The following is a 72,089-nucleotide window of genomic DNA, read 5'->3' as shown; positions in this document are numbered from 1 at the left end:
AGAAATTCACCATCAGTGACATTTCATAGCATTAAGACAATCCAGACAAGTAAAATAAAACCATTATAAACATAGCATAGAATATCTTTCACCAAGTAATTCAGCATTGCCTTTTTATCTTCATAAAGCATAAAGGCATTGAAGTGCTTATAAATATTCTCAGCTGAACTACTTAATCTTATTGCCAGTGAAGGAATTTGTGGCTCTTTAAAGAAAGCATATGCAGAAAGAGTTCAATACTTTCCTTTGGCTTCAAATGAGGAAACACATTACTAAAATTGTACATTTTCAACAAACATTCAAATGGTTTCAATGAATTTACACTGCCTCACCTTAGTTTGCTGCACTTGGAGTGCAGCTTGCAGTTCATGGGCTTGATTTTCAGTGAAGCAAAGGTGTTAGAAAGCCTCTGCTAAAGGGGTTTGGGTTGGGCTTCATGTTTCTGATGGGCAGTTTACAAGTGCTCTCTGTTACCCAAAGGCTATTCAGAACTGTGTTCATCTCCAATTTTGGCCAAGAATCAGAAAATCTGATCAAATAAATCTCTCATATAGAATAAATTTTCCCCTCCCCTCCAGGGATAAGCAGTAAGGCAACCATGCAGCACACAAGAATTGGATACTGCACTGACAGACAAATATTCACCTCTCTTTGATTACACTATAGACATGTTAATTAAACAGGAAATATAAATGATGGCAGAAAAACTTGTGGTATTGAGTTGACTGTAGAAACATATTGAATGACATGTTTTTCAATTGCCACAAAATTAGTCTGCCAGTTTACAGCTGTCATTCTTCTCAAACAGATTTGATGAAAGGGATAGAAAACTGTTTCTGCACACCTCACATCAGCACAGAAGGCAGAGTCAGAGATTGATCCCACACAGTGAAAATAATCAAAGAGATAGAAAAGTCACAGTAATTTAAAATTATGGAATGAAAAAGTTTCTGGCTGCTTATCTGGTAAAGGCAACAGTTTGACCTGGTAAAATGAACTGCCAGAAAGAAAAAGTATTACATTTTCTCTCTCTTTCTCTCTTTTTTTTTTTTTTTTTTTTTTTCCCCCACCATGTGGCAACCAACGAAGTACTGAATAACTGGAAAATAAAAACAAAAAGACAAACATAACTGCTGCACTTGATTTCCTTGAAATCCTCTTGATTTACTGATCTGTGTTAGGTTGTATGCAAATTGCTTCATATTGGCTATAACTTTAGTGAAAATGAATATAACCTGGTAATTGACAAAAGCCTTGTATGTACCAGATCACTTGCTGACCACTAAGCAGTTGTAATCTCATAACAGATCCAATCTATTTTTTCCCCAGCTAAACAGTTTGGAATTAAACCCAAAGAAACAAAGAAACAAAGAAACAAACAAAAAAAAACCCAAAGTTTCCATTGTGCCCAATATACTCAGCATTTATGTTGTGAAAACAACCAGGTTCCTCTCTAGTTGTAGCTCACAGGTTTCGGGAGCTGGGCAGAAACAGGTTTACCTCATAACCAACTCAGTCTGGTGTAGTGGGTTTACGTGGCAAGGTTTTGGTAGCAGGGGGCCATAGGGATGGTTTCTGTTAGAAGGATCTAGAAGCTACCCCATGTTTGATAAGGGCCCCACTGCTGACCAGAGCCGAGCCAATAAGTGATGTTGTTTTGTGCCTCTGTGAGAGCATATTTAAGACAGGGAAAAAAAACGCTGCGCCACACAGCAGCCGGGAGAGTCAAGGGAGTGAGAAACAGCCTTGTAGGCGCCAAGGTCAGTGAAGAAGGAGGGGGGAGGTGCTCCAGGCGCCGGAGCAGAAGTCCCCTGTGGCCTGTGGTGAGGACCATGGTGAAGCAGGATGTCCCCCTGCAGCCCATGGAGTACCACGGTGGAGCAGGGCTCCACGCTGCAGCCCGTGGAGGAGACCACGGTGGAGCAGGTGGCCCTGTACCGACGGAGGCTGCCGCCTGTGGAAGACCCCTGCCAGAGCAGATTCCGGGCCGGACCTGTAGCCAGGAAGAGCTGCTGCTTGTGGGAAGCCCACACCAGATCAGTTCATCAAGGACTGCATCCCATGGGAGGGACCCCACAGCACAGCGGACAAGAGTGACCAAGAAGGAGTGGCAGAGAAGAAGTGGTGTAGACTGACCATAACCCCTATTCCCCCATTCCCCTGCGTCGCTCGGGGGGAGGAGGTGGAAGAGTGGGGATGAGGGGGGAAGGTGCTTTTGGTTTCTTTCTTTTGTTTCTCACTTCTCTAGCTTGTTAGTAATAAGCAATAAATCTTACTATCTCCCTATGCCGAGTCTGTTTTGCCTGTTACAATAATTACTGCGTGATCTTCTTGTCCTTATCTCAACCTTTGAGACCTTTTCATCGTATTTTCTCCCCGTTCGTCTTTGAGGAGGAGGAGTGAGAGAGCGGCTGTTGTGGAGCTTGTCTGCCCACTCAAGTGGAACCACCACATCTGGACTGTTCAGCTCAGATTTCTTTAGACAGACCTAAAGCAGGTAGTTCTAATGGGAATGTAGGAGATCATGATGCCTTGGTTTATATCCAGCTACAATTCTGGTCTCTATCTCAAAAGAACTGTGTTATCTTTGATAATACTGCATAATGCCCAATGATGTCATGAAAGAAATGTTGACTGACCAGTCGCTATTTGATGAAAGTCAAATTCTGAATTCTGTCTAGCATTTGATGTTTCTATTATTTATTTTTATTTTTCCTTAGACAGGAGAGGAAACAATGATTCATATAACTCGTGCTGCCCACAGGCAAGTGCCCTGTCTTCTGTTTGAGTGTAGCTTAGATGAGCTGCTGCTGTCCCATCCCTTATGGGGTTGCAGGCTTGGTGCCTTATGAACACTGGAAGATCTAGGGAAATTCAAAACCAGTCTGTCACCTCTACCTATGGAGTGCAGACTACTTTGAACTGCGGCACTTCATAAAGGAAATAAAAGATCTCTTACTTCACAGAAGAAAATGAAGTATTATATTTAAAAGCAAAACAATACATGCTTTTTGTTTTTATTTAGTTTTATTATTTCTAATAAGAGTGGAAGGGGTTTTGCCCTTTGTTTGCTTTGCTTCACCAACATGGAAGAAAAAGACGTGAAATAATTTGTTGTGTGGAAGGATCTTCACCCACCAAAGGCACAAAAGTCTTCAATGAAACATGCTGGGTTTTCATAGCAGTGATTAAGAGGGAAAAAATGCCATTCATAATTTATATTTTGCTTTTGGCAACAGATGGTATGAGAGCATTGAGATGACTGTGTTGTATTTAAAATTAGTTTCAGTCTCAAATAAGGTGCTTATTTCTGTTAGCGAATGTGCTTACATTCATACCAAATATATAACTTACTGTTGTCAATCAGCACTTGTTTTGTCTTATCTATGATACATGATATTCTGACACATTTCTTATTAACCTTAATATGTTCTTAATCACAACATTCAATTAACAAATTCTGTTATAATCAAGACTCTTCCTTTTGAATGATTTATTATTGGCATATCTTAGTAATATATTTACAGGAGAGAAAAATATCACATCTAGCACAGAGATGTCTTGAAGATTTCAGGGGTAGAGAATCAGATTTTATTGTGTAAATACCAATTAATGGACTCTTCATGTAAAAATATATGCTTGTGGCGGGTCTTGTTTGATGCCAGAGTATCCTGGTGCAAATGAGGAATCCAGTAAAGAGGTCTTTCAATCTTGGTGATTGGGTAACACCAGCTTCAAGGTCACTTTGAAAAGCTAAAACATGTAAAGAGTAATGAGGGCTGAGAATGTCCTTTTTGAGCTCAAAGGCTGGTTGCATTCATAAAGTGGCTTTCACCTTCCCCTAGGCCCCTGAAGCTTGGCAGTACTACATCATTTTATGACTCCAAGAGACATAGCTTTGAAGTTTTCAAACCCCCTGGTTCCATCAATACTGTGTGTATCCTGGTGACAAGACCAAGCTCAGCTTCAGAATTCATTTACTTGAGAATTATTTACTAAATAAAAATCCATACCCGCAATCTGAAGGTGAAGGGGAAACCCAAGATATAGTGAGAAATTTTGGTTTAGAACTCCCCTATCAGCAGATCACTGAGAAGATTTACTCAGCAGCAGCTACAGCAAGATGCTTAATCAAAATCTCTTCAGCACTTGTTTTTGTTTCAGAGCATCATTTTTTCACTTTTATCCTCCCTGTTGCTGTGATCAACAGAGGGCAGTTGGTCTCCTTTCTATTTTCAGTTTCAATTAAAATTTAAAAACTGTTCTTGATTGAACTTTGCAACATACTGAATGTGAAGCACCCCCGCTGTCACTAAAATCATCTGGAACTTAGTTCCTGGGCATGAAAATTTCAAAGAGAAGATACTGGTTGCGAGTGGCTCTACTTCCACTCTCTGCTCCAACATCAGAATTTTGGGAGGGCCCATGCCTTTTCATTTATTATTTTTTTTGTTTTTTCACTGAGAAAAACAAACGTAGAGCTTTGGTTTAACATTACTGATAGGAAGAAAGAACAAAAACTACCATCAACAATTTAGGTTAAAAGCTACTGAACACTGAAAAACAAACAAAAACAAAATGAAAACAATCCTGAAAAACTGTTGAAGCAAGGACCTTCAAAGGGGCAAAACTCATCAAAGTCTGATCAGCCTGACTGGGAGGCAGGCACCTTTCAGAAAGGATGGCACATTTTTGAAGATGTTATGCAATACATGTGGTGCAAATTCAAGCACCTTCTTGGCAGCTCTACTTCATGCTGAAAGTACACAGACAAAACCTTTGGGAACTCATCTTTTCTCCCAAGCTTTGCAGAGATTTTGTACAGGGAAGAATCCAAGACTCTAATTAAGTATGTTTGGGGATATTAAGTGGCTTTTGACATATTGAGTTAGGTCATTCTTACATCTCTTCCTCATTAAAAACAATGTATGAGCATACATACATGGTAGTACCTGTGAATGAAAATATTTGTATTTTGCAATATTGTTGTTATATCGTTTCTGGGTACTTGTGCATTTATAAAATTCTATGGATATAAAAAAAGAAATAAAAGAACAACTACACGGGGCTATGACTTCACCTAATGAGTGTTAGTCATAGCCTAGAAGGAGGGTCATATTATGGTACTAAGAATTCCACTACATACTAGTGCTTCTCATCTTCATATATTCTCCTGTACAGACAGGAGAATAAACTGCGTAGAAGCTTTTTGTTGTCTTGAGGTCTCTATGTGTGTAACAAATACTAAAACAAACTCTAGAAAGCTGAGATTCAGAAGAGGGTGAAAAGACCATTGAGATATAGTGAAATGAACAGAAACCAGTTAAAGGGCAAAAAAACAGTTGCAATGGTGGGAATTAATTAAATTGTGTGAACATCATTTAACATATGTTTGAAAGCACTACTCACTTTGGAGATTATGTCAACTTCCTGAAAATTCCTGATATCTACAAGACCTATCTGCATAAAAGTATGATTTTAACACATCTGAAGGGTGCCATTATATTAAGAATTTTATATAATATTGTCAGAACAACAGAATGTAATAAGGTAGCAACAGCAAGGCTGCTATTATGATGTATGAAATAAAATTATGAAGAGCTCTTCTTGAATGTCTGACTATCTGACTGGTAATAATCACAACCTGTTGGCAACCAAGAACCCCTCAGAGCAAGAAAAGACATCACACTCGTCCCTCAGCCTTTCTCCTTAAAGAGTAGAAACATATATTTTACCAGATTTTTTTTTTTAGTTAGATTTTTTTTTTTCCAGTGCATTGCTTTCCTGATGTGGTCTCCTCTTTACTTATAGTTACCACACATTGTGTGTGGGCACCAGATATTTCTCTATACTTTGCATTTGCATCATTCTAATGCAAGTCAATGATACCTGAATGTCATCTTATGTACAACATGGTAGTGCTTAGAATGTAAAGAAATGGAAGCGGCTCATACCTGACAGAAAACAAAGTAAAAAAAAAAAAAAAGTCTTACTAATTCCTAGCAGAATCTCAGGCAATCCTGAAATAAACTGATAGTGAGGTGTTAAGCTTTTAACTTGATACCTGCAAAGCTTACCAAGAGACTAAAAAACTCTGTTGACTACAGAAAACAGTTGTACCTAAATTATCGTCTTGGGTATGTTTAGTATGCAATTCTAATATATAATATATATATATATATTCAAATATATATATATATATATGAGTATATATATGTATAACTCAGAATAAGACTATTTTCAGTCGATCTATAAACCAGAAGAAAATAATGCTCAGGAGGTAGTAAAATGATTAAAGTAATGAGATGCAGAAGACATGAATAGCAGTTTCAAATTTGGATTCAGTAAACTGATAGTATATGCAGAGAGCTGTCAACTGTTTTGTTAAAATATCATACTTTAGTGTGAGGAGATTCTCCTGATGGCATCTTACCTAAATGGCGGTAACATGCTCTGAGTGACCTTATTCAGGTTATCACTCTTGTGGACTTAACAGTGAAAGCTGTTCTTTTATTCTCTACATGTTCTACATAGGGTGTTTCATAAAATTAGATTTCCACACTTATATTGCCCTAAAGGCCTTACTCTGTATCCTCAGGTGAAGCGTTAACTTTTATGCTCAGAGGTCTTTTTCTTCTAAGTTTATTCAAATAGAAAATTCTGGTTCCCTGGTGTCTTCTACCAAGTGTTTGAATTGGTAATTAAAGACTCTAAATAATACGTTGTCACCCAATTACTGGGACCTTGCAGAAAGCTTGTCAGGGAGAAAAACAGTTGCATCTGTCCCATGGTCTGCACAGGTTACAATTTAGTTCAGACCCATGCATACTTTTCTCTGTTGAGTACAGGGCTGGAAAAGACGATATACATCTTAACCCCTGTAACAGCCATATCCATGACATAGACACACCATCTAGAAGGGTTCATAAAACATTCAGTCAGCTCATCTTTACACACCACAAGTGACAGATGTTTCAACGTGGGTCTAAACTATGTACCTTTATTTTCTTGGCTATATTGAATCTCTCCAATTCTGAATGATTGCCTCATTAAGTGTGTTGAGAGTTCAAAAAGAATGTGAAGTAACAAGAAAGAAGAGAAATTTTCTCTGCATAAAGAGTTGCTTGAATTCCCAGTTATAAGATATTGCAAAGAAATTAAGAAAAAAGAAAAAAAATAAATAACACAAACAACAGCAACAACAACAAAAAGCCTTCAGAATAAGGATGCAGAAATGCCTCAGGGAAATGTCAAATCTACCTATTTGATTTGTAGTCTATGCATTACATCAGGATAATATAATAATACCCTATGATACCCTTAATTTAAGAAGCCTTTTAAAACTGGGGATCAATGAACAGAATTGCCAATCCTAGCCAAGAAATATAAATCCAAACTGTTAATTTAAATTTAACTAGTGTAAAAAAAATAAAATCCAAAGAACCAAGTGGGGCTGAATGTTACAGTGCTTTCCAAAGCACCTATGTCATCATGAAGGTGTAATGAGTCATCTGTGTTCATATTCAGCACTAGCAGGAATGGAATGAGAAGACCCTGAACAGAGACCCCTGCCCCCAAATGGCTCCTGCTCAATGACTGAGCTGGCATGCTTTAAAGCCACTCATATTGCACTATATCTTATTTCAGGAAACAGTAAATCCAAAAGCATGCCCTTTTTTCTCTTATTTGTTGCTCGAGATAACAGTCTCCCACAATAGCTGTTATATCTATTGTTTTATACTAGTTAATAATTTAAATATGTTTTAACATATTTTAATAAACATGCTAATTGGGCTGGTTTCTGACCTGCAGTTCCACATATGAATCACATTTCAATATAGTTCACAATTAGAGAGCAGATCTCTGCTTGCACTGAGTGCTGTGGTCACATGTGAGTTTTTTTCTTAATGAGCTGTCAACAAGCTGTCAAATGCTGATACAAATTAGAGGAGGTAGACATTGAGGGGTTGGTATATAGAACTAGAATCAGCACTGCAAAATGGACTCTTTCTCAAAGCTCACATGCATATGAATATATCTTCCTCGGGGAGTAATTCTGCTGCAGTCACTCATGTCAGTCCTCCAGGTGTGATCTATTCACACTTTTGACTAGTATGAATTTGAAAATCCCTTAATTTTCTATGCCCATCTTCTGCATCTGTAACATTTTAACTTTTCTTTGTTCCCATTTTTACTGAGAATATTTGTGTTTTTGACACAGGAGGGTCTGGGAAGATAATATGGTGGTGGTTACTCCCCAGCAGCATTTGCGTAGTGCTCCATAATGGCTCCTGTTTTGAAAAGTGTTCTTCACAAAAGATAAACTGATGTAAGCAGCAGAAGACTAGATTTAGTGTCAAAAACTACACTATTTTTTTTTCTGAGCAGCATCTGAGCCCCAGTTGTGTCAGTGGTCCAGGCTCCACTGTGCATGTCAAGCCCTTATTAGAGACCTGATACTCATAACTTGATCGGCAGACAGAAAGCAAACAGAGCAGCTTAGCCTTGGGTCCTCATGGACTACTGACTTAGTACTGAGGAATATTCATTTCTGTGAACGCTAAAGATATTGGCAGGTGTCAGCTGCCTTTTTCTGCAGGGCTGCAATAGTCCAGAGTCTAAGAAATTCAGTGTTAACCCTGACTTTGCTCTCTATCAGCACTTTACAACCCAGTTCTTGCCCTGCTCTTAAGTTTTGGAACAAATGCCTTCCTTCTTCTGATACTGAGAACAGGAAATACATCTTCCCATACGTTAATGCTGACTCAAGCACCTCATCTGAACCCTCCATTTTGGGGGGGTAGGTGGGAAATGAAAACTTTCTTTTGGTTAGTTAAACCAGTCTGTGGGACAGATCTCACCCATGGCATGAATTAATCAGGTATTACTGGAACTTTGGTTCCCAAGTGTTTTGATAAATACTCTCTTATGAGAGACACATGAAGTCACGATGCTCTGTAACTGCCCTCCTTTTTCACTACCATGTAGATATCTACCATGTAGATATATGTTTATATTTGTTTCCACTTTCATAAGCTGTAATCCCATAAGAATCAACTGTGTTACCACATTTCATTTAGGTTTCTAATGAGCAGCTCTGACCTTTATCGACCACCCCTCCCCACCCCCAAACACCATGTTAATAAAGAACTGATGCGAATTTGAAAAAGGATCCAATTCCCCAAAGGTTGTTAAATAGGATGTTCTAGCAGGCTGGGCTCCACAAGCTAATTAATTCACATATGAGAAATGTGTCTGCAGTTCATTTCTGGTGGGCTCGGATTAAAAAAAAAAAAAAAAAGTACTACAACTAACCTTCAAGGTAGTCAGTTCTGTGAAAGGATTCGTAGTAGAACAAACTTTGTTCTAACAATATTCCCAGTATGAGATCAGGCATTTTAATCAGTGTCTGATTTCAAATTGCTTTGTCGCACTCTACCAATGACGCATTGAAAATATGCAGGTCTGATCTACTGGACTGGAACAGTGCTGATCCTCTGTAATTAGCAGAGTACCTAATAACATGAGACAAGGTAGATACCGTTAACATCTTGTTAATGTGGAAATTTAGTTTGAATAGTTTAAAGAAAAATACTTTCATGTGCTTGCAGTAGATTCGTGTACATACATTTTGCTAATACAGTAGTAAGTGCAGGATGAGAGTTTCATGTTTCAGAGCCTTCTTCTACTGCTAAAAGATGAGTTCTTGGTGAAACAAACATGCTACCAGAAGTTGAAGTTGGTGGTTTATTCACAAGGGAGAGAACAATAAGAATGTTATGCAGTCTATGCCCAATAAGTGTTTGAGAGCAGCTCTCTTACACACTATGGTGAAAGTGACTCATTAGTGCAAGTGACATTTATGACACATTTTACAAATATCTCAAATCACATCCATATTCTGAAGTGCTATTGTATTTAATCTTGATGCAGTCTACAGTGGCGTTAATTTAGAAAGTTCTTGCTTATACCTATTTTAAACTTCATATTGGCTCAATAGAAAATTAATTAATAGAATATATTTTTTCTCGTAAAAGAAAAATATTTCCTGTTGATATGCACTCACTGCATACCTTAAGTCCAAAGCAAATATTTGGCAAGCATTCTGAAAAACTGGAGAGCAACATGATAGAAGTGAATTCCAACTAATGAAATATTTTTAAAAAATACATCTGAAGTAGCAACACGTGGACACAGAATAGTAACCGCATAATTTTTGTTCAAAAAAACCCACCAAAATAAAGCAAGACCTGAGACACTGTGAATCTGCCATTCTGACTTCAACATCATATAAGGTTTTTAAACGTATTTTGAAAAAAAAAAGAATTATGGAAGAAATGGAGTGGAAATCAAGGTAAAATGTTATAAAAAAAAATTAACAGAAGTAAATTGTAATTCTAAATTAATCCAAAATCATTCTTCTACTAAAAAAAAAATGCATGTAGTACTTCTTATTTATCTGAAATTCAGGAAAGCAGCTGATGTGGTGTTGTGTGAAAAATCATTAGTGAAGACATCAATTGTGTAAGAAGAGGTCTCAAATGGAAGAGACAACAGCTAGCATGGAGATAGAATATAACAGAAATGCAGGAGCTCATCATATCCATTACTGCCCTTGACACAAAATGGGGAATATGCTGATGTAATCTGTGGGCACCACACTCATTAGCAAACAAAGGAAGAACAGTATATGATTTTAAAAGGCTTTGAAGATTGAAATAAAGGAAATCTAACTATAAGAAGAGCAATGTGAAGCACAGGAGATCTGTTAAGAGCTGAATGGAGATACAAGCAAACTGGACCAAAGAGGATGTGTTTGTGTTCTAGCTGGCCACAGCATGACGAGGAAATGACTGTGTGAAACCGCTGTGAGAAAGGAAAACAGCATCTTATGTGTAAGATGTCTAGCAAAGAAAGGCAGTGTCATTGTCATTATTTAGGGGATCTGCTAGACATAATCTGGAATACTGCTCAAGTCCCTGGTTACCCCCATTCAAGAACAGAGAATTCATTGTGTAAAAGGAGCAGACAAGAAATTGTGTTCAGGGGAACAGTGAGTGCATTTTATAAGAGATTAGAAAAAACTGGATTTCATTCTAGCAAAAAGAAAACTGAGTGAGAAAGGGATTGCTTTCTGTAAATTCATGGGGAGGGCAAACACTAGGGAAGAGCTGTTTAAACTAAAAGGCAATGTTGGCACAAGAACAAATGAGTATGAGCTGTCCATGAATAAATTTAAGATGGAAATTAGAAAAAGGTTCATAAGCATGAGAAAACTGAAGTTCTGGAACAAACTCCCAATCTGGCTAGGAGAAACACTAACTCATTTTAAGGTGGCGTTTGACACATTTATATAAAAAGCTATGCAATATGGAGAGGGAACCTCAGTCAACCAAGGAATCCCTTATGTCCCACATTTCTATGTTTCTATGGTCCTGCAACAGGAAAAGGAGAGCTCTTTTGCTCCCATATCTTACCATGGCCTCTATAACACCGGTTAAAGAACAGCAGTGTAAAAGTCTCTGACCTGCACAGCGCATGACATGGAGCTGAAAAACTCAAGACACACATCTCCAGGGTTGACAAGATATCGGTGGTTTCAGGTGTGCACAGAAGTGTTGTTGGTACAGCCTTCCCTTTGCACGCAGGAGAGGAGCAGACCATTGCTGCATCTCCTATTGTTTCTTCCTTCCCTATTAGAAGTATGGTTTTGTACAAAAGAGTGGGGCTTCTCTGAAATTATGGTAGGTCCCAAGCAAATTTTTATTTATTTTTTAATTCTTCCTCAATTTAGGGACTTGTGTAAAGGTTGTGCTGGAGGCCAGAAACATAGAAAGAAATAATGGCATAGCAAATGCTAACCCCCACCCTACTACCAGTGCATTTTGTGGGTGAAGGGGTTCTTCTGAGGCTGTGCCACCCTGACTTCCTAATTAACTGTGTTCTTCCTAATTAACTGAGGATAAACCAAATCAATATTAGTATTCAGAATGACTTTTACCTTTGGAAATGGATACTTCTAAAACAGAGGACTACTGCAACAGCTCCTGAGTTGTAAATTGAACAATGAATATACTAAAAAATCTATTAAATTAAAAAGAGATAAATGGAATTACAAAGCAATATTTTCTGGAAAAGTCTTTTCTGATTGTTGCTGTTATTGCCAAATCATTACAACACATAGCAAGGAAATGTGACCTACTCAAAGTGTCAGTTCAGTTACACGTTATTTTAGATTTACCATGAATATATATCTATGCAAAAATGATTTTACACTGTAGATTTGGAAAACAGAAGAAGCAGCCCTTGCAGCAACCTCATTCTTAGCTAACAGTTTGTGTACCTATACTGCATGGAAAGCAATACAACATTTTAATTAAATTTCTTAAGGTCAGTGAAATGCCATTGTTTTGACAATCAGCTGTGATCACATAAACCTCAGGGTCCAGATGGCTGGCTGTTTAATGGCAACACTGCATTGACAAATTCACCAATTAGATAGACATTAATATTACATCCTTTCAGATTCTGAGCACAGCCTGACCTCGCCGAAGTGGGCTGGTGTCTTGCTTAATCCCTTGTGCATGCTCACAGAATGTTATCGTGCTGTTGTAGTGGGTTCATCCATCAAAACTGCCCCAGCATCTCAGCATGCTGAACATTATTGAGTTTGTAAAAACAGATGTCATAACACACTGCTGGCAGAATTGTGCTCTCTCAAGGGACGGCAGAGGAAACCACCCCCTCCACACGCATGCACGCACACACACACTGAGGGCACCAGACTATTTGTGAATCCTCCCCTTGTGACTCTGAACCCAACAGGGAGGGAAAGACCCCTTATTTATGAGTGTTCAGGGAATAGCAGTCATCAGGAGAATGCAGAACATCTCGGTACCGATAACCAGCTTCCTCACCCGTGGTTTCCTTACATGAAATCTGTTCTTATTGTTTTAGAGGCTCAAGACATATCACATTGAGAATACAGAATTACAACCTCTGTTAAACAGCACTGGAGAATGTGCACTTCTCGTGCATGGAAATTGCTCTGTATGACAATGAGTTCCTGGGGACAGAATGTATTTTCGCCTTTCACCACTCTGAGGCCAGCTGTGCCTCCAGAAATGTCAGGATCCCAGGATCTGAGGGTTTGCTTGTAACAGAGGAAGGGGCAATGAGACCTGCTGATGCTCACTTCATTCAAATCTCCTTCCCTATCCCCCTTCCTTTCTCTCTCTCTGTCTCTGTCTCTCTCTCTCTCTCTCTCCCCCCCTTTTTATTTATTTATTTTGTATATATATAAAATAAATATATGTATTATATATATTTAAGAGAGAGAGAGAAAAGTCTGTTGTTTTAAATCATTTTCATTATTCTCCACCCTCTTCCACTGGACATCAGTGGTAACAGTATATACATATATTTAAATGAGCACTCAGAGGCCGTGAGGAGTAAATGGGCTGAGTGTACTTACAGCAGCATCTACAGCTTTCTGTTGTGCCCAAGACACTTTAAACAAGAATCAGCAGTTACCCTGATGTAACTTTGTATGACGACAACTTTAATTCCTGTGCTTTTCCTGTAGAACAATCCCTTCCTGCTTCCCACATGAAAGCAAATGATCTGCCAGGCTTTGCAAGTAACATATATTGTGTGTGGGTGACAACTTCAGAAAATGGGAATGCCCATTGTGGTTACATGACATATTATTCATATTTACAATAAGAAAGTGTTGCAGAATGTGTATTTCCACCTCCTCCACTGCACAGTGGTTATTCTTTAAAATCTTCCCTTTGAGAATGCTCTAGTCTGTCGTATCTTCTGCAATTAAAGTGAAGGATGCCACTGGATTTGGCAGTTTCTCAGAACTAACTTTCTCTAGTTTCTCAGAACATGGCATAAAGAGGCCCAGCATTTGCATTTTTTTAATAACTTTGAATTGTCATGAAGACATCCTCTCAGGAGTGCTAGTCTTAATGATGTCCTAAAATGCTCAGTCTATTAAATGACCAGGGCATCCAGAGAAAGAGTAGTCCATTGATACTTCAAACACAGCAAACAAACATACCACATTTGTGATGGAAATGTGCATCCCATGGATATACAATCCATCAGAACACCAATTCTCTGAACAGGGTTTATCTACCAGATAGGGTTATCTACCAGGGTTTATCTACCAGATATATTTTCAGCTTTTCTTGCTCTTATTCAGCCAAGACTCTCCCGAACTGTTTTCTGTCTGCAGTGGTCAAAACTATTTTCTGCTAGATTGGCTTGAGTCAATGGCAGTGGGAAGAAATATATTTTTCATTGAAAAAATGAGGGAGATTTTCAGAAAAGGCTCCTCAACCATTATTCTGAAGCTGTGGCTTTACATTCTGTTGGTATCCCAAGAGCAAATACAGATATTAAATACCACTTTCACAGAAGTGGAATTTTCCATACAGAAAAGTAGAACTTCACTAATCTAGATGTGAATTTAAATTCAAAGTAAATGTTGAGTTATTTTTAATACCCAGGGATGTAGTCATGGCACCAAGCCTGTTGAAGTTTAAGAAGTTTAAGAAGTCAGATGGTCTGAATTTTTGGGTAGACCTGTGTGGAGCCAGGAGCTGAACACAATGATCCCTTGCAACTTGGTATATTCTATGATTCTATGAATTTAGATTAGTATTAATGTATCTTTGGTAAGTATGTACTTAGGTATCTGTGCTTATTGATCTAAAACAGAGAAAATCAAGTAACTCTTGAAATAAGTTGTTTTGATGATAAATTTATGGTCGCATTGCCTGCTGTAGTAAAAGGCCACTTTCTTGGCTGCAAATCTTGAAAATCTTGTAATTATTTCTCTAATAATTTGTACTAGGAGTGTGCTGTTCACTTAGCTTCTTGTGATTTAATTGAGCACTCAGAGGCCATGAGGAGCAAACGGGCTGAGTGCACAATCTGAGAACAACTTCAATTTTCAGAAAGTATTCAGCAATGACTTTCACAAAGCACTGACTCGTATCTGGATTTCCAAAAAAATTGGTGCTTAATTCCCTTCAAAATTAATGGCATTTGTGTGATGCATTTTTAGAAACTCTTTTATAGTCCAGAATCTGCTTTTTTTTTTTTTTTTCTATTTTTTTTTTTCCACGATATTACAGAAGACTGATACACTTAAAGATATTGTATTGTATAGCTTTAGTCTGAAAAAGCAGACTTAACTTAACTTAAACATTTTGTATAGTATAGCACAATGTCTCCACAAAGTAAGGCTAAGAACTTGATTGTAACTTGGAGCAAAAGTAGTGGAATGGCTTCAGTCTATATTGCAGCAAAAAGGTGCTATTTAACATGATAGCATTGTTTAATGATAGATAGCAATAGATCCCAGAACAGTATTGTACTTCAAAAAGAATTCAAAATCTAAAAGCTAGTCCTGTGAATTTTTAATACATATAGAAAATCCAAAGGGAATTATGAGTGATTTATAACTTTGTGTTACTCTAATTTTTAAGGCTTCTGAGAATTATATAACATTATAATGTTTCATTTTATTCTGTACACGTAGCAAGCTTAATCCTGGGTGGGGTCATAAGTACAATAAGAGAAATACTTGTAGTAAAGGAGATGCAGTTTTGATTTTTAAATTACTTATGAGTTCAGGCTTACAAAGAGTTTGCAGCCAAACCCAAAACAAAAAAAAAAAGAAAAAGAATGCAGAAAATCTTAGTTTCTTCTGCAAATAGAAAGAAAAAAATTCTCACTGTTTTAGCTCCACACTCAAGTACCATCTTTTGAGAAAAAAACAAGAAAAAAAAAGTTGATCTCTTAAGAACAATTACTACCATTCAGCTACTGTCATAGACAAGAGCAAGATATCTGGGTGTCTGGCTGAACATTTTTAGTGATGGAGTCAGTGGTGAACTCAGATGTACAGGCAATTTTCCACCACGCTCTTACAGTTTAATAGGAAAAACTTAATACCTTGTCCTAGATAAAGTACTTGTAAATAAAGTATTTATTGACCTCTTAGGTAATGAACCCTGATGCCATGTAAAACCAGAACTTCTCTGAGCCAAGCTGTGAGGGATTGGTCACAACATCATCCTTTCATTAATCAGAACAGCTTGACATATGGTCTTAGCTCTCCTTTTTCAGGTTTGGACATCCAGCTTCAATGTCCAGCTCCCTCAGAATGTGAGCACAGACTGCAGCAATGTCATAACTAAATAGGCTTAAAAAGCTTGGTCCAAGGCCTTGAGACTCTCAGACACACTTATCCCTTTTCAAATCATGACTTATATGGCCATCAGTGTTGTATCATTGGTGTTTTGCTTTCATTTTTTAAGACATAGAACTCAAACTCATGAGTCCTATTTCCAAAACTCATATCTTACTATGTTAGAAATAGCCTGTTTGGAAAGAAGCGGCCAATGGATATTCTGATATGAGTGAGGGGCATAAAAACAGAAATACTTATTCAATGTAGGATAACTCAGGATAAGTAAACAGGCAAGAACCACCTAATTTCAAGTCTGACAGTTCTTCTCTTCTGTAGCTGCTGCATCTCTGTAGCAAAGAGGAAGAGGAAAGAAAGAAGCAGGTAGCATGATCAGAACAAAAAAAGGAGATAATCACTCACTGGTCAGTGAAACCATGAAACTCACTGTCACAAGTATACTTTGCAGACCAAAATTGTACAAAATCTGAAAGATGTTTGTCAAATGAATGAAAGAAAAATGCATCAGTGACTGTAAAAACACAAATTACGATCCTTGTTTGCTGAAACACAAATTAGTGGAAAATGAAATAATACCTTGGGGAAAACATCAGTATGTGCTTATCTTGATCTTATAAGTCTTTATATGTTGTGTGTTACCAGAAGTTTGGAGAGGATAAATACTGGAAGGAGCATTGGTATGACCCCATGTGGTGCCTTTCATATTCTTAAAAGGACTGTGTGTACCTCATGAAGGAAATACAGAGTTTGGGGTACATACAAGAGGAACAGAACAGGAATAAATCAGTTCACTTTGCTCTCACTCTGAAAAATTCATCCTTTCCAGAGGTCTCATATCTCTAATCCTGTCCATACAAAAGCTCAGATTTTGTCACTGAATCCATCCTCTTTTGTTGCCTCTGGGTCACTGTTTCAGCTGTGAAGCGAGTTACAGACTAGAAAAAGCTTTTTATCGCTTAAGGAGGTGAAACCTTGAAACAGGTTCCCTGCAGAAGATGTCAAACCTCCCATCTTGGGAATTTTTAAACCAGGTCAGAAAAATTTCTCTCAGGAGGAACTCAGTACATTTTGTCCTGGAACAGAGGCACTGAGTGGCATCCTCCATTTCACTATGTTTGCTTTGCCCCAGAGTCCCTGCTTCTTTTTAAGTTCACAATTTTTAGGATATCCCTGCCCCCTCTCATTTTTTTGTACTCATCCCTACTGGTAAGGATGAATGAGGCTGAAGACTGATGTAATCCATAGCTTGCATCCTGTCCCATTTTATACTTATGCAGTTTACGGGGAATACAGTTCACTGTATCCTGTTGTTAATTTCAACACATTATTGTCCTCTTACTTCATATATAATTATTTGATATAAGACAATGAATTCCGTTAGATTTAGTTATAACTCCTTGGAGTTTCAGAGATGAATTTTGCCAAGGGTAAGTAAAGATGCATCACATTACACTCTGGTCCATTCAGCTTATCATGAATACTACTTGCTTTTGGGGGGTCCTTTGCATCATAGGTACCCCACTAGGAGAGAGTTCTGCCCTCAGCAATCGGACAAACCAGCAGTTGGTAATTTCTCTGTCTGCTGTCAGACATGGAGTTTCGGTCCCCTTAAAGAGCTGCAAATGCTAAATCACTTTTGTTACTAGAAGAGAAGTGTTTGCTGGAGTTTATAGCTGAAGTCTGAAAACAAACAAATATATACCCATGATATGGGGGCTATGCAAACTTCTGCAAACGAGGGACCATGTTTTCAGTTACACAACTAAGAGCAAGCAAGTAAATAAATAATGCCCTACCACCTAACAACCCCCATAAAGGTCAAGCTGTTCTTGGCTGTTCTCTCTTACTCTGCAAGGGGAGACTATTGCTATTTCAAGGTGTGATGATATTCTTCTTGGAAAACATCCTGTCTCCCTGGGAAACAAGTTCAGATGTAGTCCTTGGCACTGCTGATGCAAATACCTCACAGCTATCAAAGATACTCTCTCAAAATACCTTTTTCACCTGTGTATAAGGTACTTTCACCCCGTTAGGTCCCTTAAGAACAGAACCCCATAAGAGTATTTATTTCATTTCCAAAAAATCATCCATAATAAATATGTTTCCTTTATATTTGTTTCTACAGATAAGCTTAAGTCCCTTCAATAGACTCTTAAAACTTTTATTCTTTTTTTTTTTTTGTTTGTTTCTTTCTTCCTTTATGGACATCGCTTTCTGTGCATTTCAGTAGTGTTGCTTGCATATATTTTTTTAAAGTATCAGAAAAGTGCCAAAGTTTATAGTAAAACAACTAAAATGTTAATAACTTGTAACTTAAGTAATCAACACTTGGTGTTGTTCTTCCGTGTGAAGTTCCTCTTGTGTGTTGAAGTTCCTCCGTGTGAAGAGGTGCCTCATTTGTTTAGTGGGTTAGGATTAACACTGAACACTATGGTGTCATATACTTCAGTCTTCTCTGCATGGCTTAAAAGAAAATCATGTTTCATTAAAAGAAAACCATCTTATTGCATGATTATATCAAGCCTCATTTGACATAGTTTAAGGCTTCTTAGTCTTGCTGGTTTTGCACTAATTACTTTATAAAGCTATTCTAAAATCTCAGTCTGATTTTGAGAAACCTTACTGTCATACTCAGGTAATTTGTATTACTTATGCAAACAGTTCCTATCCTTTCTATTCATCATCCTAATACACTGTGGTTTGCAGTCATGTACTTTTTTAATCTTTTATTTTATAAGCAAAGTTTCTGTATCTGAAGGCAGATTCTCTTCCCTTTGTCCATGGTTGTAACCCTTTATTCACATTTTCCATTCTGAGTTCATATTTCCTGAGCCGAATATTGACTTCCCTCTGGAAAATCAGGTATTGGTCACACAAAATTTGGAATATTTTCCTAAAACAAACAAACAAAACAAAACAAAAAACCATGACAAAACACATATTTTTCTTGCGGTGAATATTATGATTTTCTGTGTCACTCAATGTCTACTGATTCAAAAAAATAACCTCCTAATTATTTTATATAGTATCAGGCAAAATCAAAGAGGATTCCATTTTGTTAATCAAGTGAAATAGCAGCCAGGAAAAGAATGGATCTTGTCCACCCAGATTACAGAAAGCTGTTGTCTCATAGCTTTTTAAACTAAACAAAAATTGTTATGATTGTGTATATAGGGACTGAATATAGGAAGTATGGCTTTCCCTGGCATTGCCTGTGAAAAAAATTATTTGCCTGCCTTCTGCAAATTACAATCAGATGTAATGTACAGACCTAGAGTGCCAGCTAATTTACTGTCTTCACTGGAATGCTCCTGGAGGACTACAGTGGAATACACGGAGGACTACAGCGGAATACACGGAGGACTACACCAAGGAATATGGATTGAATGCATATGCAATTGCGCCGAGTTTGCAAAGAGCATTCTGATGTATGGACTGTTCTTCATATTGATTGCAGGTGCCTTGTATCCACAGACATCTAAGGGTACTTTCTTACAAGAAGTAGAACAGATAGAAACTGGAAGACCAACAAATACTTCCTATTTCCATCCTAGTTACAGAAATCCTTCTGAAAGTGAGAAACAGAAATTACTCTCCTGCAACCAGCCCTTACAGTAATGTGCGATTCGGTCAAATACAGATTAAGTTCTACTTTAGTTATGTAGTGGTCCTCTCTACAGAGCCAGAATTCATCAATACTGACCATAATGCAGAGTGTTAGCACTGTGCTAGTAATAGAGGAGAGGTTAATGATAGTTTAGAAAACAAATGTCACATTGTGACTCCGGACAATTTTCCCTCACCTAACCTTTTTGTAACACAAAAGTCTCTAATCAAAGCTTGTCCTCAGCTCTCTGTTACTAGTGGAAATGAGCACCTTAAAAAAACAGCTTATGATGTGAATATCAAGTTAAAGACATAAAGTAGAGAAAATAATATATTCTGTGTTGCTGTAACAGTGTTGCTCTTATTCCATTAACTAGCCAAGAAGCCCATACGACTCTCTTGAAAAGAGCATAATAAAACCTCTGTAACAGATAAGAATGATTATCTATCAAGCCCATTGTTTTTTCTTTTCTAAATAAGGAGGATAATGACAGATCAAACATACAATTACCTCCTCTACTAAGGAGATAAGAATGTGGTGAAACACATCAGTAAAATAGAGTAAACAAATCCTTTAATTTTTCAAGTGTAAAATGACAATGGAGAATTTTATGAGTAGTAGGGTCTTCAGTCTCCACCAAACTCAGGCAGATAAAGGCAAAAGAACAGGGAATTCCTACAAAATACCTTTTTAGAACACAAATACAATCTCAAAAAAATAAATAAAAAAGAAAAAAAAAAAAGAAAAAAAGAAAAGACCATCTCTCCATCTTATTTCTGGAGTGAATAGTAGATTTATATGTCATACTTACAAGAAATTAGTCTTGCCCAGTTTATGAATTTCTGGAGAAATAAATTTCTGTTACCTGGTAGTGCTCATTTCTGTGTCTTATGCCTTCTGGCTGGCAGCTTTTCCTGATGCATGACATACACCCATTCGGCTAAGAAGAAAAGCCAATTTTGTCACGTTTTAATTCCATTGGGCATGGGGAGGTAGAGCTCACCCATCTAGCAACTTGGGAGTGATGGTGGACAGTCGGCTGAGTATGAGCCAGCAGTGTTCTCAGGTGGCCAAGAAGGCCAACGGCATCCTGGCTTGTATCAGAAACAGTGTGACCAGCAGGGCTAGGGAGGTGATCGTCCCCCTGTACTCGGCTCTGGTGAGGCCGCACCTCGAGTACTGTGTTCAGTTTTGTGCCCCTCGCTACAAGAAGGACATCGAGGTGCTTGAGCGGGTCCAAAGAAGGGCGACGAAGCTGGTGAGGGGCCTGGAGAACAAGTCCTACGAGGAGCGGCTGAGGGAGCTGGGCTTGTTCAGCCTGGAGAAGAGGAGGCTCAGGGGCGACCTTATCGCTCTCTACAGATACCTTAAAGGAGGCTGTAGTGAGGTGGGGGTTGGCCTGTTCTCCTACGTGCCTGGTGACAGGACGAGGGGGAACGGGCTAAAGTTGCGCCAGGGGAGTTTTAGGTTAGATGTTAGGAAGAACTTCTTTACTGAAAGGGTTGTTAGGCACTGGAACAGGCTGCCCAGGGAGGTGGTGGAGTCACCATCCCTGGAAGTCTTTAAAAGATGTTTAGATGTAGAGCTTAGGGATATGGTTTAGTGGGGACTGTTAGTGTTAGGTCAGAGGTTGGACTCGATGATCTTGAGGTCTCTTCCAACCTAGAAATTCTGTGATTCTGTGATTCTGTGATTTTTTTTACATCCTGAAAGATCATTTTGTTTCCCGTCAGCCTTCCCTTTTCTGTTTGAAGAAATCCCATATCTTGGAACTTTTTCTCACAGGCTGTGTACAATAGGTCACAGAAAGCCCATTGCTCAACTCCAGTTTATGGTACTCTCCTCCAGCTGATGTGACAGGCTAGCCCCAGATCCTTCCTGATTAGGCATCGGTACTACAGGGGCAGAAGAGTTAATTTAATTCTTTGTTGTGACAGGAATTTGTTCTGGGACTTTGAAGTTTTGCAGCTGATTGTGGTTACTCTGAGATAGTGTCACAAGGAGTAGATAAAGTCTATGAACAAGAAAGCTGTTTCTTGCCTCATGTATGTTCTCAGACTCTGACTGCCTTGGGGACAACAGTGGTGTTTCTCATTTAGAACAGCTATGTGGATTAACCCAAAGGAGTTATAAGTAATCCAGCTGTTCATCCCTCAGGATGTTGTTTCAGTGCCAATAAGTCTGTTTGGAGGACTTTCTGAAAAAGAAGTTACACATTTCAGTTTAATAGTCCTTCAAAGATTTTTCTTCTATGATTTTCTATAGTTGCTATTTGATGAACATGGACCTCCAGCATGCCAGGTAACAATGTGTTCAATAACGTTACAGCATGATATGCTGATAAACATCTCTTTTTGTCTTGAAGATAACTTGTGAGTATTTCCTTCATCCCATTCCAGATCTATCACTTTCTATGGTCCTAAGGTGTTATGGGACATGGTAAGCACCCATTCTGTCCTCACTTTCACCACGTAATGTAATTTCATGGGTGTCTATCATAGCCTTTATATCATGCTTGAAGAATCACCGTCTGTTTAATCTTGTGCTTAAACTATTCTGATATTTTTTTATTTTTTTTTTTTTTTCACCATTCTTGTGGCCATTCTCTGTACTATTCGTGGTTGTATGTGACTTACTTTGAGACTATAACTCTCAAAGTTATGACTCTAGCCTGGAACTCAGCCAGAAAAAAATGAAAGCCTGCTGACAAGACTATTTCTGTACTTTACCTGCTGATTATTTTATAGAAAATACATTACTGGAACAATCATGTACTGAGATTTGAGTGGTCAGAATTGCATCTGCATGTTACATGGATAAAGACAAGGGAAGAGATGGTTAGTATACAAATGTAATAGTTTGAAGTAACTGTTTGCTTGCCTTGCTTGTATTATAGCAGGAAAGTTTCATAAGGGGAAATTGTTGGGAAGATTAGACTTGCATAATGAAGACAAATCCTTAGCTCCGTTTGGGAATCTTACTAAGATCCATATTGATATAAAATTAAGCATGTCTGTCTCTGCCAGCTAATTCTTCCCCAACAACTCCAGAAATTAGAACCTCTAAATATATAAATTTCAGAAGGTTCCTAATCTTCTAAATACTCCACAAGAACCATTACAGAACAAGATACGTTATACATCATCTTTATGATATGATCCATGAAGATTTGAGAAGTAAATTGAAAGGAAGCACTTATAATCATTTTCTTTGATTGTGGCAGAACCTTGGCTCTGTATTTGAAATAAACATGATGCAACTCCTAAAAGCATTATTAGCAATGATGCTGTTAATTTTAGAAAGAATAATACTGGATTAAATGACTTGTAAATAAAATGACACAAGAAAATTTCATCTTATTAACCCTTTTTTTTTTTTTTTGATATTGATATTACCTGATATGCCTACAACATCCTCTCTTTGACAGAATATTTTTCAGTATATCAATAAAATCACCTTGTGCTTACCATAAACCTTCCTATCCAGGGCAGAACAATAAGCAAGTCCCCAAAAAGTAATAATCTCCTGGCAGATTCCTGAGTGTAATTTGCATACAATTAACACCAACAGAATCTTTAAAGTTGGCATTTGAACATGTTTGGTCTATATAAAGTGATTAATTGAGATAAATGTTGTATAACAGACATTTAGGACAGGACACTGGAGGAAGCTGTGAAAGAGAAGGAACAACATGTACTGTCAAGAAAATCAAACATCGAATGAAGAACACAAGGTCTTTTCCCCATTTTGAAGAATGACAGGCTGTAAGTATAAAGGCCAGAGGGTTACAGCCACAATAATGAAATAGCTAAACTGAAGGAAATATTTCACAAGGTTTCAGGAAAAATAATTAATATCTCAATAGAAATAATGTACAACAACACAAGGTGGGACTTTTCATGCTGACTGGGGCACCAGGAGAGAGAAATGATGACAGCACTGTGACATGGTGCCATACATGAGTTCAGAGGGGATGGTGAGCGTGGAACATGGAGGAGGAGGTTTGGCACAGACAGGTCCCTCAGTCATCTGTGTTTGGACAGAGACAATTAGGCCTCCCTCCACCTCTTCCTCCCCTCACCCAGGCTCTGGGGAAGGCAAAAAACAGCTTGTCTTTTAGGTAGATTGATTAAAGACAAGAGACAGTGTTCAGTGCTGTTGTTCCCCACAGCTTCATTGTCTTGTTGTCTTTTGAAAAGAAACACATGTTTTCATGTTGCTTTTTTGTTAATTAGAAATTACAAGTTTGAATTTTTCTCTGTATTTCAATCTGATGGGATTTTGTTTCACTGTTTACAGCAAGGCCTTCTTGTTTAGTGGGATTTGGGGAGAGGAAGCGAGATGAAGATGACCAATATTTATATCAGGAATGGAGTATTGCTTAGTTTAATTTTTAATGTGCTTATTACTGTTCAGTGTAGAGCAGCTGCTGGATTTCTATTTTCATAGAATCATAGAATGGTTGGGATGGGAATTTTTTTTTCTTTCTTCTTTTCTTTAAGTTTATTTGATTGCATTTGAAAGGTAACTGAAGTTAGAATAGGTTTTGCATGGTTAGAAATCTTGAAAACATCATAATAATTCAGGCCAGAACTAAATAGTAATTATAATTAGAATTTCATTAATCACTGACAAAGAATTAACCAATCTTTAATTTATTTATGTAGACTTTATACTGAATAATGTGAACATGTGAGCTGATATGGTCTATATCTATTAATTTACAGGGTCCGTGGTGGAGAAAGATAGGTCACAAGCGTAGATTTACTAATTTCAGTAGGTTTCTATGACATTACAATATTCAAAGAAAATAAATTATAACAAACAAACCATAACATTAGACCCTTCTTTCCTGTTTTTATAGATATTTTTTACTACCAGATTTATGCATATTTCGGATTCCTACAAAAAAAATGGGCTTTAACTTATAAATTAGATTTGCTCATCTAAATATTATATATTGACTGTATAGCAGTCAGTGATATTTGCATTTCCAGATGGCACTGGCATTCTGCTCTCCTCTCCATGCCATTTCTCTCTTTCAGCTATACCGGTTCACACGTCCTCGTATATAAATCAATGTACATGCAATGAAGGAGCACGTATATATGTGCTGATATTTGAAGCATAAAGGAAAAAGCTTATAGCTAATGCAGGTAAAAAAGAGAAAAGACAGCAAAGATAAAAAAAGCAAACAAACAGGCAGAATGAGTCATGGAAGAGAGGAAAACATCTGAATGGCCACAGGAGGAGTAAACCTGTCTGGCGAACACTGGAAATCTGCTGTTGAGAACAGTCAAAGTGGAGCTGATGTGGGTGTAGATGTGCTGTACCACATACCTGTTCAGGTGCAAAGGAGGGGAAGTGAAGAAACAAAAAGCCTCTGAGTCGAATATTTGTTCCAGTCTGTCTTCTTAAGACTCTGTAAGAAATCCTTTTGTCACAGACCATCCTTTTTGAAGCCTGGCTCATATTTTTATCATTTCTGTAGATGAGATGTCTAATAATAAATCCTGATTTATAAGACAATAACTGAGGAGAAAAATTAAGCCAGGTAAAAAAGGCTTAAAAGATTTTCTTTTCTGGCACCATAATCTGGCAATATACAAAGGTATTCCCAGTAGGCAATAACAGATGGAATTATAGTTTATGGAACAACACATTTTTTCTTTTCTTCTTAGTGTGTTTAAAGAATTTAACTTAAGACAGAGGAGATATATAGGTAATAATGACAGAGATAAAACTAGGAATTATGTGTCATTGTATCAGCTTACCTCAGATTTGTGAGGAGTAGTGCTCATCCATGAACTAGGCTCCTCTCTAGCATGATCATAAGCAAAAACCCTGAGGGGCTTTGGAAAGGTAATGCTCGTGTCTCCTATTCCCTGCAGCCTTCACATAGCTCATTGTTCAGTTTCCCTGAATATGAAACAATACTGATGCAAACATACTGAACTTCATTTGTCTTTTTGTACTTCATTGTCATTATTCCAGATAACATTTTCTTGATGGTGACCAAGGTCAGCAAAAGGGTTGAGTCTCTCCCTCAGTAATGAGGGCATCATTCTCTGGACAAAACCCTCACAAATTCCTTATGCTTGGTGGCTCCTTCTCCCCAGGATGCTCTTTTCAGAGGATTGATCTGCAAAGATTTGATGGAACTGGTGGAGCTCTATTGTCTATAGGTATAATAAAACTAGTGAATTTGAAATCATTTGTACCTAATTTTGAGTCTGGTAAAGATACCAAAAAACACCTCCCAATATTGGGAGGAAATTAATTTTTCTAAACATTGAAAATAGCACATATTTTCTACATGTAAATAATAATAATAAACATTGCATAGAGACGGTAATTGCAAAAGATTTCAATATGAATTGTCTTCAAATAGGTTATTAGAGAGAGAGAGTGAAATAACTGATAACTAGAAGATATTATGTTTCATAGCAAGATACCAGTCTGAAATCCTTTGACCTGCAGTTTTATTGGGGGTTTGTTACAGCTGACAATTCATTGAAGGAAAATTTTTGGTAGAAGTTTTTGACAGAAGTTTGTTTTTCAAAAAAGAAAAAAAAAAATCTGTACTAAAAAAAAAATAAATAATTCCAAACCAATAAAATTCACTAACCACAGCTGTTAATGAACAGAAAGAGTAGAAAAAACTTTGATGATCATTTCAGTGACTTCTGGTACTGCATTTGCTTTAAATATTCATGTTTTTTAAATGAAAAAATAACAATATTGAAATATGCTAGAGAAAAAGAAAAACTAATTCCATATCTTAGTCTTACTCTTTGCTTAACTGGATTCCCCAAAGAGTGTCCATATCAGGAAAAGGGACAATCTGATTAGTAAGTCTATTAACCCAAGTTGCCTACAAACCAAAAATATATCTTAAACATTTATAAAATGTCTTTTCTCCTCAGAATAGTATGAATTCACTCTTTTTTAACTAAGGAGGCCAGTTGAAGGCAGCCGACTGAAGGGAGCTAACTGAATTATGAATTACATGGCCAAATGTTACTTCAAGGGGCTAGTCCTAATTTAATGTTTCATAAGACCTACTGAATACTTCATTTATTTTTTTCTTATTTTTAAGTGAGTATTATACTTTAGTTTAATAAAATAAATTGCCTGCAACAGTAGCGAGTATAGAACACAATTACCTTCATGCCAAGGTAAAAAACAAAGATCAAAAACAAGATTTTTCATGCAAGTAAGATGAAGATATTGACCATTTACTTATAATGAAGTCCAATGCATCACCATGAATCACCTTCAATACATTTAATATATCTTGTGGTAAGACATACAGAAGGTAAAATTATACTAGTTAATTGTTTTCCCAGAAGTATTTCACAAAAGGCAGTCAGAAACAGTGTGAAGTATTAATGAACATTTCTTGCACTAAGGCACAGTAAATGTTATTTCACAATTCTGTTGTGCCTATTCTTTAATTTAGGATGTTCCTTGCTAACTTTTCCTAACCTTTCTGAAAATTAATGTATGTTACCTTTGATATATTTTTTTACATTAAAACCTACAGTTTGTCTTTTTGAACTTTAAATTTGAAAAGACCACCATCTATCCAAATTTATTTTCAAAATAAACATTTAAACTCGACTAATTCAACAGTTAATGTAATATGCATCTCAAAAGAATAATTTAATTTATCTTTCTTCTCCATTATAAACCAATACCTACAACAAATTCTATTGCAGATTCTCTTTTGATATCAATATTTTGCCCACACAATATCTGTGCAAAGAAAAGAAAAAGAAATATGGAATCAAAATAAAAGTTAAGCTAAAAAGTTATCAAAAATGTGTTGTTTGAAATTTCTAGCATGAGTGCTGCTTTGTGTTTGTTTTGTGTGTGTCTGTATGTATGTGTGAAAAATTATGATGGGAATCAGTGTAAGCTGTCTAGGGAAATGAAGTGCAGTGAAAGGCTTTGGTGAGCACTGGTGAACACAGGTGAGCACAAAAGCGTTTGAACCATAATTTCCAAGAGATACTATTGATAGATGTCTTATGAAGTTTTAATTTTGAGACACACCACAAAACAATTCCATGAAATATTTTACAGACGTGGAGGCAGAAAGTAGAACAAGTGAACCCCATAAAACGCTACTGTTTTCCATTGAAAAGCTTTTCAGATGAAGGAATTCTAAGGTTTAATGATACCAAAAGTGGGATCTTAATGAATTATATAGACAGCCACATACCATAAATAGACACCAAGGAACACAGAATAGGTAAAGGCTTCCTAAGCATCCCTGCTGTGTGAAAACTTCTCCTCTATGTCTTCTGTGTCCACCATGTCCTCTCTTCTATATGTTCATCTCTACTTCAGCCATCTTAGACCTATGTGCTTTCAGAAGCTAGGTCCTCTCAATACATATATATTAAGGTCAGTCATCTTCATGTTGTCCTCAGAAGGATGGCAGCAGATTTATTGATGAAAATGTCCACTTTATGTCAGGATGTAAACCCAGATAGACAGACATATACATAGGCTAGGTGTTTGCAAGTGGCACCTAAGTCCAAAATGCTGATTCTTGAACTTCCTTCTGAATCTCAACCTAGCCTAGCGAGGGTCATGTATAGATATTCCCTGTCAGGCATAATGATTAAATTCTTTTTAAGATCTGTTGTTGGGTGTCATAGAGGGTTCCCTAGGCTCGTGAGCCCCCTCTCATGAAGCATTGCAATACAGTGGTGGAATGTTCCCTTTATCACACTGCACTGGGGTATAAGGCACCACAAGGGACTATGTTCACACTGTGCATCAAGCCCATGTCAGTACTGTGCAGGTTTTCCTCTGTTAGTTCCTTCCATAGGTAACATAGCAAAACCCTCCTATGTTAGCAGGCCAGAGGGGTACTGAAGTTGCCTGCAGCTCAGTTATGGGACCGTCATGGCATATGTTGAGAGGACAACTATGTCCAGTCACAAAGTTATCTGCAGTGCATCCACACTATTGGCACATTTTCCCTAAAACAATAAAGACATAAAAACGCTCTTTTTATTGCAGCAATGGATAAAACACACTAGGAGGAATCATGTTATGAAGGAGGAATAATGTTATGAAGAGAACCTCTTTGTTGGTGACTGCCTGTGGAGCACATTCTATATGGAAAGGGAATAAAAGTCATATCAGGAAGAAAACCGCATACTTTGGGCTTCTGTGTTGAAATGCAATATACTTTTAAAAATTGCCACACTGGTGGGGAGTTGTTTGTTATAGGCACAAATAAAAGGAGTATGGGGAAGAAAACCCAGCAGGTTTTTTAAAGGAGGTTGACTGCTCATTTAGCTGGAACCAGGTAACTGAAATTCATAAAGCAAAACACAATAAAACCAGAAATTTGAAAAGACTCCACTGTACAGGTAACTGTAGAATAGTATTTTAGAGATGTTATGCATATTTATAAACAGAATTTTGCTTGACATACTGGGCCAAATTTAGGGCTATATTTAATAGTTTAAATGTACAGCAGGTGTTTTTTAATTGCAGATGTTATCATAGACTTAGGTTCAGTGTCATATACTGGTTCTAAATAAGCTACCACAAATTTTAGGGTTTGAATGCTACTCTTGAAAAATAATACATTTCTATATTACAGTGATAAGGAGGGTTAAATTAATGCTGGATTATGCTATAGCACAGATTACTGTTTAGATCTTGCATTTATGTTTTTCCTTTATAGATTTTTTCACATTATTACCACTAGAGCTTGCTACAGTGCAACCAGATAGACTTTAATATATTTATTTCACATCACCGAGTGATATAGATATCAAATTTCCAATTCTGCACTTCGTAATCTCTAAATAAAAAAAATAATAGTTAAAAAATAATATGCAGGGAAGTTAAATTTCAAAATGGCCATCAGATAATTATATAGGGCAGCTGTTGGGGGTTTATCTGTGTTTGCTTTGGGAATCCTATTAGTCAAGACTTATTATACAAGCTGAGAGAGACTTAGATAGAACTTTATTCCTTCATCTTATGTCATTCTGTTGAAATCCAGTTACTTAATGAAATAAGGTATTTTTGGCTGGGCTTTCACTTTAAAAAGAACAGGGACAAAGTTTCAGCAGTGTCAGAATAAATCATTTTTGATTTTTTCATGAAAGATTTATGGTTATTGTTTTACTAGACTGTTTTCATTTTAAAATCCTGTTACATTTTTATAACAATTTTAAATTTCAAAGTTGAACACTGAAATAAAATTATTGTAATGACTAGAAAAAATGTATCCCTTTTCTGTCCTGCCTCTTCCAGACTTTTTTTCAGATCTAATTTTGAAAACTTCAGTTTCCTTTCCATCTGGAATTAAGCCATATTTCCAAATATATTAATTATTGGCAAATTGAAGTCTTCTATCTTTCACGCAGCTCCTCTTGTGATAAAATTTGTGAAGTCATCCAATGACAGCTAGTCAAAAGAAAAGAGGTTATTTTCTCATCAACGCTGAATATTTGCTTTCTGAATCTGAATGCAATGGCTTCTGAAGTCACACATCAAGTATGTCATTACCTCCACCACTTCAGTTTAGAAAGAAAAATACCTGTGAAATCAAAGAAAGAAATAAAGAAAAAGTTTATGATTATAACAGTCTCCCTCTGTGATTTTTTATTCTTCATATTTTTTTTTTTGAGAACTCCAACTTCTATTGATTTGTTCACCCTTGTTTTCAGTGGTTGAAACTATGGATCACTTGGTCAGATGGTTACTTCAGATCCTAATACAGCTTAATGACTAAAGCCAATGTAGTTCTCTCTTATTTTCATCCCAAATAGGAGTGAAAGCACACATAGCATACCTCCTTTCCAGCAGATTTTGAAGTAATATTATGTGTAAAAGGAAAATTTTGAAAATAACACTTTGAAAATTAATAAAAAGGTGAAAAATATGGAAATAATAGTGGAACAGAGGGATATTCTTTCTTCATTGAACAAACTTGAACTGTTAGGAAGACTGACTTTAAGAACCAAAACCAGGAGAAAATATAATTATAAAGCTACACATAGAAAGGACAACCCTGCCCAGAGATGTTAAGAAGTAGCTGGAGGACCTACTAAAAGGGATTTTTTAATTTATTTTATTTTTTCCCCTCACATATGTGCTCTTCCAAGCCTCTGTTTCACTATTCAATTCAGCATGATACATGGACTAAATGTTTTCTTTCATTTTTTTAATCATAGTTATATCATGCCTGCTGTTTGTACTAGTATGGCTTCCTAGTGCTTTTGTGGTGCTCTGTAGTCAGTATGAACTACCTTCATGCAGGAATCATGGTAGCAGGGTTTTCTTTAAGCAGCCCAGAATTAAATTGGTCTTTATTGCATGTTCTTTCACAAATTCTTCCATTCATTGTTATATCTGACCCCTATTTTTTCAGTACTAACGTTTTCTAAATATCTCCCTACCTCTGAAATATTACACATCAAAGGAAATTTTTCTTTGATTCTAGTCTGGGATGACTTCATATTTTTCACTTAAAAGCTTCTACTTTAAGCAGATGTATCCATTTTACTCCTTTAATATTATTGGTTCAGTCCTTCTATGTTATTTTTTTACAGTTTCTCTTTCTTTCCTAGTCACTGACCTTTAGGCAGCATTGACTTAAGGTTCTAGTAAGTTCATCTCTTTTTTCTTCCAATGCTTAGTTGAGAAGATAATGTAGAATGGATCACCCAGCCCACAGGGTACTTCACAGAGAACCCAGTACATGACAGTCCTCTATTATTTTGTGAATTTACCTGTAATATTTATGCTTTTGTTTCACCAGAAATATAATTAACCTCACAGGATGTTAGTTGGAAAGATGCATCATTTGAACAGAAAAGGAATGAAAATATTTACTTCCAAAATCTATATTCATGTTGGATAGCCTAATATTTAGGCTTGGATTTCCTTTCCTACTCTAAATGTTGCCTTCATATATATCCTAAAGCACTCTAAAAAGTGTGAAGTTAGATGTATACATTAGCAATGTGATAATATTTTAACACTTATAAGAGCCAAATTTTGACACAATTTTCCCCAGCAAGATTCCATATCACTTGCTCTGTGTGCTACTTGTGATCTTCTGAGGATGTACAGAAAAAGAGACACCAATGAGAGTTGTTGATGAATATATTTAGCATCATTTAAAAATAACATTGTCCTTTTCATCTCCTTATTTATATGAATTACAGGCTTATGAAAGGAAATAGGGCTAGAAAAACAGGATATATGGATGAAAGTATCACTTTCCTGATTCAGACAAGATGATGGCAATACTATGCTATATCTAGAAGACTTCTTCACTTAGCTCATATAAAATAGCCCACAGTCCTCAGGAATATGTCATCCTACCTCTGCACATGCAAGGCAGAACACAGGCAGAACTAAACGTTTTTGATTTTTTTCGTGTTTTTTTTTTTTTTCTACCATAAAAAGAAATTTTTTTTCATGTTTTTTTTTTTTTTTTTTCCTACCATGTGTAGGATATGACACGACAGCATGATAGCAGATGAATTGAAGTTCAGATGGATGATCTTTACAATCCACAGACCCATTTTTAATCATTCCTTTGGAAAGAAAAGGTCATTTATATTGGTGGCCCTTGGATTTTAGAGCACTATTATTAAATGGAAGACTCACAAAATGTTTTTTATCTCTGAGAATAAAATGCATTAATCTATCGATTTTTCCTTTGATCACTAAAATCAATGACCACTGTTCTGTGTTTTCTGTATACATATTCTGTCCCTATCTGATTCCTATTTTAATTAATACAGGTGGTTCTTTTCTGTGATGTTTAAATATTTCTGTGATTTAGCTTGTACATTATAGTAGGTTTATAATGAATTTTATATTACTGAGTTGTCAGTGGAAATGGACTATAGCAAAATTACAACAAATGGCAGGATCTCTCCTGTTGCTTATGACATGGTTCTTTTATTGAAAGTCACCTTCAAAAAAGAGCTAATAGTTTTCACAGCCCTCTGGCCTTTAAAAAGTGTATTTTTCTATTTTTATTTCAGTGTGCTGTCTATTGAAGTAATTTGATTTATACAAAAATATTCTGCTCGAATCATTCTGGACCTCAACTTCATGGTATAGGATGCATTTCAACCTGTAAAAAAAAAAAAGTATATGTCCGAATCATAAAATTTATTTATTTATTTATTTATTTATTAAACAAGCTGCTAAGCTGCAGATGAAAACTATATTTAAATCATGAAATTTCAGTGTCTTCACTCATTTTTTTTTTTTTAATTTTAGGTTTTTATTTGGTTCTAAACTATTCTTGTTTAAAAACAGAAAGAAAGTGAGAAATGAAAAAATATATTATATATTATTTTAATAAAATATTTTGGTCAACACACTGATATTTTTTCCAGAAGTTTTTTTTCATTAAAATTTTCAAGCCTATTTTTTATGTTTCTACTCAGCCTGGATTCTCTTTGAAATTTCAAAAGCTTTCATTAGGTTAAAATTTATTTACATACTGATTGCAGTGTCAAATTTAGGTTGCTACTCATATTTATTTTCTGGTATTTCATTACTCTTTTATTTTTTGAGCATTTAATATTAAAACAATAATTGCAATAAACCTTTTTCTCCCCATTGCTTCCCCTCGTATTTTATGAAAAGATAGTTTGCTTGTTTGTTTGTTTGTTCCCTAAGAACTATAAAACTGATAGTTTTTAATGTGTTCAAAGGCTATTTCTATTTCACTGGCTTTTTCTGTCTATGGCCTCCATCACCTTCCTTCTCTTAGTACTGAGCCTGCTGATGAACTAACTGCCCGCTCCCCTCTCATAACAATGTAGAGCAAATGTAGAGAGACTTCTGATGTTTTGTGGCAAACTTCACTTCATTGAGCATCTCCAGATTGCTTCTTTTATTTCTCGTAACCAAAAACATGATGGAAATTTACTTACAAATTTAAAGAAAAAAGTGGTAGGTTAAATTTCCACTCAGTGTTCAGTATGAATGACACAAAAGTGTTCTGTCCTTGAAGCCACTTCAGCGAGGGAGTGTCTTAATTCATCCCACATATTTTCTTCTGGAAGAGAGTAAGTCACTGTAGTCTTTTAACAATGTAGCTCAGTAACCCTTATTAAAGGACTTAGACAACTGATTGTTTCTTGCCCATGCCTTCCCTCCCCCCCCCATCCTTTTTTTTTTTTTTTTCTGGGAAAATTAGATGTTCCCAAAAGGGAAGGATTAACAGCTTTAATTCATGTGAAATAAATACTAGAAGGATATCTGCTAACTTTGACAACACTGCTTCACTGTGCTGTCTTCTGTCCTAACAGAATTTCTAATTGTGTCTAATTCGGGCAAAATATTTTGTGGTATTAGGACATAGTGTGACACACATGTGCATTCTGTTGGCTTATTTATGTCCATCTTCATAGTTTTCTAACATACTGTCTCTTGGCTGCAGAGCAGTCTATCAGAGTGTGAATAAAAATAATCATCCTAAACCCTGAGAATCACCCTGGTGCTACAGCATGATTTCCTATGACATTTGGTTGATTTTGTAGAATTCTGTAACGTTTATAGAGCAATATTCTAAAAATACAATTCTGTGCCATGTAGAAAGAGTATCTCTACTATACATGGGGTCTGCATGGCATAGTGCATGTGGGTGGGAGCCCTGTTTGAAGCTACACTGCTTGGGGCACCCAGCACCTAAAGGTACATAAAATTATCTGTGCTCTTCTTATAAAGTTATCTCTAATAAAAAACATTTAAAATGCTTTAAATCATAAAGTGCTTTTCTTACTTATAAATGGGACAATTTATCCTGGTCCAAAACAGATGTTTTTTTCTTAATTATTCAAAATTCAAAATTTTGTACCTTTCAGACAACTGATGACTGATATTTTAATGTGTGGCTTGGTATAGTGTTACTGGGGCAATTTCACCCTCTGTTGCAACCTCTATTCTGCCTTCCTAGGCAAAAGCCCTGCAGCTGGAGAGAAGATATTGAAGGGCTACAGAGGAGCCCTTCAAGGGAAAGGGAAAGGCCCAAAGGCCCTTCAAGGGAAATTCATTTCCATTATCCTCTCTGTTCTCTCTGGTGTTTTTTCTCTCTCTCTCTCTTTTTTTTTTTTTTTTTTTTTTTTTTTTTTTTTTTGTGCCTGTATTCATTCTCTAGCTTCTGCATGGGTGAAAGGTGGAAAAGTACTACAACTACTGACACAGAGAGAAAGAAGATAGACTAACAAAGACCACATCTATTTTTCCATAGATCGGGTAACGCAGCTTCTGCTCAATAGATGTTAAGGCTGTGTGTGGAAAAGCAATAATCCAAAAAGCTTTGTCTTCTATGTCTATCAGAGATCTGGGAGTGAGATAGCTTCATATCCCATTTTTCACTCTAAATCATATTTTACTGAGCATTTCAAGTGAACTCTAGCTAAAGATATTCAAGTGTATATTCAGGCAGGAATATCTAGGTTCTGTTTTTACTCCCACTAACATTTTCCTCATATGTTATACTCAGTAGATTGTTAAGCTGTGCTTGGAAGGTTAGCAGGTAAGTATGAGGCTCTGCTCATCAGGATCAGAATGATAACAGTAATTTTGTGCTAAAACAAAGTCTTAGAAACAAAAGTCCAGACACCTGAAACATTTAAAAACTTTTTCAGGAGAAAAAATATAACAACTTACTAAAAACACGACTTTTATCTTGTAGATTTTTTAATTATTAAGAGTAAATGGTGGTAACCTTCTGAAAATTTCCCTATATTGCACAGGAAGGTGATAACAAAGACAACTTTTATTACTCTGGGACCTTTTAAAAACAAATGGCATTTTGCCTTGTTTTTCTGTATTCTTTAGTTATAAAAGGACAGTACTGGCTATCAAGGGAGCATTCTTTCTGTAAGAAGGAGGGTATATTTTGACTCATGTCAAAGATGAAGAAGTTGTTTTTGCTTTGTCTTAATGACCACAGTTTCTAAGTTGCACTGTCTCAAGACAGTAGACTGCACTGGAACAATTCAACAGTTAACAAAATACTTTTGTATTAACTGAGACACAGAGAAGTGTTATTGAGATTTACCAGTTGTTAACAGAAGCCTTCTAAATGTACACAGAAAAGTGTAAAGATAGAAAAAGTGTATCACAGAACTGGACAAAAAAAGGGGAGGCGGGGGGAAGGGAGAATTTCATGCATTCTGACAGGAACTTAATGTTTTTAGTTCAAGAAAAAAGATGTGCTATTATTCTGCTCAAATTGTCAAATAAATGCTTAATATAAGAAAGTTGTTTTTTGAATTTTATTACTTTGTGAATCCATGGAAAGATGGAGGGAAAATAAGAGAATCAGCAAAGGCCAACTGTCCAGAAACTGTTGGAGAGGTAAAGGGAGAAGCTGGAGAGGTGAAAGCAACAGAAGACAAGGAAGGAACGTGATCACCTATGTCAGAATGGAAAGGTAGAATCCTGGGATTTGACATGGAGAGGTTAGTAAGAGCTCATGTTTATCTAGCTTTCAAGATAGACAAGACAGATTGAAGATGATCTAAGATGGGACAGTAAGAAAATGAGTTAGTGATGGAAAGGATCAACAACTGAAGATGGCTATGGAAAAAATGCAGTTTATAGAGATGTGAATGACTAAAGTATGCTTATATTGAGTGGGAAAAGACAGGAATGATGCTGAGGAAAAGAGAATAAAAAGAAGAGGAAGAGAATAGAGTGTTTGGGACAGTATGAAGGAGATCAGGAAATACTACAGCATGCAGCGAAGAGGTTAGAGGTGGAAAAATCAGAAGAAGGGAGCAGATTAGACTAGACTAGACTAGAATAAATAGTTCAGTTGGAAGGGACTTACAATGATCATTGAGTTCAACTGCCTGACCTCTTCAGGGCTAACCAAAAGTTAAAGCATTTTAATTAGGGAATTATCCAAAAGTGTCTTGAGCACTGACAGGCACAGGGCATCAACAATCTTCCTAGGAAGCCTGTTCCAGTGTTTGACCTCTCTCATGGTAAATAAATTTTCCTTAATAACTAGTATGAACCTCCCCTAGTCCTTTTTGCCATTGCCACACATCTTATTGGTTACCAGGGAGAAGAGACCAGAACATCCCTCTCTATTTCACCTCTGAGGCTCTTTTGGTCTGTTTCTAACAGATGAGATCTGTCAGGAAGGCAGCAGTATGGAAGGCAAGATAAAGGTGAGAAGGTGCAAACCCTAGTAGTCAGTGAAGTAGGAATTTTGTCTCAGAAGTTGACATTGATGTTAGAAACAGGATCTGGTTCTTTCTTTGCATTTGTAGCTACTTCTGACTGTGGCCAAGTAGAGCTAAGTGAAAAAGATGCTGAAATTCTGGAACAGAATCCTAACCTTGGAATAACTATAAAGCCAACACATAATTTAACTGTACCATAGAGAAAGCTGTAATTGGTTAGTGTGTATTTTACAAGAAATGACAGAATCACAGAATCACCGCATTACAGAAGGGTTGAAATTGGAAGGGACTTCTGGAGATCATCTGGTCCAACACTGTTGCCAAGCAGGGACTCCTGGAGTACATTACACAAGATTGCAACTTCTCCTTCTTCAAAGAAGGGGACTCCATAACCTCTCTGGGCAACCTGCTCCAGTGCTCTCTCTCCCTTACAGTAAATAAATGTTTTCTCATATTCAGCTGGAACTTCCTGTGTTTCAGTTTGTGTCTATTGCCTCTTGTCTTGTCATTGGACTCCACTGAAAAGAGTCCAGCCCCATCCTCTTGACACCCTCCCGTCAGATATTTGTATAAATTGAGAAGATCCCCCTTCAGTCTTCTCTTGTCCAGACTAAACAGGCACAGCTCTCTCTAGAGGCTTCTCCTTCTATGACAGGTGCTCCAGTACCCCAATCATCTTTGTAGCCCTTCGCCCCTTCGCTGGACTTGCTCCAGGAGCTTCACATCCCTATTATACTGGGGAGCCTAGAACTGGACACAAGTGTGGCCTCACCAGGGCTGAGTAGAAGGGGAGGATCACTTGCCTTGACCTGCTGGCAACACTCTGACTAATACACTCCAGGACACCAGTGGCCTTCTTGGCCACAAGGGCACGTTGCTAGCTCATGGTTAACCTGCTGTCCACCAGGACCCCCAGGTCCTTCTCTACAAAGCTGCGCTCCAGCAGGTCAGCCCCCAGTCTGTAGTGGGCATGGGGTTATTCCTCTCTAGGCACAGGACCTTGCATTTGTCTTTGTTGAATTTCAAGGGGTTCCTCACTGCCCAACTCTCCAGCCTGTCCAGGTTTCTCTGAACGGTAGCACAGCCCTCAGGGGTATCAGCCACTCTTCTCATTTTTGTGTCATCCGCAAACTTGCTGAGGGGGCCCTCTGACACATCATCCAGGTCCACTGATGAATAAACTGAATAGGACTGGACCCAGTACTGACCCCGGGAGGACACCGCTAGCTACAGGCTTCCAACTAGACAGCACTGCTGATCACAACCCTCCAAGCTCTACCATCCACCCACTTTGCAAACCACCTCAGTGGCCACTTATCCACCCCACATTTCCTGAACTTGCTTATGCATATGTTATGGGAGACAGTGTTAAAAGCCTTATTGAAATCAAGACAACATCCACTGCTCTCCCATCATCTACTTGGCTAGTCATTCCATTATAGAAGGCTATCATGCTGGTCAAGCATGACTTCCCCATGCAGACTATTCCTGACTTCCCCATACAGACTATTCCTGACTTCCCCATGCAGACTATTCCTGATCACCTTCTCCTCCATGTGATTGGAAAATAAAAGATCTATGTTTAAGATGGACTTCTATTTATTATAGACTCCATAACGGACTGCAGTCCATGATAGCTGTCAGTCACTGTAACTTACAGGGGCTATGGAGACCAGCCAAACTTTTTCCTAGAAAGTATCATGGGTAGCAGGTACTGATCATAAATAAGAACTTTGAGCTTATTCCAAGCCTACTCTGTTCAGTACATTGGGACTGTGAAAGAGTAAATCTTCAAAGGCGTGGGTTGTGGTTCATGACCAATTGCAGCAAAAAGGAAAAAAAAAAAAAAAAAGGAAAAAAAAACAACAAAGGAAGTGAGGGGCTCATAGAATAAAGGATTCTGAACTGTACTTGGCTGAAAAAGCAGCTCAAGGGTTTCATGTGAGACTGTCATACACCAGTTTATCCTGTAGATCACACCGTGATGTGTTTTACGAACAGTATGGGAGCTGACTAACAGAACTGGAAAGAACAGCAGAAACCTTCTTTTCCTGGTGTGATTCAGGCTATGTCATACGGGCCAACCTCAGACTCTCTGGAGCAAAGCATTTTGCACTTCCCTGTCTTTCCAGCATGGCAGGGTGGCAGGGAGCACAGTAGCCCACTTGGATATTTACTTAAAATGCAGCCATCTCATTCTTGCTGCAGGCAGTTGTCTGGGAAAGGTGACACAGAAGGACAAGATGTAATAACTTTAATGAATACTTTCTTAGACAGAAAGGTTCTTAGGCCAGAAATGATCATTATGATAATCTATTCTGAACTTCTGTAAAGCACGGGCCACATTATTTCATCAGAGGATCCTACAATAAGGCCAATACTTAACAACAGCTTCAATGAAATGTCAAAACTTAGAATTTTGTAAGGATATTCATCCCTCTACATTCAGAATAAGCATATATAAGATCCTCAAAGTGTGCTGTTATATTTTAGCAACAGATTTTCCTTTTGCGTTCTAATTGAAGCTGGCATATGCTGCTGGCACTTTGAATAGCATTGCCTTACATATCATTCAAACCTGGCACAGAAAAATACCCTTCTTTTCCTTCTCATTTCAATCTGGTTTTGGACTTTTTTTCTTCAATAGATAGTAGAGAGCATGCATATTTTTAATAACAATTATGTCCTGAACAAATGCACATAATAGGTAATTAATACATTCCTTTTGTTGTTTTTAGTAGACAAGTCAATGCTTACCAATGTGAGGTTCAGAAGAAAGTAACTGAGCCAATGTTGTGATTTAACCCAACAGGCAGCTAAGCACCGCAGTCATTTGCTCACTCCCCCTGCACTAGGAGGTGGGAGAGAACTGGAAAAAAAAAAAAAAAAAAAAAAAAAAAGATAGAACTCATGGGTTGACTTAAAAACAGAAAAACAAACAAACAAACAAACAAAAACAGAAAAGAAATGGATAATAATAATAATAATAACAATAATAATAATATAAATATACACATTCACAAAGCAAGTGATTTACAATGCAACTGCTCACCACTCACACTTATGAAATTCCACCTATAGGTGGAAGCTTGTCTTCCACCCTTACACGTGGTAAAAAACCTAATTTCTAGTCTTAAAATATTTGAAATTATTTGGGGTGTCTCTTGTTTGTGCCATGCACCATCAGATCTACTAAGTCTTAACATTCTGACTCTGCCTCTTTTAACCGTAACAGGTAAATCTTATAAATATTGTTCATTAATGTCTTAGAGGAAAATCAAGAAGCTAGTAAATATAATAAAAAAATTGTTTTCTCAGGGAGTAAAAAGTAGGTTTCAATAAAGTCAGATCTTTGTATTAGAAGACAAAGGTGGACATTCATATTTCTGACAGGGAATTAGCATGCCTTGTTAACCTGAAGTATGGACAAAATAAAAAGATAATATAAGTTATTTTCTTGCTTTTAATGATACTGACTTTTTAAAACACAAACTTTAAAAGACAAGAGAATTCTTTTGTTTCAAGATACTTGCATTACGTATCTCATCTGAGAAGTAACATTCTTTTAGATGATTTAGATCTTTTCATTCCCTGAGTCATGATTGCCTTCAATCTCTGGAAAAATTGTTTTGAATTGCAGTTGACACTGAAGTCATCTGTCTTTACAAATATAGAAGTCCCTTCCTTCCTATTGCATCAAGTATCTGCCCAGAGAGCATTTGCCATTTGGGTTTTGTGGGCAGAATACAACATATGTGCAATTAATTGGCTTCTTTTGTCAAAAAAAAAAAAAAAAAAAAGAATATTTAATCATAAAAACAAAAGGCTTTTGTTCTCTGCAGAGAACAAGTTGTGCTAAATGAAGCTGTCCCTTCCCTTACCACATCGCATATCAGCTTAAGATGTGTCTTTACTTATTAATAAAACAGTAATTAAAATGAGAAACTCTGAATTTTAGCATTATCCAAAAATGGATAATGACATCTATAATACTTTACTACATTTGCTTTATGTTACATATGACATTCTATTTCCATGTGGACTTCTTCTAAGGCCTTTCAAACCCTAGTATTTTATTGCTATCCTTGGTGGCCTTGAGCATCCTTCTGTTTCACATTGACTTTATGACCTTGCAGTCTGTCAAATCCTTCTCTTTAAAGACAACATTGTTCTTTTCCAGTCTGTAATTTAAGTTTTAGCTTTCTTCTGGAAACTCAATGTTCATTTTTTATTGGTGAGTTAATTTTATTTTTTTTTAAATTTTGCACAATTTTATTGCTGTGCTTGGCCATTATATTTACATATGATTAATGTATATATGATGATTATATTACATATGATGAAATAAACTCTACTCATTGGTGCCTAAATGCCTGCTCATCAGAAGACTATGCACCTAAGTACAGAGTCTCATATTCACAAATGCTGTCGTGTGAAACTTATTCTAGTCTCACTGACAGTACTCCATTCAGATATTGGGCTTTGGTGTTTTTAACCAAAGACAAGGTTCATCTCAACGACATTCAGCTAAAAGTCCTGAGTCCGGATTAAGACAGTCATCTCAGCTCCGTCTCTGGTCCCTAAAGAGAGAAGATAATAACTTCATCTTTAGATAAGTGGTGACTGATAGAAATTGAGGATGATCTGCTGTTCTTTACCATCTTCTTTTCTCTGATGAGAACAATCAGAAAACATGGGCATTTATTTGAAATAAGCTATTTAATCATTCACAAATCTAGGTGAAAAAAAAAATGATAACCAAAGTAGAAAAAAATAAAACATTTCACCAAACGAAATTAACCTAAGGTGATTTGTACACTTTGTCCTATTTTTTTTTTCCCTTCAGAATTTCATCTTGTCTATTAGGGTATGTCTGAATCAATATTAATGTCAATACTTAGATAGCATAAATCACCTTCTCCATGCAAAGCCAATATTTTTACCAAATGAATAGAACTATTTTAAAACCCATATTTTGATTTTTTTTTCCTTGTGCTCCATGAATCTTATATACAGTCAGTAATGCAAGACCAAGAGCAGATCCTCACAGAAAAAAATATCCTCAGGTTTCCCTCTGCCTCATGCAATAGTTCTAGTTCTAAATAGGTTCCTCATTCTAACAGATGAAGGAGATAAACCAAATAAGTCAAACATAGTTAACATACTACTAACATAGTAGTTTTGGATCATAGAAATTTATTTGTATCTAAAAAAAAAAACAACCAACCAAACAAATGAACCAAACCAAACCAAAATCCAAACAACAATGAAAATACCTGCTGGGTTCTGCTCATAACATTGTGGGTCTATCATGTAAATATAACACTAGAGCTAAAATAAAAAAGAAGGTAATATAATCATAGACACAAGGAAAAATATTTACATATATTAAAATTTTTCAATTTAATAACCTTTAAAGATACAAAATATAAAAAACCTTTAAAAACCCTCAATATATTGAGGAGATATACTGGCATTTAATCTTTGATTGCTAGAAATAACACAGAGAAAATTGTACTTCCATTCATCTTGGCAAGGAGGAATTCATACTTCAAAGTTGGAAGGCAAGAGATGAAGATACTGGGCAGAACAAAAACCTGCATTATTCTTTGTTAGCAATATTCTATCATATGATAGGAGTTAGGTAATGCCTATGCCCAAATTCTGATTGAGTTCACCCAGACTTGAATCTTAAGGGAGCCCCACAGATCCTCTTAAGGGAGCCCCACAGATCCTGGTAGCTCATCACAGAACTGAATCTCCAGGCAGAGCAAGAAAGCTGGATTCAGAAGTGGTCTGGAGAGGCAGTGAGAGGAGACAGAGGTCCATGTTGGTAAGATAGTGGAAGCCTGTGTTTAGCACTTCAGTTTGGTAATATCAAAATCTCTGCATGGAAAAGTAAATAAACCCTACTTCCCAGAATCTCTGTGGTTCCACTGATGCAGTTAAAGTGGTGTGTGGAACAGGAAAGTTGAAGGGCTTTTGTCAATTATGTTTGAGAAAAAATAACAATGTGGCTGGAAAGAGTAGCTCCTTCAAAGAGAAAAAAAATGGGTCATGTTGTTTTGGAGCAGTCACTCTTTGTGTGCCTTGGACTGAAACAGTACAAACACTGGGACTAGATTTTCAGTTTCCCAAATTGAAGGAATCTTTCTACAACCTGAAATACTTTGACTAGAGAAAAGGTGGATTTGAAAGCAAATGGTCTTAGTGGAATATGTATTTGAATATGTATTTTGGCCAACAGACTCAACTTTGAAGATTAAATAATACTGATCACCTCTCTAGAGTGATTTGACAATTTATTTTAGTTAATTGGGTTTCAGTTAGGGTTGAGGGATTTAACTTGGCCTACCACCCATCTAGATCATAGGAGCCAACAAAAATCATTTAAAAATAAAAGTACAGATTCCAATTTAGCTTTTGTGGAGGTCACACATGATTTGTTTTGATTTAGCTTTAGTTTCTCATAATTTTACTCTAACAATGGTATAACAATAATACTCAAACTTTCACAAACTTTTTAAAGAGCTATCTAGACATGTTATGTCAATTTTGGAGGATGATTTGAAAGTTTGGGCATGTATTTTATATGTTTGTATATTGTAAAAATTCCCCCTACATTAATATAACCTTGAAAATGCACTTTAATCCAAACCCTCCTTCTGTCTTTCCCTTATTCCTTCCAGTGTCTTGCAACATATACAATAAGAAAAAAGATTAATTTTCTCTACCATTCTCTCCTTGTTTCTTTCAATAGTGATATTTAAAGCTTGTGAGCAAATTAAAAAACTCTTATAAAGTTGTAGACTAATCCTTCCCAAAATTGTCTACAGAACCTTATTACATACAGGGGCTTTCCAGCTAATAGAATGATGATCTGCAGGAATTTTTGAGCACTGACAACTGTTATAATCAAGTTTGTGAAGATCTGTTTGGAAAAATATGTGTAAAAATACCTGGTAAGTTTGTATGGCAAAATTGTTTTGTGGAGAAAAATGGGGTTTGGAAATGACTTGAATTTGTGCTTACATTGGGAATTCTGAATTTGCTTTGTGGGATATGTGCTGTGGCTTCGCAGCCTCATCCAGACTCCTCTACCAGACTTCAAATCCTCTTCAGGTATCAACAAGTCCCATCCACTGCCACAGTAATGCTGCACTGGTGTTATGGTCAAAAGAAAAAACATAATTTTTCGTTCAAAGTAAATGACCCCTAAAACTCAGAATCAGAATGTCCTTTTGCAACAATGATTTGAGACACCTTTGGCCTTCTTCTGAGGAAAACTGAGTGCCCATGAATTATGCTATTTCCAAGTGGACCACCAAGTGCCGAGAAATTCTAAAAAAACAAGTTCTTCCACATATGACATGTAGCAAAACTTTTGCATAAACTGGAGGTTAAGGTTAGATTGTTAAAGCTAAATGAACTTAAAATATTCTTGCTAACATTTCATTGACTTTCATTGACTTTCAGATCCATATTTATGTACCAGAGTAATGGTCTGATTTTCAGAGTTCTTTCTTTGACTCACTGCTTATTTCTCATCTTTTTTTTTTTTTTTTTAATTATTTTTAATTTATTTCCTAAAGTTAAGTTTAAGACCTCAAATTATTCTTCTCTTTCTGTTATCAGATTAGCTCTGTGGTTTTATTAATTGTCAGGTGTAGGACTGAAAAGGCATGTTATACTTTTAGACTGAGAGGAAAAGTGCTATTGTCAAGGGGAGTTTAAATATTTTTTAAAAGATTTAATGTGAGTGATTATATTGTAAGGTCATGCATTCACCTAGGCAGTTTTCTGCATACTTGTCAGAGGAAAAAGACAAATATACAGACTGGGAAAACAAATGTGCTTTCTCTAAGGAGTTTAAAGGGATTTAGAGAGTGCAGCACAATGAATTCAGTTTTTTCTTACTGCAGCTGAAATCCTCACTGCTCTTGGCTTCCTAGCAACAGTGCCTTCCTAACTCATGGCTGGAGACAGTACAGACATAAATCAGTCTGTCATTCATCATATAATTGATCAATCTATTGGCATTCCTTACAAGAACTAATCTGTATCTTTTAGCAAAGATATAAAATGGCAGCAATGGGTACCAATAAAACGTAAATAATATAAAAAATGATATTTTTGTTTACTATTTCTCTGTCCCATCAAGTTCCTTCTTACTTCCTCTCCTGGTAAATTCTGAATGATTCAGAGGCTATGGATATCATCTAGCATGTCAAAAACCATCCCACATTTGAAAGATTAAATGCTACAGGCAAAACCCCCAGCATTTCAGAGAATTGCTGTCCTTCTTGCCTTCTTAGGACCCTTCATTTTATCATCTCCTGCTGTTAATGAAGTGCTCTGTGTATCCAGCCTCCCTTAGAAGCCCTCCTCTCAGCTCCTCTAGTCTTATTGACTAATATTCTTTCCCTCTCCATTCAAGTAGCCCCACCCACACAAGCAATTCATTATGGCTACCTTTCCAAAATAACTCATCAGGTACAGATTTGCTGCTAAAAACAACATTTCTTCTTCTCCTACTTCATTTCCCCTCTCACTTAACTGATGCAACACTGAACCCTCCCATGATCCCAGAAATCTGCAATAATCTGCTTCTTTGTGAGTTTTGAATACAGGAAGGTGATTTGAGCTGTCTTCTCTCTCTTGTCACCTTCAAAACTATACTCCACTATCTCTCAAGTATGATTAGTAGGAATCAAAATCCCAATTAATTTTCAAGGTACAATTGGATTAGCTTATTGAGATGGATCTTATGAGGAGGCAATCTAGTATACCAGACTAACAGATTGATGATGAACTTGATCACAGAGATATTTTCTAAAACTTTATGCTCATACAAGCTTGGGTTATACATTTCCACATCATTCAGTCCTTTTTCCTCATAAAAACAAACAATTATTATTGTTAAATCCACCTTGATTTCCACTGATCAAATCTGAAGTCAGTCTAACTTTACATTCAGTTTTCTTGTCTGTCCTTGTCTGTCCTTTAAGTTCTCATATTTTATGTCGTCTTTATTCTGATTGTAAGATCCTGTAGTCAAGGCCCTTGTCCTCAGACAAATATGAATGCTTCTCCATTCAAAAATGTTCATATTTATATAGAACAACCTCTACTGACTTTCAAATTTATGCTCAATTCGGAAAGATGCACACAGCTGAACAAAAAATAGTGTTTTGGGAGTAAGGCAACTGTTTTCCTTCTTGTGGATGTTTTCAGTAGTTACAAGTGTAACATTTGGTTTACAGAAGTGTCTTCCAACTGTGAGAAGTGGTAAATCCCCTTTGCTGATGTTAGAGATAGAGATAAATATGAAAGTTAAGTATTGGAAAGAAGAATAACATACAGTGTGTCTTGATGTCTTCTCAAAGACATGGGTTTAGAATATTAATTCTGCAAGTGGCTTTACATTATCTGTTGTACTCAATTCCATTCTCAAGACTTAGAGTGGTGAGAAGATTTGCACTTCAGTATATTTAAGCTCTATGTTAATGCATCCCTTTAAGATACAACAAGCTAGATTAAATCTTATCTGCAGTTAGGCTTTCAATAACATATATGTATAATGTGAATAATCTTAGCTTTGCTTAGCACTGGTTCAGAAATCTTTAACTCCTTGGTTTTGCTAGAACTATGTTGCGGGTTAACCTGGTAGGCAGCTAAGCCCCACACAGCTGCTCACTCACTGCCTTTCAGTGGAATCGGAGAGAGAACTGGAGAGGTAAAAGTGAGAAATCTCATGGGCTGAGATAAAAACACTTTAATATTCTAGGTAAAGCAAAAAACTTCACACAGGGAAAGCAAAATAAGGAATTTGTTCACTACTTCCTATTGACAGGCAGATGTTCAGCCATTTCCAGGAAAGCAGGGCTCCATCATGTGCAACGGCTGCTTAAGAAGACAAATGCCATCACTCTAAATGTCTGTCCGAGAGTCCAGTAGCTTGGAGCAAAACCCATGTGAGCTATGTCATTGCTCAAACCATTCGTTACATGGTTTGTACTACAGCAATGAGGTTGACTGTTTCTGTGAAAAATGTAAGAAATTATTTTTGTTTTTCATGATATAATGTTCCTGAGATATTGCTTCTATCTATCTATCTATCTATCTATCTATCTATCTATCTATCTATCTATCTATCTATCTATTTATGAAGACTTCTAATGGAGAAACCTCCAATCAAGGGCATTAAAATTTAGCTTTGTAAGCAGAATATTACCAAAGTCAAGGGTACTGCTTCCATTCAGAAGGGTTCTCCATCAGGTGTTAATACTCTTAAACTGGGTCCTGAGTGAACAATAATTCCAAATGCTGAAAAATTATCATGCAGTTTACAGCTCAGATTTTCTGTGCTATTCTTATACTACCCATGATGTTGCAGCTTTTATGCCAGGATTCTAATAAAAAATTAAACCTTTTTTCTTTAGTAAACTGAATCAAGTTAGTATGAATGAAGGCCCAGAATTGTGCATTACTTTTGGTCTTATTGATCTTAGGAAAAGAGCAATGTTCTTTGTTCTTGTTGTTGTGTTGAGTGATAAAACTATATGTATAAAAGAGTAAAGAACTTAAAATGCCAGAAAGGTTTACTCAAGCCATCAGTCAAAGAAAATGTACAGCAAATCAATTTATTCCAATACAGTAATGTCAGAAAAGAAGTCAGTTTATTCAGAGTTTAAATGAATAACCTGAATTTGGAGTTCCAACTAATAAGCAAAATAATAGTCATTTTCATTAAAATAACAGTTCAAAAAGTCCAGAGATTTGACATCATCTGGATAGCATGCGATGCTCTAGAGAGAGATCAAAACAACCCAACTAACTGCAAAGATTGCTATTTATTGCAGAGATGACCTCTAAAAAGTCATCTGGGAAAAATTTGAAACAAGATAGAGACAAAAAGGTCAAAATTTCAACTCATAACACTTCTGGAACTTTTGTTAACTCCTGGGCAATCTTTTGAAGGCTTTTTTTTTTTTTTTTTTCTTTTTTTCTTTATATGCTTTCTCATATTTCTACTTTGTCTTTGATCCTACTAGAGTAGCTTCATGATCAAAGCAGTATTCTAAGATAAATGTAGTAATTGACTGTAATTGTAGTAGGAGCTGGTTTCAGCAATAATTCTACAAAATGGTGTTGTAGTCAAATAAGGAAAGAGCATGAACCTCCTTCATTCACTTCTGATTTTTTTCTTCACACTTGAAGTTTCCCATATTTTTCTAAATATTTGCTCTCCCAAGCCTTCTTCAGGACCTCGCCTATTTCCTTGCCTTCAGGACCTCAACCTTTTCTCCCTGTTCTAAAGCACCTTTTCTTTGCTAAAGGATAATGATCCAAAAGATGATCACAGATATGTAAGGATATAATTGCAGGAAACATTTACATGGAATGGGACTCTTCAGTACAGTTGAGAGAAGACCAAGGGAATATATCACAAATGTATACACTTCTCTGAGTTTTTAATGAATAAGGTGAGAAGGGTTGTTCAAAATAACCAAAGGAAGGTACCTATGTATCACTACATGTAATTAGGTTGTGGGATTGCTTTCTACAACATGTTGCAGATATCAAAAGTTTGCATGGATTCAACAAGCAACTAGGAAAACAAAACAAAACATTAATGGTTATTTGATATAAAAACAATACCCCTGTATTCAAGTTTTTGAGTTACATGTTGTTGGAGCCTAGGAAGTTCTTATTCCTTGGACATCCATTTGTGATCACTGTCAGAAAAAAGTTAAAGGCCTTTGATATGACTTGGCAGGTTAATCTTGTGCTCCTGCTGGCATCAGCTCTTTGAGCTCTTTTTCCTGCTTGGCTCCTTTCCTCCCCATTGAGGCCATGTTTGTAATCTCTTCCTTCATTCCCTTTGGCAACTATTGCCCCATCTCTGAGATGTACCTTTACGCCAGATGAGCTCTCTTGTTCCATTTCCTAAAGGATGTTGACAAATACACAGGAAGTAGTAGGAAACAGGAGCAATGTGATGCCAAGGAAGATCTTTGCTTCTGCTGGGAAATCTGCCATAGTTTAGCTTGGAATGTAACAAAGATAACTCTCCATGTACTTACATGCAGTTGTCAAGTACAATTAGGTCCTGCCAACCTCAACTTCCTGCTGAACCTGAACTACATGAGAGTAGATTATGGTTTATTCAGGAAAGTCATAGGTAAGTCCCTGGAAGTCAGCTCTGAAAGGCAAGGTGTTGTGGTTTACTCTGGAAAGCTACCAGAAATTTAAGGACAGCTTTGCCCGTGTGCAAGAATAGTTATCCCAATGTTCAGGAAAACCTACAGAGGTATCAAGAAGCCAGACTGACTAAACTGAGAATTCCTAGTGGAGTTCCAGTGCAGCAAGGGAGCATATAGAAGGTAGAAATAAAAGACAGGCTACAAATGAGGAATTTGGAAATGCTGCCTGACCATAGGGGGATGATGTCAAGATGGCCAAAGCTCATCTGCAGTTAAGACTTGAAAGGTACCTCAAGGACAAGAAACAGAGCTTCTACTGATACATTAGTAGCAAAAAGCTGAACAAAGTAAATGTGGACCCATTTGATGAATGATGCAGATGATTTTGTGGCCAGAGACAAGATAAGGCTGAGTCGCTCAATGCTGTGTTTTTCTTAGTCTTCACCAGAAAAGTCTCTTAGGACTCTGTGCTTACAGAGTTCAAGAAGAGAGCTGCCAGCTGTGGGTGATGGTGAAGTGAAGGATTACTTCAAAGAACTTAATTTTTGAGAGTCCATGAGACCTAGGTTACAACCAAGCCACTGATAAAACCAGCTGATGTAGCAAAGGCACTCTCTTTTATAAATCAGTGGAATTCCGTGACAAAGGCAAACATTAGCCTCATCTTCAAAAACGTCTAATAGGATGATGCAGAGAACTACAAGCTGGTCAGTCTCATTTTGGTTCCTGAAAACAGCATGGAGTCCTCTTGAAACATATTTTGGTCACAAGAAGGAGGTTACTGGGAACAGTCAGAATGGATTCACTAATGGTAAATCATACTTGACCAACATGATTGCTTTCTGTGATTTGTGGAGAGTGGAAGAATAGTGGATGTCATTTACTTTGATATTATCAAGGTCTTGGACACTGTCCCCCAAAATATACTTGTACCAAGGTTATGACATTATGGTCACTATTGTGGGTGAAAAATACTGGTTGGATTATCAGCTGGTTGGATTATCAGTAGTGCTTAATGGGTCACACTCTATCAGGCAGTAGGTAATGAGGAGTACCACATGGGAATTGTCTTATTTAACATCTTTATCAGTGTCCTGAAAGAGGTGACAGAGTGTTCTTTTGTCATAAACTTCCATATGACACTATACTGAGGGCAGGTCAGTCAGTACAGTCAAGGGCAGGGCTTGGGGGACTTAACCAGGAGAGAGGAACGGGCTAACAGAAACCTTATGAAATGAATGAAATACAAAGTCCTGCATATGGGAAAGAAGAATCTCTGGTGATGGGACACGCTGGGGACTGGCTGACCGGGGAGCTGCTCTGCAGAAAGAGCCCTAGTGGGTTTGGAGGACGAGGAGCTGAATATAAACCAACAGTGTGCCATGGAAGCGTGACAGGTGATTACAATTTTCTGGGCTGCATTAACATGGCCACAGCCAGCAGATCAAACGGAGTGATTTTTCCCTTTACTTGACACTTAAACCATAACTGGAGTACTGTACCCAGTTTTGAGTCCCCAAGTACAGGAGTAAAATTACCCCATAAATAAACTACAGTGACTTCAGCACAGGGACACCAGTTTGCTCACGGCTTGAGCACTTGTTTTGTGAGGTGAACCTGTGGGATCAGCACTGGCTTAGCATGGGGACAAAATGTTTTTGGGGGCACCCAATGGCAGTCCTTGGTACCTGCAGGGGAGCTGTGAAAAAGTCAGAGCAGGGATTTTCACAATAGTGCATGGTGGGATGATGAAAGACAACAGGCAAGAGTTGAAAAAAGAGAGGTTTCATCTGGATGAACAAACTAGGTAATCAACTATATTAAAGGAAAAGATTTTACACCTTGAGAACAGCAAAGCCCTGGATCATATTGCCCAAGAAGGCTATACAATCTCTGTGGAGCTTTGCAAGACCAGATTGGACAAAGCCCTGAGCTGCTCTCACAGCACAGCCTGCTTGGAGCAAGAGCTCAGATTAGAGAGCTTCTGAGGTTCCTTTCAGTCTCAATCATTCTGTAATTGTATGATTCCTTTGAAGCTGTCTGAATTCAACTCCTTTCTGTATTTTTTGATTAGCATCTACTGGTTTGATGCCATTACCAATAAAACCAATGGAAAGCTTTCCTTGATTTAGGCTCCAATTCAGCAAGGTACCTATAAACATGCTGAATATAAATTTGAACCTGTGTTTCCGACTTAAATTAATAGCAGTAAGGCTATCAGATAGCTTAATAAACTGTCCTGGTAGATTGAAAGAGTTTTACTTTCAATTGTTCACTAAGTCTTCCATTAGGAAGAATAAAAAAGAAAGTCTTGACTTCTTTGTCTTCATCAAACCCTATGGATTTCAGCTTCATTAAAAAGAGTTCCTATTCCATTTTTCAAGTTGAGTTTCTGAAAATTTCAGTGTCACTATCCCTGGAAGAATTATGCTAATTTAAAGACCAAACAACTTCCGCTGCCACTGTCTGATAGGGAGACACTCGAAGCCATTTCCAATGACTGTAATAATTCTGTTTGGTTCTCTTTGTTCTTAATTAAGTTTGCGAAACTCTTTTAGGAAGTTCAATTGTCATCAATATGAATAAAGTCAAGATCATCACACTTGCAATATTGCAATTAGCTGAATCTATGTGTCCATGATGTAGTCATAGTTCATCTTGGCACATAGCAGTCTGAAAATCTGAGGAAAAAATGGGTTAGATTTCCATCATAAATCAAGTGGATTTGGAAACTATGCTATCCAGATCTGGACTCTGTTCATCTGACCTGCTGTCTGTAAATCTGCTGTCTGCCTAAAAACGTCTGTTTCAGAAAAAGCACAAATAAATCATACACACTGTGATCACTGAAAATAAGCAGAAAAACTTTACTCCTGTATTTGAAGGTAAGCTTTAATTTTAAAGTGATTCAGTTTAACAGCTGAACTAAAAAGAAAAGGATTAAGTTTAAAACAATAAAAGGTAAGGTCTAACGTGACCAGACAATATTTTTATCGGAGCAGTAGCCCTGTCATCATTTATTTGTAACACTCTGCAGTATATGAAGTTTCCAAATATTTCCAAAACATAAATAAGGCATAACCTGGGCATTAGAAGATTAAATGATGTGATAAGATTCCTCCTCCTCCCTCCCCCCCCCCCCCCCAAAATGAAACAAAACAAAACAAAAAAAAAGAAAAAAAAAAAAGACCACAACAAGGCTATTAAACAAACTGATAGTTTGGCAGAAAAAATAGATGTAGCAAAATTGATTTGGATACTGACAGCACAAGCTGGCTATTGCTTTTCTAAAAGGCATTGTAAATGTGAGTTGGCAGAATGAACTCGGTCTCATTGATTTAAAGGAATTTAACAGCTACACCATTCTAAGTCAGTGTAATTTTCTTACCTAGGGAATGACATCAGATGCCTTATCATATGCTCTACTTCACTAATCTAAAAGGGATAGCAGTTGTAGGGAGTTTGGTGGTGAGGAAGATATGAGAGAATGGGCAATTTGGCATTACTTCTCTGGGCTGAATCGCTTAAGAACAATTCCCTGGTAAAAACTGTTTACTCATATAGTGTCATTATACAAAGACTGTGGTGAACTCTTAGCTGTGCTGCTCAGTATCTGCCACATTATATTCTTCAGAGCATGCCCATTCCCAGAATTTGTACCCATCAAGGAAACCTGGCCCACTAAACCCATTGCAGGATATGGGAAAAGCAGTTGCAAATGTCATGGCATGCCAGTTAGCAGTTGCTAACTCAGTTTAAAGAAAGATAATGGCAATCACTATGTGTGACCTGGATCACTGGCCAGTGAATTCCACACAGTAATCCTTCCACTGAACTCAGGGAATCCCAAATATTTTTAGAAAACGGATAGAGACTTCAGATCTTAAAGCAGGTGTACAGATCTTAGAAAAGTGAAGCATATCCTTCTTTAGATTCAACCTCTGTGAAAGATGAATGTGGGTACTCTGCTTCTGAAACTAGGTCAGTCTGTGAAGGCTCCCCTTATAACCTTTCTACTCTACACCAGCCTTCTCCAGTAAGAGTGAAATGACAGTAGATCATCTATTGCAAATTGTATACAGGGCTTGTAATTAGAAGAAAACTTCTGAACTCAAGATTGCTTCAAACCTCTCATGCATTTTATGAGGTACTTAAAATTAGATTAAAGTAATCATCATCAATATGCCATTTTAATCTCTAAGAAAAATGGACATGTTGTCAGTTTGATAACTATTGCAGTTGTTCAAGCCTGCTCAGATTTAAATATGTTCTCAGGAGCCACAAGCCTTTACACATTTAGACGCGGGTCTTCTTTGCCAAGGAAACATCATTCTTGTCACTTATAATAAATAACTGATAGCCATTTCCAATGTGTTTTATCCTCAAGCATCAGCACAAGTATCAGTAACAACAGAATTTTCTTACTGATGAGCAACAAAGAGCTGTACAGGAAATTTTAATTTGACTGAGACTGAAGTTTTGTGGGTGAAACTAATACCCATTAAGTTTCTAACTAGACAATTAGGTAGATAAGTGGACTGAGACACCTATACTTTTTCCCTTTTCTTTTAATCTGTATTTTTTTTTTCAAATGATTCCCATTATATATTACTAATGGTACTGCACAGATGTTCCAGACAACACTGGGAGCTCATCATGCTCGGGATTATATGAGCACACAGGAAAGATTTTTACTGTCACATATGGATACAGAGGTCAGCTTTATCCAGGGAAATAACCTGGATTCAGCAATCAGTTCTCAGGGTGATGTCATGGCTGTGCCTTTGCTCCATGACACTAATATTTAATCTGCTGCTGAATCTGGGCTCTTCTGAAGTAGTAACATGTCCCTTGAGGACAGATAGTAGAGGAGAACATAAAACTAATAAATGCTATGTGTGAGTCCAAGATGATGAATAAAGGAGAAGGTCTTGACTGAAACAAAGATAATACCTCATGAAAATGCTTAAGTTTAAATAGACCTTTAAATAAGATACTATGACTGGACAGTGAGCATTTCAGATAAGGTTTCACAGGAGGATTCCAGATGACTCTGTGTAAAGGTTGTTTCAGAGACCACAATTACATTTTCATTCCCCACTACATCTCTGCTGAGGGAAGTGGAAGCTCTAAGTTTGATGTAATTGGCCAGATTAGGATGCAAATTGCTCTGAGAATTTGTGTATTTATCAGACTCGAAATCAGATGGTGCAATCTTAATGTTGTTCCAATCAAACCTGGGCAAGCACCTGGTCCAGATCCTTTGCACCAATTCTGATGAGCTACCTTAGGACCAGGACACTCTTCCTTTTGGCAGAGAATTTCAAACTGTTTTCTTTTACAAATTGGAAAGGAAATACCACAATATATTGAAAAGCTTAGTGACTCTACCATCGAAGCAGTTCAGTACTGCTTTCAGTTCTACGTACCCTGGCTGTCAACCAACAAGAAATTACCTTAAATTGAAAAATCCTGTGCCAGCTGGATTCACCAAATCTATGGCCTCCTTGTACTATTACAGTGGCACAGCAGGCCTCTGAGGCTGATGAGAAACTGGCCTTGAATCTCCAAATGAAAAAGCAGGGAATTTTTCTCTCCAGAAAATTGTTTTAGCAGATAACACTGAAAGTCAGCCTTTGCTCCTTGACAAATGTCATTTATTTTTGTCAGAAAGAAACATGTGAAGACCAGAAAATTTTAGAAAGGTATTTCCAATGACCTGTGAATGTAACTCCTGTCATTAAGGTATCAGAAGAAATGCTGGTCAAGGACACCAAAATATTCTTTCCTTATCATAGGACTATACAAAGTTGAATCCAGCTGTGGTCTGGACGAGTGGCTGTAAGACTGGAAGTGACACCATGCTTTCCAGTGTCATCGGTGTGTGATTGCTTTGTGCTCATGCTAATTCTTTACCTACACTAGAGGGTTCACTATAGAATGATTTTAAATGTGTGCACTGAACACTTCAGTTAACACTGTCTGTCAACAAGCATGTGTTTTGCAAGCAATTTGCAAAAAGTGTCACTGTCATATTGTGCATTAATGATCCATACAACCACTTGTATCACAGGACATATGCTAGATCTCAAAATGAATCTTTTTACTTAATTACATAGCGGAATCAACAGGTTCAAAGAACAAAGTTCCTAAGTTATTTCCCAAGGTAGATTATTTTGTTTGCTGACATCCAGATTCTGACTAGAACTATTAGCATGCTGAAATCATTTGTGAGAAAGGTTGATTGCACCATGGCTGCGCATCCAGGGAAACAGAGAAGGCTCTACAGAGAGGAAAGTAAGAAAAGTCTATGTGCGGTACTTTGGCTCCAAGTCTGTAGACTCCAGAGACTTGAGTGATTCAAGAGTCTTTGTTATCAATGCTTTTGGAAAGGTCTTAAATGCTAAGCAGGTGTTGAAAGATCTACTACCAAAGAAGAAAGGAAAATATTTAGCAGTGTTATGTGGGTTATTTTAAATGAGAGTTTCTTGTCCAAGAAATGTCCTAGGTATCCAAAGAGTATTAATCTAGGTTAAAAAAAAATCAGAGAAAGAGGCCTATAAATAGCATAGTTGTTTTGCATATACATAGAGTTATCCTGGAGATTCAGGCTTCTTTTCCTTGTCCAAATTAATTGTACTAGGAAATTAATATATGTAGAAATCAGTTCCTGTGCCAGGAACTGGCCAAGGTTTGTGATCCTTTTCTGATTCTACAAGAAGGTAGGAAACTTGTTTAGCCAGAATGGTTTTGCCATACCAAACTCTGTTTAGGTTGCCTTCCTCTGTCCATCATTAGCTGATGTGTATTCCTAGAGAGGAACACAGACTCTGGGCAGCCCAAGCAGGATTTTTTTTTTTTTTTAAACATGGGATTACTTTCATAATCTTCAGTGTCTTGTGTATCAAAGACTTCATGAGCTAGAGGCAAAATCTTTCTGTCCCAGGTAAAGGTAATGCCTCTTCTGCCCTGCACCTTAGATATGTGCTTTTCACCTTAATGTATTATTTCGAGTCTATGTCCTCCAAAACATTAGATTTGAGGCTGTTTGGTGTTCTGAAAAAAATACATAAATACAGAAAATTTCCTTGTTTTTCCTTATTGAAGGCTGAGGTGGCAGCCATCCACTAAAGTGTCTGTTTTGTAATCTGAATAAAGTAATTTTTTTTTCTGGGAGAAAAAACATGAATCATGCACTGAAAGACACTGAAAGACTCCAGTATGCTGCATTACTCAGGAATGAGATGAGGAGATCTGTAGCAGATTCTAATGATTCTAAAGATGTGAAGGAGCATTCTGGAATTTTTTTACAATCTATTCTTGGCTTTCAGCATTGCAAAATTTAATTTTAATATTATTTCCCTGTAGAGAATACAATCAAACCTTCCTAGGGGGGTTTTATTCATAAGTTTTCACCATTCTGTTGAACCTTGTGCTGCTTCTTTTGTTCTCCAAGAACACAAGCTCTCGTAATTTTAGTATTGATAGACCTTTCAAGTATAATAATCTTGTCTGACCAAACCATGCTTGACACAGCTACTAACCACGACTACTTTTTTTGTCAATAGCTGGTTCACTCTTATTTATCTTTTGTTTTACTTTCTTTTCCCTATTTCACTGACATTGGATACTGATTCAAACCTGTAGTTTAAATCATACGACAGACTTTTTGATAGAGCTTTTAAACAGAAGTTAAATTGGATTTCTATGTATGCTGAACCTCTGTTAGATCAGATACTTCCTAGGCTCTCTCATAAAGTTTATGAGAAACAGAAAGTTCTGTCATGATTTGAAGTGATGGGTTAAAAAAATAAATAAATAATTTTTGTTATTGTCTTAAGTCATGGATTATAAAAGTAATGTTCACAGGCTATCGCTGTTTCTTCAGAAAGCCAAACAACAGAAAAATACATTCAGCTGAAAATTCTGAATATAAACCAGGTTGACTTCATGTGAGTTATCCCAAAGACACAGAAGAGATGAAAAGCCAAACAAAAGTATATATTTTTTTTCTTATATTTACTGATGCCTACACAAGAGCTATAGAGCAAGACTGAAATTGTAATCAACGTCATAATGTATATTTTGGAAGGTTTCCTGTGCATCTTGGCACAGATGTCCAGTATATAGAAGCCTAACCTCACATTTTTATGGAATCCAGCCCCGGGTGTTCTCATATAATTAAGTGGGAAATATTGTAATACATACAGAATATTCTGTTTTAAATCTTACTATTTCAAAGCTCTCACAACCAGTCTTGTTAGACCTGCTTTCACAACTCATTAATGTCATTCAAAAATAATGAGCATATTGAATTTATGTTATAAAATGTGAATAAAATAGAAGTAGGCATAAGTTCAAATACCAATGTGTTTCCTTTGTTATCAGACACACTGCCAATGTTTGCTTCTCATATGGGATATAGAAATGATTTATAAAGCAATAAAATAACTTTGGAAGAAGAACTGTACATCTTGGATACTTCCAATCCTTATTGTTTTATATAGTCATCATCTCTAAATTCTGCAATCCAATGCAAGTACTCTCTTGTGCAAATGTGTTTACAGAATATCCATAATAAAGGTGTGTAGACACGGAAACTAAAGAAGAAAATAATTATTAGACTGTTTCTCAAAATGACATTTAGATATTAGCTGTTTCTTCATGTGGTCTTCCAGTATAGCTCTAAGACATCAGAAAACTGAATTGAGCAATATCATCCCTGACAGGATGCAAGGAAACAAGCAGACTTAATTTACAGAAACATATCTAAAAGAGAAGTTCAGTATAAGAAATGATCAAATTCATCTTCAACTGTGAAAGTCACATAAGCTCAATTGACCTATAGCAGGAATAAATCTTAACTATGAAGAACTGTAATAACATATATTTACATACAAGAATGGAATATTTTTCCACTCTGTAAAAAGAGCAAGGAAGAATTAAATATTTTATGGAAGTTTAATCAGATTTTTGTGATCTCTTGGATTTTTTTTTTGGGGGGGTGGGGAAGAATAGAATTAATGCTCAAATGTGGGAAAGGTAACAAACTTGAATTTACTGACATTTCTCACATACATGCATCAGCTCAGAACTGAAGGATCTTTGGATGATAACTTCTGTTCTTGTCCAACTCCAGCCAGGCCTCAAACATAGTCAGAGGCAAGAATAGATTCTGTGGCAATCCTAAGCCAAGAGGAAATTTGCTCTGCTGGATAGCCATTTCCTCCAGTCCAGTCTCCTTATGCTGCAAAAGAGGAGTCCAAAGATGAATAAAGTAAAAGGAAAAGGAAAAATTGTTCTCATGCAGAGACAAAGTGAGAGGACGTCAGGCTGACCATTACATCTACATCATTGGTATGTATTGCTTCCATTTCATTCTCCTTTTTACTGTTCCCTAGGGTTGATTCTTTGCCTACTCATTTACAGCCTATCTTCCTTTCTTCTTCCTTTTGTCTGTTCCTTCCCTTTCTGAATATTCTTTTAGATTTCAATTCTCTCATAGTTCTTACTCCTTTTGCTCACTTCTGCTCTTTTTTTTTTTTTTTTTTTTTTCAGTCTCAGTATCCTTCACTTTGAAAGCATCCTTTTTCTAATAGTACATTAGCTCACTCTCCAGCCTCTCTAGTACTGAATTTCAACCACCATCCCTTTCTATTTTATTAAAAAGGGAAATAACGCTATCACCACCACAGGCTTTAAAGAGAAATTATTGAAATTCAGTGCACTTAGACAAACTCAGATTTGATCTAACAGTAACTTTATATGTAATTCAGCAACTAAGTTACAATAACATGACTCAGAAGAGAAAATCATGCGGTAAAACATTACATTGAATGGGAAATGATTCAGTGAAAACATTATTCAGAGTAGGCAATTACTGAGTGAAGATATTATCCACAGCAGACAATTACTCAGTAAAAATATTATACAGTGCAGGCAAATATTCAAGCAAACATTTGACAAGGACAGCAATTATTCAATAAACAATCATAATTGCACCCAATGGAGCACACTTGCCATAAAGAGTACAAATAATTAGCAGACTCAAAGAATGTTACTATGACTGCCCAAGTTTTAGCTAATTTACATGGCAGCTAAGCTCTGCAGGACAATCAGAATCTGTCAGTGAGGGACAACTTGTTTTTCCTTTTGTCTCTTCAGTTCTGGGAAGTGATATCACAATTCTATCAATTTTAATGAAGAAGCAAGTTTAGCTTCATCAGTTTTCTGGAGTTAGTCAGGAACGAGCATTACTTTCTCTTTTATTTATTTATTTTTTTTTTTCAAAACAAGCTTTGTTTGTTCTAACAGTTGATTTTTTTTTTTTCAAATTTACCCAGTTTTATGCTTTCAAACCACAAGTTAATTTCTTTCTGCATAAAGACATTTCATACATTCCATTTATTTTTGTAGTAAAGTTCCTACTTTTGCTGTTTAGAGCAGGAAGGTGAAACTCATTTTCCTTTATACTGAAACTATCATTTCTCCTTCTGCTTTGCTCACTAGATCAGATGTTTTTTTCTCATGTCATTCATCTTATGCATCTCTGTTTCTTTCAGACATTCTCAAACTCTGCACTCAACTGTTTTCTTTTCTTCTAGGCAATCATTATTTCCCTTTACCAGCCTCCATAGTACCTTCACAAAATCCATTTTTTGTTTGAAAAATTGTATATTTTTGATGATTACCTGGGTGAACGTATATATATATATTTTTTACCTCTCATCTTGCTTTTTTGCTTTGTTGCTTAATGACACATTTTGAAGCAATTAATTTGATTGAATTGTGGACTATTTTGTTGCTGAGTTATTTTTGTCCATGAAAATGTTAACTCCTTTGAGTATATTTTAGCTTTCCAAGCATCTATATTTAGAGATACATAGCAAAAATGACTTGCATTAAACAAGCAAACAAAAACAAACACAAAAATCAAACCAAACAAAAAAAAAAAAATTAGAAGAGTTGTTGGAATCATGTAGCTGGAGTAGCCACATTAGTATTATTACACTGACTTCTTTGTTTTAGATTAGGGTAAGTGATACCACAGTCAGGGTTCCCAGTTTTAAATGCATCAAAAACATGTATAATTATTCTCATCTTTTTTTTAAGAGAAATTGGCAGTGGCATTCCAGAAGTGTCAATGTATTGCAACCACACTGCCCTCAGAATTTCTGTTTAACGGTAAAGTGGCAAACTATACTGAAAAAGACACTTGTACTCCTGCAGAGTGCCTGCACAGGCATTTACATCTCCATAGCTACATGGTATACTTTTCCTAGCAGAGTTCTTCTGGCTAGTTTTGCAATGAAGACAGCCTTTCAGTGATGTAACATTAGAAGTGCCATGGGAGCAGCCCTCCAAGTCATAAAAAAAATTAAATTAAATTATTGAAATTTAAGACTTTTAAATACCCAGGGAAATCTGTGCAATAAAACTGAATAGTTTACATTGGAAAACACCAAGTATTTTCTACCTGTCCCTCTCTGAATGTGATGTCAGCAAAGCTCAGGCAAGTAAAGGCATAGAATTCTCTTTTGACTTTTCTCCTGTTTTCTGATAGAAAGAAAAAACATTTATAATTTTATGCATTACCTTATATACATTTCTAGTTTAAAAATGACAACAAAAAAAGTCACCCTGCATTTCCCTAACTCCTTTGATCATCCTTTCAGCTCAACTATCCAAAACATTTGCTTGAACCTTTCTAATAAAATTATTTCAAAAAGTTAGGAAACTTTTTTTTGGGCCTTGTTTTTTCTCATCTAGCTGCAAGTCAGAATTAACGTAATGTAATGGAATTAAAACATTTAGAAAAATGAGACAAAATAAAAGAGAGTAAGAAGGAAAATCTGTATTTTGTCCACCCTGCACTGTCCACTCTGTCATGAACACAAGCTCCAACAAGGTATTTGCCTGAAACATCTTTTTCTCTCTCTTTAAATTTCTTGAAATTTTTAATTATTCCTATATTTTGTAATCTTTGTGAACTAATTTATAACAGGTCTCTACTCATATAACTCAATTTACATTAATCCATTTACACTTCTGTAAAGTTAAAATCAAGCCCAGAAATTCTTTTCACAAGCTATGTTTGAACTGATTATTTTCTCTTTTCTAGCTCTGTAGAACAAAGGAAAATTTGTTTAGAAACTTCACTAGTTTTAGTGTCAAGTAAACCAGGAGCTTTCTCTGAGTCACCTCTTCCAATGAGAATCATTCACACCCCATTAGACAGCTACTAGTTGTAATGTTTGGATTCGACCCCTAATTCACACACCTCATTCATTGGCAAATAATCTCTCTCTTTTTCTTTTGGGAAAAGGACATAATTTTAAAATTTCAAGTGACTGGAAATATGTGGAAACGATAATAAAATATAGTTGCTCAGTGTCATCTTCTCGGCTGATGACTCACAATAAAATATCTCAAAATGTAAGCTAGAAGAGGTCCTGTGCTACATGCCAAGCTTCCACTAAATTGCTTACAGACAAATGTTGATCTCACTCATAAAAGGTGGATTATAGACAGTATGAGACTGTTCTTCACTGTTAAAACACTTACTTCTTGTCTGATTACATTCTCACTTTTTTCTCATGGCTTACCATAAGTACCTCTGGGTACTTCTTGGGCACAATAAGATCACAACAGTCCATTTGGGCTAAAACTACCTGGTTAAAGCACTGGACTGAGACCAAAGAGGTAACTGCTGTAGCCTCAGTTTAATCTAAAGTTTTCCGTCTCACCTTGAACTGATCACATAGGAGTAATGTCAAAGAAACTCTCCTGTTCTGTAACAGGGCTCTGACAAGGCCATTCATGTTCAGAAAAGATGAATGCAAATGGGAATAGGAGGAGATGGTCTGGGTGAATAAGGTCAATCTTATGAGAAAAGACTAAAAAGCCCTGTTTAGCTAGTTAAATGAAAGATAATACAGGAGCTTTACCTGTGTACATACATGTGCATGGATATACAGAAATACATGTAGATGAAGGAAAGAGTGAAAGTAATAATGAAGGAAGGAAAGCTATTAATACTGAAGGACAAATTTAGTACAAGATTCATGGATCTGTAATAATAATGGCTATAATAATTGCTAATAGCAATTCACAGTCACAGGAACAAGTGTGCCTGTTATTAGGAGCTCTGTATAGAAGAGTTCTAAAGACATGATAAAACTGTGGCCATTTGTGGTAGTGCAGATCAGGACTTGACTGCAGGATTTCCTGACTGCAAGGTCTTTCCTATACTTGTTTGTTTAAAAAATAAACAAAGACATACATATAAACGTTATCCTCTTTCACAGTACCTTTTTTTGACTGAACTAAAGGACAGCAGTAAGAATCCGTCAGTTTTTTTTTTTTTTTTTTTTTTTGAAATGTCTGGTTCTGCCTCAAAGTTCCTTTAATTTCTCACTACTATGCCAGTCTTTTCTGCCTTTTCTTTGCTCATATTTGCATGGGTGACAGTTGCCGAGTTGCCGTCTACAGCTGTTATTATCCTTTCAACGTTTCTGCCCGGTGCTTGTGATAGTCTGACTTTTTCTCTGTCTCTGCTTCTATCATGTTCTGATTTGCATTTTTTCCCCTTAAACGGCAAATGCCTGCAGTGTTCAAATTGCGTCACTGACCTTCCCTTCTGTTGCAAGTACTTGTTATTTAAGAACTCTAAGAATTTAGAAAGAAGAGAATATGGAGTACGGATGTGTGCTGACATTTCAACTCCTCTGAGCCTTCCTGGAAACTCTCAGTGACAATAAACATCTGGAGTTCTCCATCAGGCTGCTCTTTTGCTTGGCTTCTTTGGCAGCAGAGGAATGTCTTTGACACCTGTGGGCTGGCATCGTCTGCAATCTAGATCTCCAGAAGATATAAACAATCCTAACGCTGCTATCTTCAATGCAGCCACAGACCTGTGCCTTAAAACTACAGTCAGAACCTTAGAGACAAGCAAGAAAATATTCAAGTTGGATTCACAATCCATTGACAACAGTTCTCAAAATGGAGAATTTAGTCATGATAGTCTCTCTCATGCCATTGGTTACTTGTATAATGAATGGACCATGGTGTAGTCAGGTACTGCCCCAGTCCTAATGAACTCTTTTCAACAGTCACAGAGAATGTAAGAAGGGACAAAGATGCCACTTATAATCAGGATGGAGTGATCTGGTCCATTCCAACTAATCTGAACAATTGACTTCCCTGTAAATAAAAATTCTAATTTTGTTTCCATGATAATGTTTTTGCCATTGTCAAAACATATAAGTGACTACAGATGACTGGAAAGAAAGATGATTCAGCCTATTTTTCATAGTAACTTTACTTGAAAATACATTTAATGTAAACAACGGGACCTAGTCTCTGCTTAAAACTCAGCCGTTTATTTAGGCCTGTTATTTAATTACTTCTGAGACACCCTTCATACTGTGTTGTTGATATCTAGGAGAAATGTTAGTTCCTCCCACATAATGTAAGTGATGTTCAGACACTACCCTGGACTAAATGAACACAACTCTTGTGAAGAACAACATATATTTTATTCCTGATTTAGCCACATTTTTATTATCTTCTGAGATCACAGCCTTGTGATCATCCATAACAGTTCTTTTTGATTCTCTTCTGAGACGCCATTTTTCACTAAAGCAAATTCACAAGAGTAAAAAGCCTGCTTCAGCTGTTTCCTGATTATAATTGCATTACCACTGCAACTTTCATACTTGGCAGTGGTGACTCCACAGCTTTCAAAAGTCATTCTTTTTGAGATGGCCTAAGCAATGTAGATGTAATTAGGATAATCTGTTTTCAAAAAATTTGTTAACTTTGATAGCAGCAGCTTCTATCTCAGACCTAATGAATACCTTGTGGGCCTAAAAAATACTCATTTTTTTCCAAGTGTATTGGCAGACATAACCAAAAAATGTTAGACCTAAATCTAGTGAGATTACTATCTTGCCTTTGTTTTCTTTTACATTGGAGGAATGGAACTTACTAAAGTCATACTTAAATTGTATGTTAATCTTGGGACTGAATGCTAGCTTAAATTCACTTAGTAGTCATACTAAGAAAGTCTTGGAGGTTCAGTGTTCCATAACATAACTCTTGATGATTGAACAGTGAGAATTTTAGAATAGAAGTTTTAATCATCTGCTTAGTATCAGCAGAATGAATGGAAGAAAATGTTAATCATTTAGATGCATTATACATGTATGTGGAAGATCAAACTAATATATGAGAGTAGGTATTGCACTGAAAATTATATTCTGGTGGGGAAAACCCAAGATTCATGCCTGTAAGATAACATAATTTACCTTCTGAGGATATCCACAAAGGAAAGGAAAGGAAAGGAAAGGAAAGGAAAGGAAAGGAAAGGAAAGGAAAGGAAAGGAAAGGAAAGGAAAGGAAAGGAAAGGAAAGGAAAGGAAAGGAAAGGAAAGGAAAGGAAAGGAAAGGAAAGGAAAGGAAAGGAAAGGAAAGGAAAGGAAAGGAAAGGAAAGGAAAGGAAAGGAAAGGAAAGGAAAGGAAAGGAAAGGAAAGGAAAGGAAAGGAAAGGAAAAAAGAAAAGAAAAGAAAAAATCTTGAAGGTAAGACATTCTATCTGTTTGTTCCACATAACCTTTTGGGTTAAATATGCTTAGTACCTTTAGGCAGAATGCTTACAATTTATCATATTTTTCTACTCCTTCTTCTCCAAGGGCAACAGAATCTTGGCAATGCTTTGGAAATGGGGTTAGAAGACAGACTTGAAAGGTTTAAAAATCTTTTTCACATTAAACCAGAATAAAGCTGTCACTGCAATAAATTTCTTTAAAGGAATTTGTCCAGATTTCCATTGTTGCAAATAAAACGTATGGTGCAGTGAATGAAAGACTGGTGTTTGGCTTGCTGTGGGTAGCCTATAATCTTATGGAAGCTGGCAAATGTGAACTGTACTCAGTAAGGAAACGTTTTCATAATTGAGAATATGCATGTTTCATAGGAGATATTTCTTCCCAAGAACAAGAAGACTTTTATTGCTCATTTCCATCTTATTTGCACAGAATTTTCCAAAACATCTTGTTAGGAAACAGAAATATGCAAATATTACAAATACAGAGTTCAAAATATTGTCAGTTAGTTTCATCTTAACTATAGTTTTAGTGAGCCATTTGTTGGTAGTACAGATAAGATATATATATATATAGGAAATAAGAAGTGGTAAACATCTCTGTAAGTGTTTGTGATAATGCAAACAAGACTCATAATTTTGTATATGACAATTTGTGCAAGTAGAGTTGAATCACATAGGGTTCTGTTCAGCTGAAGAGCATACTCCTGCTACACTTACATTAAAAAAGCTTGTAGAGGTTCAAAGGACAGTTTTACTTGGTGAACTATTCCTTTTAAAAAGAGATGAAAATATATACAGACTTTATTGCAATACATCATTTTAGTATCCTGTGCAGTACTATGCCCAGTTCAATAGGGTCAAAAGCCCTCTCCCAGAAATTGTTGCTTAACCCCTTAGGATAGCTGTGGTGATTAATGCAAAAAGCTACAGTGGTGTTGGAACTATAGAGAACTCCATCAAAAGATGGGTTACAGCAGTTAATTTTGACTCTGAAAGTTGATTTTTCCAAGGACTTGTTGTACGTCAGCACCTGACACTTGGTGATCTGAGTTTACTTCTTTTCATTGTGATGGTGAAATTTGTCAGATGCCCAGAAGCTAGTGCAATGACCCTTAAGAATAGCTTTGCTTCTGAAAGACTCAGTGTTATGAGAGGCTGAGTAAAATTCTTTTAGTAAGAATGGCTTCATAAGAAAACTTTGTTCATGGTGCAAATAGTTGCTTGCAGCTGCAGATGAAAATGTCAGTCTTCTTCAAGCTAAGCTGTATCTGTTAGGCTTGACAAAAATCTGCAGTTAAATGTATTATTCTGTAGCATTTCCTCTGGTACAACCTTCCACATTTTTTCTGTATTGGCTTCTCTGCACTGTAGATCCATTGGTAATGAGACTTTCATATTTCTGTCTCTTTTATCCAGCTTACTGTCCTGCTAGTATTAACATAATAAATTGTATTTTCAAAGTTGGGAGCATGAATCAAATTTACACCATGGGATATCAAGCCAATAAGTAAAACAAGGTATGACGTCAACAACACATTGTCTGATCTATCTTAATTATATTGCTAGCTCTTTGGGCAGAAGTAGGTCTCACCTTTGTTTTGTGATGCACAGCTTGATTGTGTGTCACTGCACAGATAGACTAAAATGGTCTGCAGATACCTCACCAAGATGCTGACCATATAAGAGAGATCTAAGAAAACTGTCAGAGATTTCTATGACTGACCATAGGCAAAGGAAAATAACCCAACTTTCAAAGATTAAATAAATGGATTTAAATCCCTGTGCCCAAACTCTCATCCATACTCTTTAGGATTCCGTTGTGAGTCGTTAATAATGTTATATCAAGTAGTCACACCTTAGAAGTCTCAAAAAAAAAACCCCACACATGTAGACTCTTGAACATGAAATCACCCAGTCAACATCTATTTATTGCTTTTCTTATTTTTTAAACGTAGGTCACTAACATTTAATTGAAACATTCCCCCAGACTGTTTAATTTGCTGTTGAGTTTATCACATTAAAATAAACAGAAGTTTCAGGCAATTTATGATGCCTGTTTTCTTACTATTGTGATGGTTTCTGTGGCCTTGTTCAGTCTTTTTAACTGTTATAAAGCAGCAGAAATACTGCTGATGAACTGGAGAACTGTGGGTTGAATGTGTTACTTTCTACCAATAACATAGCTCACTTGGTTAAAAGTGGTGAGAAAAGATTACCAAACTTTGGCAGTGCTTGAAGTAACACACTTCAGAATGGCTACATTCTTCTTAATCCTTCATCACATAGTTGGAATTTCTGTTTTTAGAAGGTAAATTATGTAATTTATCTCCATTTTGCATCTATTATCATTAAAAGAGAAAACAATCTTAAAATATCTGTTTCCATGAGAACTGAGCTAAAATAACAAATTGTAAATGGAGGCCTTTTTTCTGATGAACTTTAGTTGTAGTTTTTTATAGTTTTAGAAATTATTATTTTTATTATTATTTTCATAATGTGGAAGCCAAAGTGGAAGGCATCAATGTGCTGCAAATGCACACTATACATTCTTCTTAACACACACAAAAAAAGTATTATTATTATTATTTTTTTTAATGTGCTCCTTTTTAAAGTTTCTTAAAATGTCATGTAACAAGAATTCATGAAAATCATAGATTTTTTTTTCTCCTTTATGTCTAGCTTCAATCTCTGGATCCCAGAATTCATATAAATAAAAGTCTCTATATGTGACTAAATTCATATAAAAATTACAAAAAAATATTGCAGTAGAGAAGTGCTAGAAATCAGGGACATTACAAGACAAATCTCATACTGAGATTTTTTAAACTCTTTTCCTTTTTTGGGTGTGAAAACCGTGTGAATATCTCTGCTTTTTTGTGCCAGAAGAGATATTGGAAAAATAGAGATATTAAACAAGAAAAGAAAGAAAAAACTTTCATCTCTTAACATGAAACATTCATTAGATAGATTTTTTTTGAATAATTTGAGCTATTTATTATGTTTTGATGAAAGTCCGTATTGACATAAATTGAGATTTATCCATATCTCTATATCAGAAGCCAATTTATTTCCCTAAAACTAATATTCTACTTTGTCTAATGAGAATGCTCTTCTTGTGGATAGCAGTTGACAAGCTGGGCTAATTTTAAAATGTTCTAATGTTTATCTCAGAGAAAGCTTACTGAAATTTTTTCATCATGGAAATTATTGTAGAGGCAGCTGATAATGCAGTTATCAGCTAAAAGTTATAACAAAGTTTTAAATGGTGTTTTACACCAAGATAATTTCAGAAACTTTCTTCATGATAATTGTATGTAGAAATAAAATAAAAATTCACTTTTTTTTTTTTTTTTTTTTTTTTTTTCCCTCAGGGTAATGATTTTATTACAACCACATGATTTTCACTATATTTTTCTTAACAATAAAAAGGTGTAAAATTATTCATTTATTTATTGAAAAACAGTTTATAGCCATAATCATAGTAGGCCAATGTTATTCTACATTTGAACTAGATCATTACATTGGTGTAACTGTCACCTGTAGAAATGATGAAAACTGAATATGTATTATTTTAGATACCCATTTCAATAACATTCTATTTATCATAAGGTTATGATTAACAATATTCTGTCAAAAAAAATGTGTTTTATTTTCCACCAAATATACAGTCTGTGCAGTTACCTAGAAAAACAAAATGAAAATTAGTTTGGAGTACAATGTTTACTACAGATGGGAATTGTATAAGCCTTTCTAACTCATGTCAAAGGGTTATTCTGGCCTTCACAATCTGACTGTAAACAAATTGTTTACTATGCACAAATTTTGTTTTGATCTGTTTTGTGGTTTATGAACAAATTATTTTGAGTTTCTACATAGAAATCAAAAATTTAAGCAGCTGGTCTTAAACCAATAAATTAGTAACTAAGATTAACTAAGATTTAATTTTCTTATTTACTTTTTTTTTCTTCTTTTTTTTTTTTTTTCACTCATTAGCCTTCCAATCTGAATTATTTCTGGTACTAGTTCTCATACTGAACTTGTGAACCAACATCATTGTGACTTTATTTTTCTTAAGTCAATAGTTGGGTATGTTACTTGTTGTGCTAAAGAGTCTCAGGTGTCTTTTAGAATTGATAGTCAACAAAAATACAAGCCAATGGTCAATTTATACTTATTTATCTCTATATGTATTTATCTATTGGAGGAAGTAAGATCTGGCTCTTCCACAGCACTGCAGATCTAGTTATGCCCCCACCTCAAAAAAAAAAAAAAAAAAAAAAAAAAGGTTTGCAAGAGTTCCCGTTTAGGGAACCTGTGAAGACAGAATAACCATATAGGGAACCTTATCTCACTGACTCTATTAAACTTCATTGCAAGCTCATCAAATACAAAATTTAACCTTGCTTCCAAAACTTTCTCCTCCACATATTTATTTTCAGAGCCAAACTACAGGAAAAAAATACACTGACATCCTCCCTGCCTCCATTAGCTTGAGTCTCTTTAGAGAGTACTACCTATGCTCTCTTTCTCTCCATTCACAAACTGAACCTGACACTGCACTGACACTGCATTCACCTTCTTCAGACACATCTTTGTAAAGAACCAGAGAATTAATTAATTCAGCAAACCTAAACCTAGACATGCTTTCTTCACAAATAAATTTCCCTCTAGTCTGTGCATTGAGCTCTTTTTTTTTTTTTTTTTCCTCCTATCTATCTTAGAGTGGAGAGTGAACTGTTGGCTTGCTAACTCCTTGATAGATTTTCCACAACCTATTACAAGGCTGGAATACAGTATTCCTGAAAAATGAAAAAAACAGGCTGTATGAAAGACTTTCATCACATAAATAATGTTGGGCTTAGATGACAGATTACTTCATCTAAGTGAAGATACAATCTCATTAAATCTGCCACAGGTGGAAAGATCTCATGAGAGATACTGAATATGAACATATTGTGCAAGTGCTTTATGAAAGACTTATTGGAAAAAAAAAAATGGTAGCAGAATCTTATAACAAGTCTGGAAAAAAAATAACGTTTTAAGATTTTAAGATTTTGAAAATATGCTAACAACTCACAATGAATGAAATGGGACTAAAATAAGAAATTGTACTGCAGTTTATAGCATCAGTGCTCTGGACCTGATTAGAAGTTGAGCTTAAGGTTTATTAACATAACATGTTCAAGTGCCATTTAAATTCTTTAGGGTATGTGGCATAATGGAGTAGCCTGAATTTTGTGTGACAACTGTCCTTTGGAGATCCTGTAGTTATGACATTCTTTTGATGTGAAAAGCCTCCTGGGATCCAGAAGGTTGCTCTGGAGATGGATTACAGTTTTACCTTTGTTCTGGTCAGGAATACACAAATGCATTTCCTGACTGTCCTAACTCATTGTGTTTCTTTGGGTTGTCTGAGAGAACATGAACTGGGTTTATTTCAGATGAAACTAAAATGGAAGATAATCTTCCAGACAGAAATTGACATTAATTTCTTGAGAAAAAAAGGAAAAAGGAAAAAATGACTAGAGCTTGTTCAATGATAAACACAAACAAATGATAAAAACCATCCCATCCTGGAGTGATAAAACACCCTCCCATCCTGGAATCATCACTGCTTTCTATTGTAAAATTGTCTAATCCTTCTTTTTATTGGGATAGCCAATGTTGACATTGCAACTGCTACATGTACTTGGTGCAGCTTTGAACCAAGGCTGTGAGGCCTTTGCCTAGTGGGATGCAGCCACAAGGGTCGCTGAATTGTTGGATAGTGGTCTACACATAACCTAGGACAGTAATAATGAGAAGAGAACGTGAGCTTTCCCTCCTCTTCCCGTTGACTCAGTTTCCAAACCTTCATACTTATATAATGTTGCTGTTTGGTTGACAGGATAAAACTCAAAGTATGGAATCAGATTCATAAATACAAACCATCAAGATACAAAATCACAGAAAACACTTGTCTTTACAGTTGCTTATATGGACATCAAGCTTTGCATTAACAGAACTGGCTGCAGAACTCTCTGAATGATGACAATGTACAAATGAATGTGATAAGGCGACTGCTGTTATTTTTGTTCATTCAGTGTCACAAAATTAAGCATTCACAGTCTCTTAACTGACATTTACCAGAAAACATGCTATTATCAAGAATAAAATGCATGCTGAATGGTCTACTGCACTTGATCAGTGTAAGAATCCTGTATCTGTCCATATTTACCCATCATAATGATATGTTTGAAGAGTCCTTTCCTCACAGGAAAGTTATAATAGTTCATAAAACATCTTTGTCAGGTGCTAGCTTGTAATACAGTCACTTGATGGCTCTTCTCTCCTATCTAGACCTGTCATATTAATTAATATTGTGTCTCCACAAGGTGGTAGAAGTGGGTAATTAATTCCACAGCATGTAACATTCATAGATTGATTTCCTATTTACTTTGCTAATGAAAATATATCCCAGTCCTTTATTTTATAGATTTTTTTAGATATGCCCAATTTTATTATAAATTTCCTGGTGATGATCTATGTTCCATTCATTTTTATTGTTAAGTTTTATTGTAAAGGGTTATTAATTTAATTAAGCTTATCTCTGTTTCCTCAGCTCCCTTTAATGTTGACTTTTATAAGATACTTTTATTTGAAGTTTGAATTTACTGGTAAATGTGGTACCTTATAGCTTGGAGATAAGGCCAAGTATCTTGGAACGAATGAATCAAACTCTTTATACATATATTCTAAAGGAAATACTGAGCAATGAAGCTGTGTTAAGATGGACCAGGCCAACATTTTCAATGACAATGACTCATCCTATAATGTACACTTCAGAAAATTTTATTATGTTGCAAACTGTCAGGGTAAAATAAAGTAAGAACAGTTGTTTCCTCTGTGTCACTGAGATTTTAATGGGCATGTGAATTCTAACTATCCAGTGGGAAGACATCTTTCATTTGATGTGTTCCAGCTTCCTCACTTATTAGTTTTATCATTATTCTCCACTAATATGTAGACTCTATTTTTGTACTCTATTACCATATATTTGCAGTCTCTTTAGATAAACTTTTGGTATCTATACAGAAAGGAGAAGAAATCACTATTATAAGATATAATTGAATTAAAGGGAAATACTTATGTGGATTACAATGTTACATCTACATTTTGAAGTCTTTTCTCACATCAATTTTAGTCTATTTTAACTCTTATTTTCTCTAGAGTTATAATTTATACATGT

General features: G+C 36.3%; 1 long non-coding RNA gene across 1 annotated transcript; it reads right to left on the bottom strand.

Moving 5' to 3' along the window:
* Positions 1-31,978: 31,978 nt before the first annotated feature.
* On the bottom strand, positions 31,979-39,920 carry LOC137851790 (uncharacterized). Its single transcript, XR_011093476.1, has 3 exons — positions 39,806-39,920; positions 33,779-33,903; positions 31,979-32,967 (listed from the first exon to the last, which is right to left on the bottom strand). It is a non-coding gene; the product is annotated as an uncharacterized lncRNA (long non-coding RNA).
* Positions 39,921-72,089: the final 32,169 nt, after the last annotated feature.

This window comes from Anas acuta, chromosome 2 (assembly GCF_963932015.1).
Source record: "Anas acuta chromosome 2, bAnaAcu1.1, whole genome shotgun sequence".
Classification (NCBI taxonomy): Eukaryota; Metazoa; Chordata; class Aves; order Anseriformes; family Anatidae; genus Anas; species Anas acuta.
This window is presented reverse-complemented; position numbering and strand designations above follow the sequence as displayed.